Source organism: Protobothrops mucrosquamatus, unplaced genomic scaffold (genome assembly GCF_001527695.2).
Source record: "Protobothrops mucrosquamatus isolate PMUCROS unplaced genomic scaffold, P.Mucros_1.0 scaffold260, whole genome shotgun sequence".
In the NCBI taxonomy this organism is placed as follows: Eukaryota; Metazoa; Chordata; class Lepidosauria; order Squamata; family Viperidae; genus Protobothrops; species Protobothrops mucrosquamatus.
Window position 1 is genome coordinate 507,358 of NW_015386607.1, and position 72,089 is coordinate 579,446.

Here is a 72,089-nt window from a genome sequence, read left to right on the forward strand (position 1 = left end):
AATATCCACGGTGTTTCTATGGAGGGAAGCTGTGTATCTGAAGGTCAGCTATAAACAATGTTAACAAAAGCACTGAAATCTCCCTCAGACCTTCCTAGCCTCTATTTTTCTGTAGCTTCTAAAGGCCTGTTGTTGAAGATACGATAACATTTTGGCAATTTCGCATCCAGTTACTTTTCCCAATAGCTTTGACCAGAATTGAGGCTGGATTGAGGATGGAAATTTCTTAGATAAATTCTAACAAAAGGGATACAGGAAGTGCCAAGTTCAGAAACAGGATGCTGAACCTCTGAAGCGGAAAGACAAAAGAAGATAATGGATGGGTTTCAGCACAGGGCCATTGCACAACATAAGGTAAACATTCCCAATTATTGGAAGGTGCTAACCACAGCTGTTCAAAGGAAAATGGCAGCATACTGCAGTTTCCAATGATCCAGAGCAGAATTGATAAAATCACCTTTGAACATGGCATTAATCCTTGAAAAGCCATGGCTTAGGCTGCTCCATGCTTTTCAGCTGCAGTTTTAATTCCATTTTTTCTCATCTATGAGTATATTTTGGGGCTCAAAAAATTATATTCAATATTTAATGGATATTCAGCTTTAGTGGACCTTCCTTCCTCCATTAGTCCATTAAGCTGACAGCCTTGAAAGATCAGTCTTGTCGATCTCAACATGGTCCAAAAGGTGATATTGAAATACATCTTCATTTGCATGCAACATGAGAGCGGCTTCCACTCTCTAAAATTTGTAGTTATATGGTTGGTTTTTACTGCATTCAAGTTCATCCAGGTATACCCAGTGATTGTGTTCTCTCTAGTCCTATACTGAAAGAAAGCACTTTGTTTAAAACTCTAGAAAAACACCGGCAAATGGTGGTAAGAGATTTAGCCATCCATGAAACTTAGAAAATATTTAATTACTTGCCTATAAAGAGGGGGAGATGCATTTATCTGTATGATTTACAATTTCCTTTTTTAAAAGAAAATTCCTTTTCTCAAATAAAAGTTTTAACAGGATATTTTTGCAAGTAAAAATGAGTTTGTCAGTTTATTCCTAAATTTTATTTCTCCTTGTTCCGCAAAAAAACCGCCACATCTTTTTTCACCTTTTCCTGTTTTGGCATACATTCAATTTATTGACTCTAGAGATTTCAAAAGAACAATGTTTTTGCTTTATAAATCTGAAGAGGACTCTAAGACAGGAGTCCCCAATCTTTGTGGTCTGGCAGGGGTGTGAGGGGAACCAGGCCGTGCAAGTAGCTGGCCGGTGCACATGTACACGCAAGCGGCGGGCCGGCAAGCACACACATGCATTGCATGCATGTGCAACTTGACTAGTGGAGCTATGCATGCATACATGTGTGCCGGCCTGCCACTTGTGTGAGTTGAGCTATATGCATGGGTGCACGCCAGCTCGTCACACATGCAGCCCAGTTGCAAACAGGCCATGGTCCAGTAGTGGGCCACAGCCTGGGGGTTGGGAACCCCTGCTCTAAGAAGCATGCTTACATTAAGTCCATCTGCAGAATATCTTCTTTAGGAAATATTTCTTTAAGAAGACTGGAAGATCAGACCTTCCATAACTTTCATGGAGCAATGCCGGAAATCCTGGTTCTTTGGACCCAAATACACTTCATATATATCCACAGTGAGTCAAGATGTCATGAAAATGATGAAACATGTGTCATAGCATTACAACCCAAAACATTATCTTGCATGCTTTCATTCCACATAGTGAGAGGCAGAATTTGTCTGCATCACACATTTTGTCTCACCCACCCTTCATATTCCCTGCAAATACCCATGCATCCTTTTGAGGACCAGCCTCCCCCACTTCACTTAGGAATATATAAGAAAAGCATTCCAACTTTTTCTTACTCTCAGTTTGCACATATTTTTTGGCCTTTCAATAACTGCCTATATATCCATAATACAACTAATTTGACTACTCACATTTGTATCTTGTTATTCTCTTCCTCGTATCTCTTTGGCCAGTGTCCACTCTCCTTCATTCTTCAGTGTTGATTCTTCTTTACTTTTTCTCCTTCTCTTTTCCTTTTATTATATTTAACCATTAGATTTGCAGATTATACCAAATGTCAGTTCCTGAAACATTCTTCCTGTTTTTATAATAAATCACATAAATTGAGTACTAAACCTTTGGCTTATTGTGCTTTGACTCTTCCCCACCTGAGTGTCTCAATTATATCCATGAACACAGAGTGACTTTGTTTAAAGAACCTAACACATGACTGTTTGGAATACATGTATACATTGAGACATATGTAGTCAAAGATAAATGATGCTTATCTTTGACTTGTAAACAATATGCAAGTGTTGCTGCATTTCACCCATGAAGACTGAATGGTTATCAGATCTTATAGCTTGTATTAGAAGATTATTATAAACTACCATCCACTAGACTTGACTTTCATCTAAAATGCAAGGAGCATAATACAAGAACCTAATTTGGAGTGATTGTAATTCTGCAACCGTGCAGCTACCTATTCAGCTCAAGAACATAGAATAAAATGTGGAGATGTTAATAATAAGCTATAGCGTGCTATATAACAATAAGCTATATAGTTATCTTTAAGTCTCTAAGATAAAACTCTGTGAAACCTGCCATATGAGAATAATAGCATCTGAAAATAATGCAGTGTCACATTTATCATATCTGCTCATCCCCCCATATAATTTCCACACTATACTGCTTGGTTTCATCTCTCACTCTGACATAGGGACAATCACACTAGACTTTTCTTCTAAAACAGACAGCATTTGTAAGGCGTTAACAAAAAAGATACCTTTTTCCACATAAAAAGCTTGGAATATGAACATTAAAAGAATTGTGTCATTTTTCTTCTATTTGATGCTGCTTTTCCAATTGTTGCAATAACAGATTTCTAAATTCCTCCAATGTTTCCTATAATCTAAAGAAATTTAAAATATTCAAAATAAAGCAGAAAAACTGGATGCAGACAAAGGAACTGTCAATCTAATACTTCCTACTGTCTATCTCCTCATGTGACTTATATGATATTCAATCCAAGAATAGCTAATATAAAATGATTTCTTAGCCTACTGCGCCACCATGAGGCTAGAATAGAAAATGCATTACAACCATCACAGTTCATTGTTTTCATTGATGCAGTCTTGGTCTATAGTATATTCAGAATAGGGCAAAAAATATGCAGAAACATGTATTATAAACATATCTAAAATCCAGATTATATTTTGGGGGGAATAGGGATATAGTGATCAATTTGGAACATTGTTTATTTAATTTTTACTATTCAATTTTAATGCTTTGTTAAAATATCTATAATCACAAAATGCCTGAGCATTACATGAACCCATTGGGGAAATGTGACTGTAATTTCTGTTTCCAACTAAGACCATCATCGCAATCATGTAGACAATCCAGAGCACAGATTAAAAATTATTAGATTCTGGGGAAGATTCTATTCTTCATAAAATTTACATTTGTATTATTTAATTCAAAGAATTTTCTATCGCTGCAAGAGGTTTAGGGTTTTTAATTTGAAACTGTGCTAAATAATCCCACATCTATGTATGTAAAAGGTTAGTCTCTAGATTAGTGACCCTAGTTTGTAAGGATTGAAGTTGGTGAGGCAGCAGCCATTAATTCTCATGCCAGAGATGACGGGAAGAGGGGAGAGAAAAGCTTGTAACAAGGAAGTCCTGGCAGAGAACCCAAGGCCAGGAAAAGAGATGTCAATATCATTCGACTCTAAAAGACAAGAGGAAAAGCCCCATGATTTAAAACTTTGGGCTGACATACATGCACAGCAGGTGTCAGGCCTGTTGTTATACACAGGATTTCTTCAAGTGAATAATTTATTAATTCTTCTCAATAAAAGTAATTATCTAACTTTACAGTGTCAGTTTCTTTTTAAATGTACCCAAATAGATTGATTCAAAAGAGCCACAAAAGCATTGGACCCTACATAGGTAGGTTTTATATCTTCCTATAAAGATTATTTTGAGGGGAAAAAACAAGATATAAAAGTGAAATGTGTATATACACACACACACAGACACAGACACACACACACACACACACGAGTGCCTTCTATTGTCTCTATCCTATATTCTATTCTTCTGCTATTCAATTACTATTACAATATTTCCTTTATACTATATAGTATGACTATTATTACACAATTTCCACTTCATTATTACAGTACTACACTTCATAGTATTACTAGCAATGTTTTCGTCTTACAAATTCGCTTCTGCCTTTTGTCTTGATTCCTCTCTCTGGGATTTCTTGTTTTTCTTCCTAGTTAGTGGCCAGCATGTAAAGTACTTGGCCATTTCCATTTGTGTTTTGTTTTACTGGGCCTCCATCTTTCTTTTTCCTCTGGGCCATCCACTTCAAAGGAAGGAAAAATGCATTCTTTTAGTGTTGCTGGTTTTGCCTATTTCTATTTGCTGGTGGCTGCAGAGATTCCAAAACACATATCTGTTCCATTCTCCTCTCATACCTGTTTCAAACTTGCAGTTTTGTAATCTGCCATACTGACTGAAGAAAATTGAATGGGAGGGGGAGAAGGCAGCACAGGTTCCTCAATTTTTCTAAGCAGCCTGCTCTTCCATACCTGGGTCTGCCTTAATGCAGAGCTGACAGAGTTTGTAGCTAAGTCTGATGTCTATCCTTAACAATAAGTTTGGCATATCACTACTCTGACAAGATAGTCCATGATCTGATCCAAAGATTAAGCAATGATCACAGTTCTTCTTGACATATTAAGAGTATATAGTTTAAACACAATAATGAAGGTTTTATTGTGGGGGTTAGTAAATGTGAAGAAAAATTCAAGAGAGTATTATATGTAACTGACTCCACTATGAAGACTTGACATGCTTTCCTGGAGTAACAAAAGTTTGGAATAAAACTGGACTTTGCAGTTAAAGTATATTGGCCAAAATTTGCAGTACTTTCTTTACCATTAATAGGCAATGCTGAATCTGACACAGATTACTATGAAAGCTGGTAACCTAGTCTGTCTATTCTATATCTTACTAATAAGCTTTATGTGATTAAGCAAAACCATGATCTGTGGCAGAAATCAGTTATCTGTAGTAATAGCTATGCCACATGGATATTGTAACTTAGAATATAGCAGGAGTAAACTGTAAAAAGCATGAATTAATATATTAACAAAGGAAAAACAAGAAAAACACTAGGATGCAATAGACCTGAGGAGTTGAGGACTGAACTAATGGATTGAAATAATAAATATATGATAGGCAGTAAAATTATAAGTTTAATCATGAATAAAAAAGTTAAGATATGGCAAAAATATTAATTGGAAATCCCCAGTAGTGTCTATGAAAGAATAGATCCATAATTTGGCGATAGGTTCATATATTCCAGTAAATACTGATAGAAGAACCAGTGATGAGAAAACTGACCAACATTCTGAATGAATGCAGTCCATGGTTTAAAATTATTCTGATAGTAGATATGAATGGGGAAAAGTTGAAAAAGTACTGAAAAAAATGTTTGAGCCATTAGGACAGGGGTGTCAAACTCGCAATGTCACCTGACGTGTCACAATGTATCGCAACTTTTTTTCCATTGCCGGCAATGGGGTGGACGCAGTTTCAGCATGATGCATCCGGCCCATGGGCAGCAGTTTGATACCCCTGAATTAGGAGACTCCAAAATTAATGACAATAATGGCTGGTGAGCATTTGTTTAGAAATGATCTAAACTAAAATTGGTTAGCAAAAGATCTGCTTAGTTCAAATACATAATTTAAAGGTAAATCCATTCATACATGTACATGAAAAGGGGATAAATCAGTGCATGCCTGTTTTAACTGTTTATTATGAAACCTTGAGAAAATTGGTGAAAGCTCAAGCGTGATGAGAAATTATGAATGTGATACAAGCCAAATTTCGGTAGTATAAAGAGAGGCTCTTTAGAAAACAAAAGACATGGAAAGAAATAAGTTAGACTGGAATTAGAACTACAGGATGAGAGACTACAAGTCCTTTCTGAAAAAAAGTATTGGATATTAATATTAATATCCAACAGAATGAATGGAAAATAGATTTAAGATAGATGTCAGGAAGATGTGAAACAGCTCGGAACAAACTAAAAACAATTATGTTGCAGACTACAGCAGGTGTCAAGGAAAAGGTCTTTAGGAAGGGCAGGTCAACTATGGATCCATCTGCTCACACTACTTACACAATTCCTAGCAAAGAGATATGCGCTCACATACCACAGCTCTTTATGAATCACCTTTATTGATTTTTTTTAGAGAAGATTCTGGTAGAAGTTGTTTCATTCCTTCATAGATTGGAGATTGCTTTTCTTAATAAAAATATTACATGTGAACACAGTTACACAGGTTAGATGTAGCAGCCTCTCTTCTGCTGATTTCTCGGTTCAAAAAACAGAGCTGCATTCTGCTTTTCTTAGCAGTAAACCCAGCTGTGCTTGTCTAGGCTGATAATGCAGCCATTATTTTCTTAAATTCAGGGTGACCTTAGAAAAAGTCTAAGTAGGCCTTTATAAGTTGGCCTTAATAAGGAGGAAACAATCACAAAAATATTCTAAAACTGGTTTTCTCCTTTTTTTTTGGTTATATATAATTTTATTAAGAATTTTAGTTATAATACTAAAACCTAACACAACTAAACTTAAAGGAAAGAGTAAAATGTGCAAGAAAAAAGAAAGGAATATAATAAAGAGAAAAGAAATATATAAAAATGACTTTGTTTTCATCACAACTATAAACAAATTTAGTGACTCTTAGTAACCTTCTGAAGTTACAAACTTTTATCTCTTCATTCCATATCCCATTCCTTTATCTGTAATCAAATCCATAAAACATATTTTTAGTCCTGCTATTCAACAGAAAGTCCACAAAGGGGTGCCAGATGTAATAACATATATTGCAACCTTGATCAAATAAAACAACTTTATATCTCTTCCTTTTACTTCTAATATTCTTAATCTTTGGTTCATTCAAATATTGTCAGAGGATTTGATTTGTCTTCATTTTTTTTGTCCCATTGCATAGGGTTTTTCAATGCTTTAACAAGCTTCTTGGTAAATGCAACAGAAAAAATTATCTTAGTTACTTTCTTGGTTTGTCATTTTATTTCCCTTTTACATTTTAAAACCTCAGTCAATTTCTTTTGTAGATCCATTGGAACATCTTTGCCAAGTCATTCTTTTGCACATCAGTTGTGAATTCACTTTTGATACTATATCCATCTTGTCAGATAAAATTTGTTCTATAGCTGTTATTTCTTCAATAGCATATTTTGGGCATAGAAACAGGTATCGTTACTGACACTGTTGATATTGTGGTTACTATTTTGTGATTCCATTCTTCAAACTCTTCGGTATTTTTATTTAATAACCTTTTGCAACCTCTACTTAAAATCTTTAGTCCCCTCTATTGTCCAATTTTTGAAATCATGAAATTCCTAATATTTATTATGTCTTGTAAAGAACAAAACATAATCTATTTTCCATGAGAAGCTGTTTGTTCTTTATAGTTAATTCCAAATTTTATTGTAAAAGTGTCAATATACCAATTTTATCTAGACCCTTTGTACATTAATAACGTTCTAAGATGAAAATCCTGTTTAGCTTTTTTGCTGTTTATTACAGATTTTTTAAATTCTTAAGTTTATAATTAAAAAGGTCCTTCATTCAGGATTAAAGACAGACTTACCTGGTATTTTCAAACTTGTCCTTCTAAAGTTCTCTAATAGCTTAGAAATAGCTAATGAGCAATTTTTAAAAGTGATTAGAAAGTGAAGTTCATCAATTTAGTGTCTTTTAATAGTCTCCACGGTAGTTGCAAGCAAGGTGGCTAACTCTGTTGTCTCCTATTAGTCAGACCCAGACAAAATTGCTGTTCTATGGTCTCCTCATGAGAAGCAATCGTCTGAAGCACAAGTGGGTGATTTGCTCTTTCCTTATCCAGAGAAGTTCCTTGGTCTTTGTTGCAGTCATCAGCTCTGCTTTCACAGAGTCATCTTCAATTCACTATAAGAAGGAAGCCCCAGAAGTCCCAAAACTATTGTTTTCTCAAAAGGACTTAGATGCCACAAACATCAATGACAGATGACAATAATGGCAATAATAATATAGACTAGTTTTTATTCTTCACATATTGAAAACTAATCTGGTGCAAGCAAATTAAATCTATGACAGACAATAGCAACAACATTGCTAAGGTCATGATAGGCTTCTTTCATGCTAAAGGAAGAAAGACTATATCATGAAACTCTAAAGCCAAATCCATCTCCCAGATGTTAAAACAGTTCTCAGGTACATGTGCATATAATGAAAACCCTTAGATATTATTCAGTCAAGATTTCTAAGAGTACCTTGTTGTATTTCAGAGCATCTTGCTGCATTTCAAATGCAAACTATGTTTAGAAACCTAGCTGATCCTGATGGAATCTAGGTTCCACATGTGCCAGTTCTATTTCTGGTCAAGATTTGTTATTCTAGCAGTTCCCTGCCACCAGGATCCTTTTGGGGTTTTTTTTTTCCTGGAAAACCAAAATTCAGAATGATCTATTTCAATTTAGCTTCTCATGTCAAGAGGCTGTCAAGAGCTGGAGCTGCAGTCAAGCAGTGGGGGTTTTTATATTTCATGACTTTTACATCTGTACATTCTTATCTTATCATCTGTATCTTATTTGGTGGAATACTATATCCAGTATCAGCTAAGAAATGCCTAATAGTTTATGTTATAAAATATGTAACAATGTTTTACCAAATTTTGAAAGCAACAATAAATTGGCATTAGTTCTGAGTGCAAGAAAACATATAAACTCTGCACAGACAAAAAAGATGTTACATTTTGTAAGCGAAAAACCTGAATCAAACTGAATGCTCTATTCTCTAGCGTGTAATAGTGGCTAAGAATCTCTAGTCATTGTGTCAGTAATTAAGTATTTCTCCTCTTCACAGTATTAGTATTAGTCTTCTAGGTGAATTACTGCTATTATTAATATATACTATAACTACATCAATGTTACATTGAAATGGAAGAACGTATCAGCAATCTTCTACAAGGATATCATCTCTGCGTATATAGTGCTCCTAATATGTAAATTTTCAGGAAGGTCAGACAGTTACTATGAGAACCATTTTCCAGAAAACTTGAAACCCTTCACTACTTGAGCAATAGCTAAATTCTGTGTTGCCGTGATGAAAATCTTGCCAATATAACTGGCCACAGAAATAGCTACTTCAAGTTTAGTTCATGTTAGCTATCTTGTTTTAGGTATCATATATTTTTACTTCATAGATTCTATTATTCTAGATGTATACTTGCACATGTAATAAACCTATCCTTATAGTAGCGTATGTTACATTTTTATTTCTTATTTTATCTTTCTTGTGCTAGCATTTTATCTTATCTACTTGATTTTATTTTTGTGTTTTATTTTTTTTTAAATCCTGCAGGTCATCAACCAAATAAACAGTATTACATATAAACAGAGTTTCTTTCCTTTGTACTTTAGGTATTAAGCACAGTAGGATTGTGTATAATACTCCACAATGTATACAAGCTTTAAATAAGAACAATCTATTTCAAAAGATACCTTTGTGTCCCTAGTTCTCAGATCAGCTCAACAAGGCAATTTCTCACAGCAACATTTCTTTGTCTTCGTAAAATATGACATAATGTAAGCATCCCTATTTTAAAGACAACACTTCACCACAGGGCGGCAGTCTTTGAATATCTTCAAATAAAACTTCTTCTCAAGGAATAAAAAATGAGCTCAACAAAATATTTTATAGGTTTTTAAAAAAATCAGAACTAAAAGAAAAAGACAAAATTGCTTTTAAATCTATGCTGCAAAACCATTTTGATTTTCACCAACGAGAAAGGGAGCATTTTCCTTATTCTTAATAAACCTAACTCAAATCAGACTTGCAATTTTTCTGGACTACAGCTAGAAAAGAAACTAAAAGACAAGAACACATCTGCTCCAGTAGCCAACACCCAAATAAGCAGGGATTAACCCCATACAAACAATTAAGCAGAAACAGTATCCTAATCAAGGAATTATCAAGGAGAAAAATCACACTGCCACCAAAACTGGCAGGGTAAAATAATGAGAGCAAATATTACTCCCTTCTAGCACTGATGATGTCACCTAGTTGGGTAATGATACATCTGCAAGCAAACAATCCAGCTCAGAGGGCACCAAAGATTCCACAGTATGCAATTTGCTTCATTGCATTATTCTTACAAGTCCATAATTATGGAGGCATGTTCTAGTAGGGAGAGGGGATGCTCAAAATATAACAGGTATGACTGTGGGATTTTAATTCTGCCCTTTTTTTTTTTTTTTGTATGTATGTATCATGCTCAGAACACCTGCAAAATAGAAAGGGCTCCATTCCCACAGATGCAACTACCATCCTGACTTTTTTGACATGTTCCCTTCATGGCTGCCTACATGTAGAAACAAGAATCTTCCAAAGTATTGAAAAATAAATGCATTTTGTATAGGGAAGGACAAATAAATAATTATTATTTTCTATCTTATAGATTTTAAGAAATATGCTAAATTACAATACTTTCTCCATTCATATGAAAAAAATCAATTTTTTCTATTCTTTTGGCTTCTCTTTTTTGCAGTTTTTGTAGCTTGATAACACCCATCTTTGACTATAATTTCTATTATAATTCTGCAAAAAAAGCATTTAACAATTCCAGATTGCTTTTTCACAGCTGTCTCACATTGACATTTATTTTATCACTACTATTCAAAAAATTGTTACCCATTCACTTACTTTGGAGAGATTCTTCTTAACCTTATTTCATTTTGATCATCTTGGGTAAATTATTATCCATAAAAATGGCTGCAATCACTACTTGATGTACTTGACTGTCCAATAAGGGCATTAATATATGCTTTCTTTCTGCTTTCTTTGACCATTTGTCTATCCATAAAAAAAAGTATTTGTTTTCTTTTTTTCACCATCCGTTCTCTCTTTTCTTTTTCCATTCCAATTCCTTCTATAATTAAAGAATGGCCTACCCCAGTGATGACGAACCTTTTAGAGACTGAGTGCCCAAACTGCAACTCAAAACCTACTTATGTATTGTCGGGTGCCAGGTGGGCATGGCCCATTGGGTGGGTGTGGCCCATTGGGTGGGTGTGGCCCATTGGGTGGGCGTATCTGCAGTGATAACGGCAGACTGGGTGGGACTAAAAAGTTCAATCAATCAATTCCAACTTTGCGAGATATTTTTTTCCCCAGTAGAAGTTGAAATTGATTGAACATTTTTTTTTTTTTTTTGCACACGGTGGCGGAGGCCTAAAGCGAAAAGGTTTTATAAAACCCAGCTGAAGGCCTAGGACTCGGGCGACAGCACGCGTGCCCACAGAGAGGGCTCTACGTGCCACCTGTGGCACGCGTGCCAGAGGTTCGCCACCACAGGCCTATCCTATTCAATTATTCCATGTATACTTATATTTCTGTAATAAATAGTGTAGTCATTTAATTTCTAGCTGCCTATTGCATTTTCCATACATGGGTATCCAGTTCTACCATTCAAAAAAATAAAATGACAAATTGGTTGTTCATGGGAGGGCTACCAAGATGGCAAGACTAGATGATCTAAATTAGTTTTTCCCAACCTTAGTCATTTTAAGATGTGTTGACTCCCAGAATACTCCAGCCAGCATTAGGAGTTCTGGAAGTTGAAATCCACACATCTTAAAATGATTAAGATTCAGAAACACCGATCTATACAGTCCTCCCCTATTCTATAGTTCTAAACCTGTGCACAAAGAAAATGTCCCCAGAATCCTGTGTTGCAAAGTTTCATGGGTATCTCTTGGATCTTGCAGCATAACCATTTGTCATTAATGAACTTTACAGACCCACTTTGTATTAAAAATAATATAAAACCATGTTCCTCTACCTATACCATTCTTAAAGATGTTATCAAATTCACAACATTCTTTGGTGAAACCATCCTGTTAAATCTGCACAACGCTAGTGACCTTTTGTGCCTGTTGCTGTATTTTAAATGTCAATCCACAATTTTAATGAGGTTTGCCACAATGAACCAATAATGTAAAACATATATTTTGGTACACATCATTTGTATTGGTACTCCCTGGAGCAACAATGCTCTAGACAATGCATGAACTGTCTGGTCATTCATTATATTGTCACTGGAGAAACAATAAACACATTGTGCAGAAAATACAGAGAGAAAAATAGAGCTCTGAAAGCTGTTTTATGCTTTTATGCACAGTGCTTAAACAGTTTCTGCATGGTTCTGCTAGACACATATGAATCAGTGAGAAAATTAGAAGCTTGATTTGAAAGCAAAAAAGTTCCAAATATTGTAAGTCTGACTTTGAAATGAAATTATGTCCAAATGATGAACATGTGATCACTAAAATGTATACAGGTAGTCGACTTACAACAATTCGTTTAGTGACTGTTCCAAGTTACAACAGCACTGAAAAAAGTGACATGATCATTTTTTACACCTATGACCGTTGTAGCCTCCCCATGGTCGTGTGATTTATATTTGGGTGTTTGACAACTGACTCACATTTATGACGGTTGCCGTGTCCCAGAGTCATGTGATCCCCTTTTGTGACCTTCTGACAAGCAAAGTCAATGGGGAAGCCAGATTCACTCAACATGCTGCTTTTAATAAGTGCAGAGAAAGGTCGTAAAATGGAACAAAACAAAACAAATTTCTCACTTAGCAACATAAATTTTGGGCTCAATTGTAGTCGTAAGTGGAGGGCTCACTGTAATTTTTTATTGAAATTTGAAACAAAAGAAGAAGTGAAAGAATGTATGATAAAGTAGGCTAAAATTTTTAGTTATAATATACAGTAGGAAAATACATGGTTGAAAAGACTGAACTTTATACTATGTTATACTCTTAAAGAGGACTTTTATAAAATAATGTACCACTGAGATAGAACACCAGATAAATTACCTAGAACAGATATGCTGGCTGGGTAATTCTGGGAGTTGAAGTCCACACCACTTCAAATTGCTAAGGTTGAGAAACACTGATCTAGAATGTCTAAAGATACTTCAAATCTACGTTGTAATCATGAGTTTTCCACCTATGATTTTTTTTCACAGATGAAGGTTTATGATATTCCATGAACTATTGTTTCATCAATTATCACTGAAAAAATTCCTTGCCTTCATTCTCATAGTATGACAATTGTTGGTTTTGAAGCTTCCATCTTTGCCATCAGCATGTAAGGAAACCATCTTACACAAACTTCTCAATACAAATTTGATAAATACATACATATCAGACAATATCAATAATCTGCCTAGCATGTTCCTGTAAGATGCCAAGTTTGAGTGATCCACCAATAGACCATAATCAGTTCATCAGTCTTTTTCATGTAAAGATTGTCAGATGTTCTCCACTTTGTTCTTGATTACACAAATTAGCTCTTACCAGAAACATTTTCTAAAAATGGATGAACCATTTCCAAAGAGATCAGAACAGCCCATTCTGTGAGGAAAGCATAATGTTTTGGAAACAGACTGTTTGCATATATCATAGAAGGTTAACCAACTAACATATAGTTAATATTTCAGAAAGTACATCAGAACAAATTCAGCCTATTCATTTAATCCAATCTATCACACCTTCAAGCTCAGAAATAAATTGGATTGGTTCATTCCAGGTTCAACTAAAGCTGTAGTTTCTGTTGCTGTGCTCCATGCAGCTTAGTTTCAAACATTGTTTTGAAACAAAAACAAAATGACTGCCATAGTAAACAAATAAGGTCAAAGGTGCCAACCTTTGACCTTATTTGTTTACTATGGCAGTCATTTTGTTTTTGTATTTTAGACGGATCCTGTAACAAGAGGAAGCTGAAAATATGAAATAAAATATGGAGAAAACTCTCTTTCAAAACAATGTTTGAAATTAGATCATTAAAAACAATCATATACTAGATGAATAACTTCAAAAAGTGTGTTTAAGTGTGTTTGTGTGGCTTGATGTTCCTGAGCTGATTCCACCTTTTAACTACAGCACCAATGAAAGGCTGGCTAAAAGCTCTTCTTCCATTTCACTTCTCCACCTACCATTCGAAACACAGTTGCTCCTTGTTTTTATCTTTACTCAATGGAACTAGTGTGCTATATGTATCACCAGTGGAAAAGTTGCATTCATATAACTTTGGTTTTCATAGGAGTTTTGTTATTCACCAGATTTGACATATTTCGTTTATAGATGTTATGAAGTCCTCAAGAAACATTTGAAAACACACAACTATTATTTCTGCCACTTTTTTCTTCCCTCTTTCTTACTCACACACATATAAACATTCATTTTTATTGAATGGCCCTTCCAGGTCTGCTTCAGCAGTAAATAGAGGAAATTCATAAAACCTTTTTGTCAGGAACTCATTTTGTATATTGATCCAATAATAAAGTGGTAACGTGTAGTTCTAAAAATAGCCACTAAAATAGCAGGTTTCACTCTTTGGGCCTTTTAAGAACTCTAACGTGGTTGCAAATGGTTATTCCCAGTAGCAATTCTATGGTATCATGTGATTCAGTAAAGTCTATTTCAACTAGCAATGACTCTGCAACACAATAGGTAAACTTTCTCTATTTTCTTTGCCAGGGATATAAAAGAGACGCAGCTGGTGACATAATTATGTCGTTGGAATGAACAAGATCAAAATGTTCAGACTTCCTTTCCTGAGAGCAGATATTAAAAGAATTAAGGCACCAATGTTCTCCTTTTTGTCTTCAGGCCTTCCAAACCTCTGAAGACATAACTGGTTGAAAATAAAATCTCATGTGAAATTCTATTTTATGAGCTTGTATTTCCAGAATACCTTTTCTTTCATTGTTTGGATGCTTTAAGCCCCATCATGAGAATTACTAGAACACAAAATGCGGAATATGCATAGCATATACAGTTGCTATTTTTGCAAGCAATTAAAAATAGTTGTATAAAGTCATGTTGGAAGGAACACTGACATTTATAATCAAAATCATACTATAGGTGTGGTAGTAAAGAGAAGAAGAAAAGGCAGAAAACACAAAATATAGTGTATGACGATAGGAGACACGGACTATTCTCTTCAGATGATATAATAGGATAAAATCTATTAGAAAAAGATTGAACTTATTTTAGTTCAGGAATGGCATGTTGATCCATATTGAAAGCTGTATGATGTAGCAACATGGAAAATACACACTTATGCTGACTACCGTATATCAGGTAGTTATAATACTAACCTGTGTCTTATTCTAGGGGTGTAATTATTTTATGCAGAGAGACAACTACTTGAACATGTTAAAGAAACACATTAGTCCTGCATCAAAAATAACATTACTCTGGGCTATTCTTCTTCAACTTAGTGCTACCCATGTTAGCGGCGCGATGGGAGTTTGGAAATTCTATTGTAAGCTCTAGGCAACCAGAAAAAGCAAAATCTAACCTCAGGTATTTAGACTGATTTACAGTCTAGCAGCCTAGCAATTGAAATTAATTCTGAGATACAGTTTACACTATTTCTGATCCTGGAGACAGAATAGAGCCATCAACACTAGTAAATACTGGGAAATGTTACTCCACTAACAATGTCCACATGTTGGACAGAATAGGATAGTTGGCTGAGGATTTTGAGAATTCACCACTACATAAAGTTTTCCATTTATATGTATAGAATATTAGAATTAGAAGGGTCATTAGTTCACAGAATAAAACAAATGCAAATAAAGCAATCTACCTTGAAAATACCACTAAATTGCTCAATTTTTAAGGGAAAGTATAATGTAAGGTAATATTTATACAAACGTGAACGATTAATTGTAGTCCACTATATTTACATTTTCTGTATGTCTGACCAAACTGCATGTCTTCACATCAAATGTTTTGGAGATGGCAAAAAAACCCAGAATATTTATAAGCTTAAGAATTCCAAGAGAAGAGAAAAGAAATAAGATTTATTCCTTCAACTATTCAATGCTACATGAATTATTATTTACAGCAAGTTTATATTACAAAAATCCTCCTTTAATTTTCTTAAGTTATTCTTCTCATATCTTAAAGATTCCATATTTCTTGACTATTATTTTTCTTCAACTGCTTTTGTATACATCCTATCTACTTTCACTCTCCCCAGTATATTAACAAAGTACCTATTTTAATTACCCTCTTTCACTTGGCATGGGAACATTTTCTTAACCTTTAACTAAATAGGTTTGGGGTCTGTTTGCTCTCTCTCTCTCTCTCTCTCTCTCTCTCTCTCTCTCTCTCTCTCTCTCTCTCTCTCTCTCTCTCTCTCTTTCTAGGGTTTTAAAATTAGATAATGAGAGAGACTGGTTGCTGTCTCTTCTGTTGTTCATAGTCTTTCTCTTCAACCATTCAGTTGCTGAAGAGCTTCAAGCCTTTTTCTAGAAGAATGCTCCTTTCAAGTTGCAACCTTTATGTCTTCCATCATTCAGTCATACCATATTGCCTATTTCTTTGATTAACAGAAATTTCTCATTATCTAAGAATCCTCAACTTTGCTTCTTCTCCAAATAGCAGCTACATATTCCAAATAGCACCATGTCTCTATTTAAACCTTCTCAGTTCCACTTCTCAATTTCTAGAAAGATGTCCACATGAAGTAACTGAAGCAAGTGTGATAAAAAATCAAAAGTGGATATGAGCAAATACTAATTACAGTTCATATATGAGTCTACATGGTGGCAATACGACCAAATACTCATAAGGGAGACAGTCACTGTAACCCAAAGGATGGGTTAATGCACTGGAACTAAGGAAGATAAAAGTTCAAAATCAGCTAAAGAGGCCTTTTTGTGGATCTGATAGTTTCTGAACTTCAGTCTGGTCTCCAACCTTCCTTTTCTAAGAAAGACTGTTGGGGTGACAGATAAAAAGAATAATAGCATGGTGTATGCGGAAATCAGGCAGAGACATCACTGGGCACAGTGATGAATTATATTTGCATGGGCCTAGATAGGGGGATTGGTACTATTAGACTTCTTAGTATACACTATGATCAATTTTGGTATCTTATGGAACACTTGCATGAGCTGAGAATTGGGGGCACCAGGTTGTCATGGGTCTGCCTTTAGGACTCATGGGCTTGGTTAAATTCCTGCATGGCCCACAAATAACCAGGCCCTGTGCTATGCAGGGATTTAAAGGAAATAACCAGCTCCTTTCATCAATCAAAATTTTGTGTCCTACCTGGATCAGTATTCCATGACAGTGGTAATTTCTTTAGAGAGATAATTTATATAGCTGTCCATCCTACATACAACCCCTGGGTAGCTAACTACAATCTACAAAACAATATAATAAAAACTCTACTTACAAAAAAAATTAATACAATAATGAAGATTTACAACATAAACCACACCTGTATCAGGCTCATCTAACATCCTTACCTCCGGGAAGAGCCAGATCTTTCCAGAAGGCAGGAAGACCAAGACTCTTCAAATCTCAAGGGAAAATTCCCATTAAGCAGGTATCATGACATATAAGACACATCTCTGAGGTTCCACCAAGTGGCATTGTTTAATGGAGGAAGCTGAAGCAGGTAGATCCTCACAGCAACCCTAGAAGAGAGGCAATCCTGCAGGTAACCAGGACCATGATGCAGGTAACCAGTCCAGGACCATCTCCAGATGCTGGAGATAACCAGCATCTTTCATCACTCAAAACTTTATGCTGTCCCTTAAGCAAAACTTGCTCTACCCCCTTGCTCTACCATTATCATCCAATAAAAGTAAGGACACAACAGGGACACAGTATAAAACACAGCCTAAGAATTCAATTCTTAGTAAAGGGATTTAAACCACATAATATCTAATATTATCTATCACAGCTGTGTGTACTTGATGAATACCAGTGAAGATGAAGTTGCTAATACACTGCCTTCTGATAGTCATGTGTAAAACCATATACTGGTAGTCTTTGACTTACAACCACAACTGGGACCAAACTTTTGGTCACTAAGCAATGCAGTCAAAAAGCAAGACATCATGTGACCATATTAATTAGTGACCATAATATTGTTACCAATTGTGGTGGAAAATAGCTCCCCGTCTCAGTCATGGAACTTACAATATTAGGACATGACATATTATAACAGTTTGACTCTTAATTTGAGAGCTCAAATAAGGAAAGTGTAACTCCATCATTTGACGAAGATGATACTGAATTAGTAGACAACTTCTGACTTTTATGATTAGCCATCAACTGTAAAAGATTAAGCAATTTAGAAACACTGCAGACTAGAGCACTTGGCAGACCAGCCATGAAGATCTTAAAAAAGATTCAGATGCTGTGAGGTATCTATACTTAGAAAGATCAAAATTGTACAAGTAGTGGTATGCTGTGCGATATTCTATGGAAGTGAAAGTTGGACTTTAAAGAAGTAGAATAAAAAGAACTTTATTGAATTTTAAGCATTTTTGAATATTGGAGTTGGAAAAAAAGTCCTGAAACTACCCTGAGCAGCCAAGAAAACAAACAAATGTATCATTGAATAAATCAACCCAGAATTTTCACTCAAGACACAAATGACCAGGTTTAAATTATTCCAACACATTATCAAATATCTAGGACTCTGGAGAAGGTTCTAATGCTGGGAAAGATGGAAGGAAAGAGAAGAAAAAGATTACCAGCAGCAAGTTCGACAACAGTAGTGGATACACCATTGGAATACCTGAAGGACCAGGTTACAGAGAGATCATCATGGAGAAAATCTGTCTGTTGGTTGATAAGAGTTGACACCAGTGAGCAATATTGCTTAGATCAATAAGCAATAACCCTCATAGACAATTCATTCTACTATTCCCTTTGACAGCAGAATGCTTCCACCTCAAGAGGAAGATGACCTCTTCTATAGGTGGTGCTCTTGCTAAACAGAACCCTTCCTACCTCACTTAAGATCATCTGGAATGTGAAAGCAGGTACAGCAAATATGCAGATGTGTCACCACTGATTGTCTAATCCTTTCTGGATGATTAGCTGAAAGAATATGCAGAAGAAATGGCTCAAACCAGGTGAGCAAGTGGAGAAGAAATGCCAAAACAAAAACAGAATATTAATTTTTCTTGTATATTTGAGTGTGCATTTTATATATGTATATGTGTGTGTATACACACAAACTATTTCCTGCCATAAAGAAGCTGAAAGGAAAGGGGAGTTGCACAGACTCCAGGAGACTTTTCAGTGGGAAAGGGTTGTGCCCTGCCTTGTTTTCCCCCCAGACCGCGTTGCAACGCAAAAGAAAAACCAGGTTTTCGTTTGATGGCTCTCCAGCCTGTTCCGTCCAAAGGAAGGCTGAAGTGCTGGAGCTCCCTCTCCACATATAAACGCCAAGCCTTCTGCACAGCATAGACGGCGCTTGAGACAAAATAGGGGAGGGGGAAAAGAGGCGTTCTAGTCTTGTGAGCGGGAGAATCCATTCAGCCTCCTAAATCGGGGTCGGAGCCAAGGGAGGTCGGGAATTTCTCTTGGCCTTTCAAGAGCCCCCGTATTTCCAAGAAGGACGGTTGGTACATGCGAACCTTCAAGAGAAACGCCGAACTTCTCGTCACTTTGAAATCCCGGAACACGCATCCTCGACCCATCCAGCTTTCCACGGGGAAGGAAAACCTGTTCGCCACCCCTCCCCTCCGCGTGTGGAAGCTGAATGCGGTAAGCTAGGGGAGGAGCAGCAGATGACTTCATGCAGCAGGACTGCCGTGAATTTGGAATCAGCAGCTGCAAGTTGTATGCTGGGGAATGACTGACAGCAGGAGTCCCCCCGGGCGTTTGCCTGGCGAACCTTCCTTCCCCAGCGTTCTTTTAAAAACCTCAGCCGCAGCGGGTGGCTCGGCCAGAAGCTGCTGAAAACAACCGCCCAGCGGCGGCGGCGGCGGCGGCGAGTTAGCCGCAGCGAGGGGCCAAGCAGATGCGTTAAATAATCGGTCGTCGGAAAGGTGAGTGGACGCGCACGTTGCTCTCCTCCTGAGATGCAACCAAACGGCGTGGGATGGGGGGGGGACAGGGAACGGAGCCCGCGGGGGACGGGACCGCGGACGTAGCACGTGCTTGGCCAGAGGCGTGTGAGTGTGGCTCCTTAGCGTGGTCGCCGAGCTCGAAAGACGCGTCGTGGGGCTGCTGGGAAGCGGCTCGCGGGAGCTAATGGAGGAGCGTTTCTCTGTTGGAATCCAAGCCGGGATCCCCGCCAGGCTCCTTCCGCCTCCGCTCTGGTAGGGGACGGCGGCTGGTTCCCCCCGCAACAGCGGCGAGGAGCCCCAGGCAGAGCCCGGCCTTTTCGCGCGTAGAGGCGCCTCCCCGCGCCCGAGGGGTCAGCGCTTGTTTTCTCGGCTGCCTAAAAATAGTCGCGAGTCGGAGGGACGGCGGGAGGAGGAAAGCCGGGAGGAAGGTCAGTGTGGCGAATTCTGGATTGCGCTTCCTCAGAACCAGGCATCTTGAGATGGCCCGTGGGATCACGGCAGGCAGAAAGAAATGAGCTCCATCGGAATGGCTACGAGGCTTAAAATGTGTGACTTATATTAGCTCTACGTTGATAGAAAAATAGGCTATATAGTATATACAGTGGGAAGGATTGAGTTCAAGTTTCGGGGGGGGGGAGTCGTTCTTCCTCCTCGATCTCACTGTTGTCTGCCCCACTGCTTTCTTCAATTTTCCTGCTACCACCCTGAGAGTTGCCCTTAAAGGTTACCTTACCTCCATTTTTCTCCTGCACAAGCAGCCATTTTAATTCATACACATAAATTTGCAGTACTGGTTGATAATAAAAGTATCTGTGAGTGGTTGATGGCATGCGTTCAAGAAGCTGTTCTCAAAAATGTGGTCGCCAGACCCATGGTTAACAATATAATTTTAAATGCATTTGTTGAATGGGAGCGAGCAAATGGAATATATGGTCTCCTTTATTAGATATGCAGTGCTTCACCTACTCGATTCAAAATAGGACCAACATTTTGTGAAGGAAGTTATCTATCTGTACATTTTGTAGAGCGAGCCGTACTTCTTGGTGCTGAATAGGAACTACCGGTAGCAAATCTGGGCTGCATAAAGTCAGATTACCGCTAGAGAACAGCAGAGAGTTGCCTTCTGTGTCTCTTTGTTGCCTTCTAGCGTTCATCGGTTTTTTGGTTTTTTTCCCAACAGACTTGAACTGAAAAAAATTCCTGAAAGCACTGCCAAATATAAGATTGCCACATTTGTATTATTTAGTCCTGAGTTGAATAATTTTGTCTACGCTGGGTTGGTAACCATCCATTTAATTATATTTAACGAAGTCATAATTCAATTCATAGAGATTCTCACCAGCTGCTTTTCTATAAAGGTTTCTGGACTCCTGATTCTAGCTGTGCTCAATTACAGAAAATGTGCCAAGAAGCAGCCCCCATATTTACTGTTAGATGCTTTCAATATTGGAAGCATTTGGATTAGTCCCTCTCCCCCACCCACCCACCCACCCCTTGGTGGTTGTCTAGATGATTTCCCTTCAATTAATGAAACTGTTTCCAGACTGAAAATGCACTTTGTGCCACAATGTGAAATGTGTTATGCCAATAGTCTGTTGAACATCAAGGAAGCTTCCTCTGTTTGTTGAAAGCAATTAACCAGAAATAAATAATCAGAATTTGTTCTGGTTAGCAAAACTAGAAAAAGGAAAATGCTTCTGGAAGGCATTCCTAATACTGACTAATTACCACATTTTACTATTCTTTTAATAAATATTGATGAAACCCTCTTTCATAATTTTTAGCCCTCTTTGATCCAAGGAGAGTAAGTCACATTACTTAGTTATTTTGGTAAAATGATTCATATCCATAAATATATGCTTCAGGTGTCTTAACCTTCTTTATATGGGGCCAAAGACCTGTAATTCCTCTTCATATAGACTATTACAAAGCTTGGTCTGATACCAAAAAAAGTGTTTGTTGTTTACTTTCTTTAATATAGGTCTGTGTTTTCTAAATAATTAAAAAAAAATCAACATAGGCGCTTATAATGGAAGCTTATATTGATGAGTATAACTCTTGGCTATTGCGCTTAATTGTCCTTCATTCTTCAGTATACACCATGATTCAGCTAATCTAATTTATTATTAGCTGAGATAGTTGAATAATGAAACTTTTGTTGGAACTAGAGTGTTCCGTAGGATTTTATAGTTAAAAAGGAGGTGAGGAAAAAATAGAGAGTGAATTCAGAGGATGAGAGTTGTGAATGCATAAGCTCAAATAAAAGGAGGCATATTAAATTGCAAATTTCAATTCTAAAATGAAAAGAGAAGCTGTAAAGCAGAGGTTCTCAACCCTTAAGCCGGACCTTGAGTCAGTCAGAACTGGGCCATGGAAGGAGTGGATGAGTAGTGGGCATGCACATGTGCTCCGTTTGCACTAGCAGTGGGGTGGGCAGGGCCACCATTCATGCAGAACCATCCCCTCTCCCCCCTCTGCAAAGCCAAAAAGCCAGAAAGGTTGGAAAACTCTGCTGTGAAGAAACAAACCCAGGGTTGTCAGTATTTATATGGAACCCTTGTGTGCAGAAAATTCCTATGGTCTTATCGGTGAGGTGAGCTAAGGTTATTTAAAAAATATGATACCATGATTGAGGGATGAACTGTAGATGCACACAAATGAAATATGCTTTGGGTTAGAGTACCATTCTGAGCTAAACTTGTAGTTCAGTACCAGAGTATTTAGGATATATTCTGCATAAAGTATGACTATTACAGTGCACCTCCTGCATTCATAACTGGAGTAGCTCAGGGATGTGCCACCCTTTCGTGTTGTGGGAACACTAGGATTGTTGCCATAAAATTATAAAAAGTTACACAGAACAGAGTTCTGGAATGCCAATTTATTTCCTTGATCAGTTTCTCCTGAAGGAGAAACTTTCCTTCTATTTCTGCTTATCTTTGTCCTATTTCTGGGATAGGTAGACATATCATCAAATTAAGTGCTAGGCACTGCAGCCTCCTATTTTAGGCATAGAATTTGAGGAATTCGTGGGGATAATAATTCTGGAGACAGATGCTTTGTTTTATACCCTGCCACTTTCTTTTTTAAAAGAAATGAAAAATCATGTGGGGTAGGAAGCCTGGCCAGCACTTAAGAATTATTTATTGGCAACCAGAGTAGCAGCCAGAGATAGGAATCCAATAATAGCTTGTCTATTTGGAATTTCACCAAGAAGGTAAAGGTAGCATTCGGCAAGGTGAGGAACATAGATATGACCTAACTCTTGATATTAGAGTCACTGCCTGGTCTCAGAGACATAAAAATATGTTAACTGCTAAGAAAAACCCTTGAGAATGTAACTCTTTATATCTAGACTTCCTCTGCATGATAAAGATACTGAGGTAATTGAATCCATGGAAGATTCCATGTGAGCATTGGTTTTCATGAAATTTCCTCCCCATTATGTTCATGCTATGCCCACTGCCAGGAGTTTGATCCTGACCGGCTCAAGGAGGATTCAGCCTTCCATTCTTTCGCGGTCACTGAAATGAGTACCCAGATTGTTGAGGACAATATGCGGACTCTGTAAACTGCTTAGAGTACAGGTGTCAGACTCGATCGCGTGATGTGTCGTGATGTTTTTTGCCTTTGTGGATGGGCATGGACTGCACATGGTGTATCCGGCCCGCGAGTTTGACACCTCTGGTTTATATAGTGCTTTAAAGCACTATGAAGCGGTATATAAGAGTAAGTGCTATTGCTATATAGTATCAGTGTACCATAGGAAAGATCAGGCAATATGCCAATATGAAAGACTTTTACTTTCCATCAGTCTCATGACATCTTCATCTGTTTTGCTGTGTTCCTAGTTTCTAAGGAAAGTCTAACAAGTGTCTGAGTTTTACCCTTTTCTTATAAGTGGCCTACCACAGCTAATATGTAGAGCAAGTGTAGTGTAGGGTTGTTGGACTTAGACAAAGAAGATTCAATTTCAAGTCCCTACTCCCCTGAGTCATTTATATGGCCAGTCACACATTCTCAATTGAAGCTACAGGACAACGACTCTTTTAATTGTTAGATTATTTTATTTATGAAATGAAACAGGCACCAAACTTTATTGTTGATTATTTTATTCAAACTCTCATTATATATTACGAGGACTCATATTATCTTTGATAATATCCAATAAATATTCAATAAAATTCAGAATATACAAAAAAGGACAGTTTTTATATCAAACTGTATTCTGCATTATAGAAATACAGCTATGGGGAAGCCAAAATCAAATCAGGGATGACAGAAAATATACCACGAAGTTGAAATACAAAGCTATTTTGAATATTATTATTATTATTATTTTAATTTGTATACCGCCCTTCTCCCATAGGACTCAGGGCGGTTCACAGCATATTAAAAACAAATAATATACACAAAATACAAAAAATACAAAATACAAAAATACAAAAATACAAAAAAATAAACCCCGATAAAAGCCGAATTAAAACCAAATATTACCAGCTGTGTTTCCGATTAAAATANTATCATTGAATAAATCAACCCAGAATTTTCACTCAAGACACAAATGACCAGGTTTAAATTATTCCAACACATTATCAAATATCTAGGACTCTGGAGAAGGTTCTAATGCTGGGAAAGATGGAAGGAAAGAGAAGAAAAAGATTACCAGCAGCAAGTTCGACAACAGTAGTGGATACACCATTGGAATACCTGAAGGACCGGGTTACAGAAAATCTGTCTGTTGGTTGATAAGAGTTGACACCAGTGAGCAATATTGCTTAGATCAATAAGCAATAACCCTCATAGACAATTCATTCTACTATTCCCTTTGACAGCAGAATGCTTCCACCTCAAGAGGAAGATGACCTCTTCTATAGGTGGTGCTCTTGCTAAACAGAATCCTTCCTACCTCACTTAAGATCATCTGGAATGTGAAAGCAGGTACAGCAAATATGCAGATGTGTCACCACTGATTGTCTAATCCTTTCTGGATGATTAGCTGAAAGAATATGCAGAAGAAATGGCTCAAACCAGGTGAGCAAGTGGAGAAGAAATGCCAAAACAAAAACAGAATATTAATCTTTCTTGTGTTATTTGAGTGTGTATTTTATATATGTATATGTGTGTGTATACACACAAACTATTTCCTGCCATAAGAAGCTGAAAGGAAAGGGGAGTTGCACAGACTCCAGGAGACTTTTCAGTGGGAAAGGGTTGTGCCCTGCCTTGTTTTCCCCCCAGACCGCGTTGCAACGCAAAAGAAAAACCAGGTTTTCGTTTGATGGCTCTCCAGTCTGTTCCGTCCAAAGGAAGGCTGAAGTGCTGGAGCTCCCTCTCCACATATAAACGCCAAGCCTTCTGCACAGCATAGACGGCGCTTGAGACAAAATAGGGGAGGGGGAAAAGAGGCGTTCTAGTCTTGTGAGCGGGAGAATCCATTCAGCCTCCTAAATCGGGGTCGGAGCCAAGGGAGGTCGGGAATTTCTCTTGGCCTTTCAAGAGCCCCCGTATTTCCAAGAAGGACGGTTGGTACATGCGAACCTTCAAGAGAAACGCCGAACTTCTCGTCACCTTGAAATCCCGGAACACGCATCCTCGACCCATCCAGCTTTCCACGGGGAAGGAAAACCTGTTCGCCACCCCTCCTCTCCGCGTGTGGAAGCTGAATGCGGTAAGCTAGGGGAGGAGCAGCAGATGACTTCATGCAGCAGGACTGCCGTGAATTTGGAATCAGCAGCTGCAAGCTGTGTGCTGGGGAATGACTGACAGCAGGAGTCCCCCCGGGCGTCTGCCTGGCGAACCTTCCTTCCCCAGCGTTCTTTTAAAAACCTCAGCCGCAGCGGGTGGCTCGGCCAGAAGCTGCTGAAAACAACCGCCCAGCGGCGGCGGCGGCTTAGCCGCAGCGAGGGGCCAAGCAGATGCGTTAAATAATCGGTCGTCGGAAAGGTGAGTGGACGCGCACGTTGCTCTCCTCCTGAGATGCAACCAAACGGCGTGGGATGGGGGGGGACAGGGAACGGAGCCCGCGGGGGACGGGACGGCGGACGTAGCACGTGCTTGGCCAGAGGCGTGTGAGTGTGGCTCCTTAGCGTGGTCGCCGACCTCGAAAGACGCGTCGTGGGGCTGCTGGGAAGCGGCTCGCGGGAGCTAATGGAGGAGCGTTTCTCTGTTGGAATCCAAGCCGGGATCCCCGCCAGGCTCCTTCCGCCTCCGCTCTGGTAGGGGACGGCGGCTGGTTCCCCCCGCAACAGCGGCGAGGAGCCCCAGGCAGAGCCCGGCCTTTTCGCGCGTAGAGGCGCCTCCCCGCGCCCGAGAGGTCAGCGCTTGTTTTCTCGGCTGCCTAAAAATAGTCGCGAGTCGGAGGGACGGCGGGAGGAGGAAAGCCGGGAGGAAGGTCAGTGTGGCGAATTCTGGATTGCGCTTCCTCAGAACCAGGCATCTTGAGATGGCCCGTGGGATCACGGCAGGCAGAAAGAAATGAGCTCCATCGGAATGGCTACGAGGCTTAAAATGTGTGACTTATATTAGCTCTACGTTGATAGAAAAATAGGCTATATAGTATATACAGTGGGAAGGATTGAGTTCAAGTTTCGGGGGGGGGGAGTCGTTCTTCCTCCTCGATCTCACTGTTGTTTGCCCCACTGCTTTCTTCAATTTTCCTGCTACCACCCTGAGAGTTGCCCTTAAAGGTTACCTTACCTCCATTTTTCTCCTGCACAAGCAGCCATTTTAATCCATACACATAAATTTGCAGTACTGGTTGATAATAAAAGTATCTGTGAGTGGTTGATGGCATGCGTTCAAGAAGCTGTTCTCAAAAATGTGGTCGCCAGACCCATGGTTAACAATATAATTTTAAATGCATTTGTTGAATGGGAGCGAGCAAATGGAATATATGGTCTCCTTTATTAGATATGCAATGCTTCACCTACTCGATTCAAAATAGGACCAACATTTTGTGAAGGAAGTTATCTATCTGTACATTTTGTAGAGCGAGCCGTACTCCTTGGTGCTGAATAGGAACTACCGGTAGCAAATCTGGGCTGCATAAAGTCAGATTACCGCTAGAGAACAGCAGAGAGTTGCCTTCTGTGTCTCTTTGTTGCCTTCTAGCGTTCATCGGTTTTTTGGTTTTTTTCCCAACAGACTTGAACTGAAAAAAATTCCTGAAAGCACTGCCAAATATAAGATTGCCACATTTGTATTATTTAGTCCTGAGTTGAATAATTTTGTCTATGCTGGGTTGGTAACCATCCATTTAATTATATTTAACGAAGTCATAATTCAATTCATAGAGATTCTCACCAGCTGCTTTTCTATAAAGGTTTCTGGACTCCTGATTCTAGCTGTGCTCAATTACAGAAAATGTGCCAAGAAGCAGCCCCCATATTTACTGTTAGATGCTTTCAATATTGGAAGCATTTGGATTAGTCCCTCTCCCCCCCACCCACCCACCCACCCCTTGGTGGTTGTCTAGATGATTTCCCTTCAATTAATGAAACTGTTTCCAGACTGAAAATGCACTTTGTGCCACAATGTGAAATGTGTTATGCCAATAGTCTGTTGAACATCAAGGAAGCTTCCTCTGTTTGTTGAAAGCAATTAACCAGAAATAAATAATCAGAATTTGTTCTGGTTAGCAAAACTAGAAAAAGGAAAATGCTTCTGGAAGGCATTCCTAATACTGACTAATTACCACATTTTACTATTCTTTTAATAAATATTGATGAAAACCTCTTTCATAATTTTTAGCCCTCTTTGATCCAAGGAGAGTAAGTCACATTACTTAGTTATTTTGGTAAAATGATTCATGTCCATAAATATATGCTTCAGGTGTCTTAACCTTTTTTATATGGGGCCAAAGACCTGTAATTCCTCTACATATAGACTATTACAAAGCTTGGTCTGATACCAAAAAAAGTGTTTGTTGTTTACTTTCCTTAATATAGGTCTGTGTTTTCTAAATAATAAAAAAAAAATCAACATAGGTGCTTATAATGGAAGCTTATATTGACGAGTATAACTCTTGGCTATTGCGCTTAATTGTCCTTCATTCTTCAGTATACACCATGATTCAGCTAATTTAATTTATTATTAGCTGAGATAGTTGAATAATGAAACTTTTGTTGGAACTAGAGTATTCCATAGGATTTTATAGTTAAAAAGGAGGTGAGGAAAAAAATAGAGAGTGAATTGAGAGGATGAGAGTCCTGAATGCATAAGCTCAAATAAAAGGAGGCATATTAAATTGCAAATTTCAATTCTAAAATGAAAAGAGAAGCTGTAAAGCAGAGGTTCTCAACCCTTAAGCCGGACCTTGAGTCAGTCAGAACTGGGCCATGGAAGGAGTGGATGAGTAGTGGGCATGCACATGTGCTCCGTTTGCACTAGCAGTGGGGTGGGCAGGCCCACCATTCATGCAGAACCATCCCCTCTCCCCCCTCTGCAAAGCCAGAAAGGTTGGAAAACTCTGCTGTGAAGAAACAAACCCAGGGTTGTCAGTATTTATATGGAACCCTTGTGTGCAGAAAATTCCTATGGTCTTATCGGTGAGGTGAACTAAGGTTATTTAAAAAATATGATACCATGATTGAGGGATGAACTGTAGATGCACACAAATGAAATATGCTTTGGGTTAGAGTACCATTCTGAGCTAAACTTGTAGTTCAGTACCAGAGTATTTAGGATATATTCTGCATAAAGTATCATGACTATTATAGTGCACCTCCTGCATTCATAACTGGAGTAGCTCAGGGATGTGCCACCCTTTTGTGTTGTGGGAACACTAGGATTGTTGCCATAAAATTATAAAAAGTTACACAGAACAGAGTTCTGGAATGCCAATTTATTTCCTTGATCAGCTTCTCCTGAAGGAGAAGCTTCCCTTCTATTTCTGCTTATCTTTGTCCTATTTCTGGGATAGGTAGACATATCATCAAATTAAGTGTTAGGCACTGCAGCCTCCTATTTTAGGCATAGAATTTGAGGAATTCGTGGGGATAATAATTCTGGAGACAGATGCTTTGTTTTATACCCTGACACTTTCTTTTTTATAAAGAAATGAAAAATCATGTGGGGTAGGAAGCCTGGCTAGCACTTAAGAATTATTTACTGGCAACCAGAGTAGCAGCCAGAGATAGGAATCCAATAATAGCTTGTCTATTTGGAATTTCACCAAGAAGGTAAAGGTATCATTCGGCAAGGTGAGGAACATAGATATGACCTAACTCTTGATATTAGATTCACTGCCTGGTCTCAGAGACATAAAAATATGTTAACTGCTAAGAAAAACCCTTGAGAATGTAACTCTTTATATCTAGACTTCCTCTGCATGATAAAGATACTGAGGTAATTGAATCCATGGAAGATTCCATGTGAGCATTGGTTTTCATGAAATTTTCCCCCCCCCATTATGTTCATGCTATGCCCACTGCCAGGAGTTTGATCCTGACCGGCTCAAGGAGGATTCAGCCTTCCATCCTTTCACGGTCACTGAAATTGTTGAGGACAATATGCGGACTCTGTAAACTGCTTAGAGTACAGGTGTCAAACTCGATCGCGTGATGTGTCGTGATGTTTTTTGCCTTTGTGGATGGGCATGGACTGCACATGGTGCATCCGGCCCGCAAGTTTGACACCCCTGGTTTATAGAGTGCTTTAAAGCACTATAAAGCAGTATATAAGAGTAAGTGCTATTGCTATATAGTATCAATGTACCATAGGAAAGATCAGGCAATATGCCAATATGAAAGACTTTTACTTTCCATTAGTCTCATGACATCTTCATCTGTTTTACTGTGTTCCTAGTTTCTAAGGAAAGTCTAACAACTGTCTGAGTTTTACCCTTTTCTTATAAGTGGCCTACCACAGCTAATACGTAGAGCAAGTGTAGTGTAGGGTTGTTGGACTTAGACAAAGAAGATTCAATTTCAAGTCCCTACTCCCCTGAGTCATTTATATGGCCAGTCACACATTCTCAATTGAAGCTACAGGACAACGACTCTTTTAATTGTTAGATTATTTTATTTATGAAATGAAACAGGCACCAAACTTTATTGTTGATTATTTTATTCAAACTCTCATTATATATTACGAGGACTCATATTATCTTTGATAATATCCAATAAATATTCAATAAAATTCAGAATATACAAAAAAGGACAGTTTTTATATCAAACTGTATTCTGCATTATAGAAATACAGCTATGGGGAAGCCAAAATCAAATCAGGGATGACAGAAAATATACCACGAAGTTGAAATACAAAGCTATTTTGAATATCATAGCATACCAAGTAAACTTATGTATTTTTAGGGTTCTTGTAATTAAATTAAGTAACTTGATTTTCTCACCTATTCTGGTCATTTGTTGATATTGATTAATATACAGAGCCAGAGATTAAGGTGAAAATTGTGCATTATTTCTTCTATAAGTTCAGTCTAGATAAATTTCAGGTGACAGCCCATCTCATGATGCTTGTGGACAGGTGGATAAGCTACAAATTCAGAGTGCAGCTTATGAGTGCCAAATCCAATAATAGCATTCAAAAAGAGAGGTTGTGTAGGAAGTGTGAAAAGCTGTTATTCATCTTCATTTTTAAAAGGAGGTAATGTAGTTGTGGAATAGTGGTTTCATGTTTTCTTGCTACCTTTAATCAGCTTAGCATCCTATGTCATGCTTGAGAGTTAATTTACTTGTCAACTACATGTAGATATTGTACATTGTGCTTAAGAAACAACTGCAGGCAAGCACAGAAAAGGTTATTTTGCTAGTTTTCCTTCTGAGTTACCTTGTAGTTGTGCTCTATGAATATGGATTTATTGGCATGCTTATTTTATTGTGTTACTTATACTTTAATGAAACTTGGGATTTGGGCTAACGTAACTGTGAAGTTAATTGCCATTGATTAGAAGCGTGTGGATCAATGGTTTAAATATGCTGGATTTGCCAACCGGAGAAAGTTGGCTTTCTGTACTCCAGTGGTTCAAGTCCTAGTGCCACATGACAGAATAAGCTCCAATCACAAGCCGCAGCTCCTGCCAACATAACAGTTCAAAAATGTGCAAAATACAAGTAGATAAATAGGTACCACTCTGATGGGAAAAAACTAATGGCATTTCAGGCAGAAGCAAGGAACTAAATGGCGCCAGACCTGTCTGACTGCAAGGCAAAATTGGAGGAGAAAAGCCCCAGATGACACCAACTCTCCTGCAGAATGCTGTTAGCAACTCCCCCTGTGGTACACCGTGGATAGTATACAAGCATGAACTGAACAAGCTAGCAATCTTAGGCAGCCAAATATCTACTCTGTAATAGCATTGTAGACTCATGGATTTCAATGCACCACTGCTATACTCTAAATAAATGCCAATTGATTCCCAAGTTCAAGTCCCAGATATTGTTTTTAACTCTTTAAAATACTAATGGCTTACAGCCTGGTTATATAAAATACTACCTGTCTTATGAAACTTCCAAATAAATATAGTCTTAGATCTGAAACTTTACAGAAAGTTGTGAGTAAAATAGATTCAGAATAAGTGCTTTATAATGTGGTTGTTATATAGTAGGATGACAATTAGTTGGGCGGTATGGCCAAGATTCATATAAATATTAACATGCCACCATCTTTTGCTGAATTTACAGTTTGTCTGCAGATTATTGTGGTTTGTGGGAGGACAAAAATGTGCAGTTCAAAATAATGAAGCTTCTCATAAACTATCAAGGCATCAAGCTGGGGGAAATAATATTTGCTGACAAAAATCCTGGAGCTGTAAATTGGTTTTGCTCAGCCTGCATTCAGGACTGCTACTTGGGATTAGAGTTTTGCAGGCTCTATGACTATGTTTTTAGAAGAAAACAGTTTAGGACTAAACAACGAAGTTTGATCCAGAAGCAAACTAGTGAAAAAAATATATTGACAAGAATTTAACGCCTTTTCTTTGCAAGCTGCATTGGTTGTCATTTTGCTTCTAGGTTCAATTCAAGGCCTATAAACCCCTACACGCGGGGGCCACTTGTCTCTCACAGTGTCAGCCCAACTGTTTCAACCTGACAAGGTCAGCTGTTCTCTGGGTTCCATCAGTTAAACAATGCCACCTATCGGAACCCCAGAAACACATTTTCTCTGTAGTACAGGTAATCCCCAAGTTATGAGCATTCACTTAACGCTCATTCGAAGATACACGATCAGTACCCCTAGTGTTTATGAGCAAGTCCTAAAATTATGAACATTGCTGCACCACGGCAGTCGTTTACCCTTACAAGCGACTGCAGAGCTCTGCAACATTCACCCTATTCCCCCCCCCCACTCCTCACAACTGCTTCCCCTCCTTCTTGCCACGCTGGACTCACTTACCTTGAAAAATCCTCTCTGCTGCGGTTTCTTTCCCTTTGAGGGAGAAGAGAGTCGGCTTGGAAATGCTTTTCGCACCGAGAATGGAAGTTTCTGGAGTCCGTGATCTCGCGTGAGTGTTTGAAGTTGCCCCAAATCTCATACCTTAGAAACTTTCATTCTCTATGCAAAAGGTGTCTGTCTCCTGCTCCTGCACCCAACTCCTTTCTGCCTGAGGGCAGGCCTGAAGCCTTCAACTGAGGAAGAAGGCCAGGCCCCTTGCACCTGCGTCCATCCCGTCAGAGCTCGCCACACTAGGGGAGAAAGTGAGCCCGTTGCCCTGGAGCCCTCCTCCAAGCCTCCTGGAACGGAGGGCAGGGGAGGCTTCTGCATGCCTTTGGAGGTTGGATCCAGGCCTCAGTGGGGTCCTCTAAGCCGTTTGCGCCCAGAATGGAGGTTGGGAAGCTTCTGCATGCCTCTGGAGGTTGGATCCAGGCCTTGGAGGGGTCCTCCAAGCTGCTGCCACCCAGAACAAAGCTTCTAGAGGTTGGATCCAGGCCTGGAGGGGTCCTCCAATCCGTTTGCGCCTGGAACGGAGATCAGGGGAGGCTTCTGCATGCCTTCAGAGGTTGGATCCAGGCCTTGGAGGGGTCCTCCAAGCCCTATGCACCTGTAATGGATGTCAGGGGAGATACCCTGAGATACCTCATGTGCACTTAACAAGCCCTGTGCATTTTAACAAGCAGGGAGTGTTCTCGTTCAAGGTACGAGATTCACTCACACGAGTTTTCGAGTTACACTTATAACTCAAGGACTACCTGTAGTTCCTGACTCTGGAATGAGGACAAATTTAAATGAGTTCCAGCCTACTGGTATTTCAAAGGTCTTTAAAGGCCTGGCTCTTTGCCAAAGTCTTTGTAGAAACCAATTGATGACCCTCTCTTACATTCTGTTTCTCCTCTGAGTTTATTCTCTTTGACATTTTGCCTTGTACTGTTTTTGAATTTTTTTGTATTCTCTGCTTTTCAAATGTTTCAACAACTGTCAACTGCCTAGAATTCCTGGGAATCGGGCAACTTATAAATTCAATCAATAGTATTGTTATTCAGTCAGGAAAACATGATTCTCAAAAGTTGTTCTTTAAGTTCAGTAAATTTGAAAGGATATAACACCACTTCCTAGATGTTTTAGGAATTCATATCATTGGGGTCAAAAATACTTATCTCTTGTTATGTGTTTGTAATAAATATGACACATGATTTCTGATAGAATCTTACTTTAATGAAGATAAATGCTCATTATTAAATCATGGCTATTAAATATGACCCATAGGCTCTGAAACATTTCTTTTGAAAGTACTCCAGAATAGTAGAAATCATAACCAATTAGTTGATTTCTTTTCACCTAACTTTTCCTGTGCTATAGAACATATCACATATATAGAACATATAAAACATAGAATAAGTTTTAATTAGATGTATATATTTATTGCCTTCTGCCCTTAACTGTAGCTGTTCCTAAACAATTTCTTGATGTCTAAGGAGAGCATAGTTGGATGTATTTCTACATATTGTTCACACATTGTGCATATTTCATTTGATTTTCTGCTGATCAGAATACATTATTGGAATATTTTTCTCTTTTTCTTTGTGAAAAATGTTGTATGTAGGTGCTGATGTTGACGCAGCATTTGGGAAGTCAATGGAATTGTTGTATTCACTAGAGAATAGAAACTAATGATTCATAAAGATTTTTTCCTTCTTAGCATTTTTCCACAAGTGCAGGGTCTGGTTTTTTTTCATAAATTGATTAAACCATTGTTGTGACAGGAATTGACCAACTGACTTGTTGACTGAGCCTGGCATGGACTGAGAAAGTGACTGACCCAAAGTCACTCAGTTGACTTTCATGCCTAAGGCGAGACTAAAAGTTACACCCTCCTGATTTCTAGCCTCGGGCCTTAACTATTAGACCAGACTGGGTCTGAATAATACAAAGTAGAATCTTCTCCCCCCAAAAAAATCCTACGGTATAATGAGAATGACAATGAACTCCTTAGCAAGTCTGTCCAGAAATAATTGCTGTGAAATCAAAAGAGCAGATATAATTCTATAACTAGACACTTGGCAAAAATGAGGGTACATAATCATAGCACAGTAATTATTCTTACTAGTATAATCACAAACTCTCAAATTTGTTAATTCATACAATTATCATGCACCATTTGTGACCATAATCTTAAACTAAAATGAGATGATCAATTTCTGTCCTGATTCATCAGATATTTCATTATCTGCTCAAAGTGACAGTTGGATAATACATACTACTAAAACTCTCATTGTCATGACTTTTATCTTGGGAAAAGGCTGTATCATAGGCCAACAATTTTTGAACTAAGGTACCTCAGATTGGTTGATTTATAGAATGTGCCCAAAATCTGGGATTCGTGACTCCTGATCATGGTCAAAACCTTTTGGGAAAGTTGTGGCTGCTTCATTGTTACTGGCTGTGGCTGGGCTGCTGCTGCAATCACATGATCTTCATTTTCAAAATTCCGGGACAGTTTCCCAGCCAGTCTCACAATTGTTCCCTCCCCCAACCAGCAGCAGCCACTCACTTGCCTGTTGGAAAGGGAAGGGGAACAGAGTAGAGGAAAACAAAGGAAGGAAAACCCATAGACCCTTCCTGGCCCATGCTACTCTCCTACAAACTTCCCTATGCTACTCCCATGGCTTCAGTGACCACCATCCACATGCCTGCCATCAATGACCTGTGGAACACCTATTTGTACGTACCAATCCACTTTTCTGGCCCACACCGCCCTTTGTGCATCTTTCCTCATGAATGTAGCTCCTTTTGTGCACTCCCATGCACCTTTTCCAACCCACAACCCAACTAATTGCAGCCCCTCTTGGGCAGCCCCACACACCCTTATGGCCTGCACTGCCTCCCCTGTGTGCCATCATTGAATGGCATGGCACCTCTTACATAGCCCTGTGATGCCATGCATTCTTGACCCCCCCATGCGCCCCCACACCCTACATATGTGATACCTCTTACACCACATCACCTCCACACACTCTTGTTGACCCTCATACATGCATCCCCATCCCACAGCAACTCTTGTGCATCCCCAAATACTTTTCCTGAATATACTACCTACCACACACCCTTCCCAATCCACAGACCTCTCTGGCATACATTCACACTCCTTCCCAGCCCATATGGCACTTCACACACACTCTCTCCATACCATTCCTGACTCACCCATCCCCCCCACACATACACACTTGCTCCTTTTCTCACTCTGACAATTCGCTGTGGCCAACTCACCATGGCTAACTTGCTGCAGCCAAATTGTCATGGGACAACTCGCCATGGCCAACTCGCTGCGGGACAAGAGTTTCACTGATATCAAAGAAATGGTGGAATAGAATCATTAAAGAAAGGATATAAAAGGAGGGACAAAATGAAATCTGAATGAGAAAAATTAAAGTAATTTTTATTTATTTTAAATAATTAAATTGAATTGATAAATTGTCCTGGGATGAGTTGTCCCGCAGCAAGTTGGCCATAGGGAATTGGCTGTGGTGAGTTGGCCACAGATAGTTGGCCATGATGAGGTGGCCACAGGAGTTGGCTCTGGCAAGTTGTCCCATTCCACCCAGCAGCCATTTACCTGCTTGTTGGCCTTGGCCTTGGAACTTCCAGCTAGCTTCCCCACTGATTTCTGTCTTCAAGCTTCCCACAAGCAAAGTAAATGGGGAAACTGGTGAAAATTCAAGGAAAGAAGGAGGAAGACAGGAAGTGAAGGATGATCAAATGTGTCATGGGTTATCAGTAGTACACAAGAAGCAACCAAATGGGAAGGTGGAGGTAGCAGGTTTCTACTCAGTTCTTCAACTATCAGACTTCAGTACCTTGGAGAGCAGACATCTGTTCCATTATCACCTAGCACAATTGAGATGCTTTGGTGAAGAAGTCAAAATAATCTTGCTAGAAGCTTCATTCCCCTGAGATGCTATACTTGTTTGTAAGAGAAGTATCAGCTTCCTCAGAGTGGGGAGAATTCAAGACACGATAGGAAGTATTGTAAGTGCCCCCAGGATGTTTGAATTCACTATAGTTCATAATAGGCAGTTGTTCAAAAAGAAAAGGTATACATAGAGAGAGAAAGACAGATAGAGGCACACGGTCTCATTATCAACAGAGTAATTTGGTGAGTCTGTGAGAGTTTTCTTTGTAATAGCATTCAGTAGGTAGAACTTCTTTCTGAGAGAAAACACATTGATTCTTCTGAATTTTAGATGAGTTAAAATGTTGTATTTTTTACAGGGCCTTTGATAGAGTATAATACTATTTAGTTTACTTCTGTTGTGTGACTGTGATTGTATTGTATTTTAAATTGTGTATTCCTTTGAGGGCTCTGCAATAGAAACACTTATGCAAATTCAAATACATTATATAATTGTGCTATTCCAAACAAATAAGTGAATACACTTCCAAAATGAATCAGATTTAATTACAGTATTCATTTTTATACAGTATATTATAAACTACTTATGTTGCTATTGTTATATTCCATGTAGCAGTAACATAGAACTTTAATCCTTAGTCTTAACTAGTGTGCTTTTAGATATCTGATTCACTAACTTTTCATTTTGTGACATTGTTAAAGTCCCAATAAGTCTCTGAGGTAAAATTAATGTTATCAAAATGAACAAAGGAGGATCAAGATTTGTCGCAGCCTAAAAATTATAGACCAATATCCTTACTGAATACGGATTATAAGATTTTTGCAAAAATTTTGGCTAATAGATTGATGCACGTATTACAAAAGATTATACATATGGATCAATCTGGATTTATAAGTGGTAGATATATGAAGAACAATGTTAGACAAATAGTAAATTTGTTGGANATGACTTGGTTTTTACATTATCTCAACCGATTGACTCAACAAGAAATTTGATACAGTTACTGAATGAGTATGGAAGAGTCTCAGGATTTAGAGTAAATGTCAATAAGACTAAAATATTGTCTAAAAACATGGTTATGAAGGATAAAGAGACTTTAACTAATTTAACTGGTTTTGAAATTGCGAAGAAGGTGAAATATCTGGGTATTTATCTTGCTGCCTCTAACGTTAAACTGTATAAAAATAATTATGAAAAGTTGTGGACAAAAATTCAAAAGGATTTAGAAATGTGGAAAAAGTTACAGTTGTCATTATTGGGGAGAATTTCTGTGGTTAAAATGAATGTTCTTCCAAAATTTCTTTTTCTGTTCCAGATGATACCAATTCTAAAAAGAGACTCTAATTTAGAAGCTTGGCAAAGAGGGATTAACAGTTTCATATGGTTAGGAAAAAAGCTGAGGGTAAAATTTAAAATTTTGCAAGATGCATGTGAAAGAGGGGGACTTAAAGCTCCAAATTTAAAATTGTATTATGATGCGGTGGTTTTGACATGGATTACTGATTGGATTAATTTAACTAATAGAGATATACTGGTTCTTGAAGGTTGGGACTTATATTTTGGATGGCATGCATATTTATTTTTTGATAAGAAAGTTGATTCTATTTTTAAATCTCATATCTTAAGAGTGGCGATTTTGAGAATTTGGAAAAAGTATTATCACAAATTAAATTTTAAGATACCAATGTGGGCAATTCCAGAACATGCAATACAAGGAGTAACTACAGGAGTTAAACTAGAGGGAATCATTTATAGAGACTTATTGGTTCTAAAGGGTCAAGACTGGCAAATTAAATCATTGGATGAATTGAGACAAGAGAAAGTGCTTCAATCTTGGTTCTTATATTATCAATTGGCTGAAAGATGGTGTTTAGATCAAAAATTGGGTCTTATGTTGGAAGATGGGAATTTGATAAAGCAGATTAAAGATCAAAGCAGAGCTCATATTAGAAGAATTTATAGTGTATTATTAGAGTTGGATTCGGAAACAGAATTAGTTAAAGATTGTATGATTAAGTGGGCTCAAAATATTCAAGAACCAATTATGTTAGAGACTTGGGAGATAATTTGGGTTAGAAATGTTAAGTTTACCCAAGCTCAGAATTTAAGGGAAAATTTTTATAAAATGTTTTATAGATGGCNNNAGCAAGAACACTGATTGCTCAGAATTGGAAAAAAAAGACACTACCAACTATGGATGATTGGAGACAGAAAGTCTCACATTTTGCAGAAATGGCTAAAATATCCGCATACCTGAAGGATCATTCACAGGAGACATTTATCCTGGTATGGAGAAGATGGATAGACTATATTCAGAAAAAATATGAACTGAGAAACTATCATCTTGCTTTTGATTAATTATTAAATTTTTATAAGTTTATTATTGTATTTTAGAGTTATGGTAACTTTATATTTGTTTATTGTATGAATGGATAGCTTTGGGTAGATTAAAATTATTTTGTAATTATTCCTGGGTTTAGCTCTGGGAAGTCCGGGGGGGGGAGGGGGGAAAAGGATAAAAATATATAAGATTTGATGTGTTTATTAATTATTTTGGAAGTATATTTATGAGGATGATACTGGCTGTTACCCCAAACTGCTTCCGGCTGGTGCTTGAGAAAGAGGTTGGGAAGTAGGGAGTGGAAGGAGGAAGGTGGAGTGGTTGAGAGTTTAGTGGGAGGAAGGTGGTAGGTGAAAGAGGGGGAAGCAGAGAGGGGGCAGCCGGGATCATCTGTAAAGTATCTTTTCTTTTGTGTACTGATGTTCTGTATTTATATGCATCAAGTTTATGTTTATATTTTGTTATACTTGAAAATAATAAAAATTCTTTTAAAAAAAAAAAAGAACATTACATCAGGATTAATGTGTATCTTAAAAGGGATTCCAGTGTTAATTCCCATTAGATATTTTATACAGCTAGATAAGTTAATGAGAAATTTTTTATAGCAGGCTAAGATCCAAGAATATCTTTGGCTGAATTTTGACTACTATATGATTTAACTTACCAGATTCTCAAGTATATCAGTTTTTCAATCTTCCCCTCCCTCTCCCTCCTTCTCTCTCTATGTCTGTGTGTGTAGGCAGTTGGGAGGATGGGTGAAGGTATATAGTTATATAAGATACTACAATTTCTGTCCTCCAAATCTATTTGGAGAGCGTATGCTACTTTAAAATTATTTATGGATTTATAAATATTAAGGATAATGTGATATTGAACTATATTCCTAAAACATAGATTTTGCCACTTTGTGGCAATTTTTAGCTCTAGCAAGCCTGAGGTATGATACAGGATAATTTTAGCTAACTAGAAAGAAAATTATTCTCTAAGATATAAGTTTGTTTAAAAATTCTATTTTGGAAAAGTCTTTGTGTTCTTAAAATTAGGAAATGGCATACTATGCCTAGATTTAATGAAAAGCTTGCCAACTGAATTATCTTTACAGTTATTTATAGTTTATGGAAATTTTTGTTACATCATTTTTATTTTCACCTTTAGTTTATTTTAATAATGATAACATATTTAGATATTTTCAACACTGAATAAAAGATTATCTTTTTTACATTTACTTTTTCCTTTCGTCTTTTTAATTCCTCTAAGTGGGTGGTAAAATGCATACTCAGAATATAATTATTTTAGATTTTATTGCTGGAGCACTTTCTAGCATACTATATAAGTCCATTAGTAAGAAGAACAAAGGAAACAAATGTTTAGAAGTATTCTTCCTTCTGAAAGAATAGTGTGAAGTATCTTCAGGCATTTCTTTATCACAACCAGATGCTTAATTCAAACCTGTATCTCATTTATCCCTGTCCATTATATTTACTTTACTGCATTTTGTTTTTAGTGATTTTTAGAAACTAGGATAGCTGCTCCTTCACTTTTCCATGCTTGGGAAATGCAGAATCAGTAAAAAAAAAAAAAAAAAAAGGTAGAGAGGAAATTAATGGTGGTTAGGAAAAGATATGAGTCTGAGAAGTATTGGCACTTGTATATAGTTTATCCTTTTATAAAGTTTACTTCCTACACCTCCAAATTTGAATGCTGAAGTATACAGACATCTGCATTTCTGTTTCTCTTTATTTTAATTTTTATGTTACCCCATCCCCGAATTGAGGCTTAGAAAATATTAAATTGTTTAATTTGAATATGTTTCTGCTCAAATTAATTTATACACAAGGGCTCTTGACAAAATATTTTATAAAATAACTTATGTTTCCCAATAAGTTCCAAAAAGCATATGCATTCACCAACACTATCCTGAAGAAAGCAAGAAATACTAAATGTGATAACACATTATGTTACAGTACAAAACCAAATACTTAGACTGAAATCTTTGCATTTCTCATAAAGTGGCAAATTCTGTTACTTGGAAAAGTAAGCTAGTCCAATTAAGGATCCTATACTCTTCCAAATAACTGATTTATCAACCCATTCTAAGTTGATATCATAGTGTATTAAATAAAAGAATTCAGATCACGCAGTATTTTTGCAGAAATGTTTCTTTCACAAAGTTACACATTAAGTTATGGTACAAGCCTCATTTTTTAAAACAAATTTGCCTTGTGGGAAAAATAATTTCCTGGATTCATACATGCAAAACCTGCTTTATTAAAGATTGCTGATTAAAGCACAATTGGTTATGTTCATGCAAAACACATCATAAACATGGTTTACAATATAAAATAGCTGGGCTTGCATAACGGAACCAGATAACACCAGATCATGCCATTCTTGCATTATATTTCCTGGAAAGCACCTGGCTATTGTCAGGAAGATATAAAGGAGCTTTGTCTGCAGATATTACATGAGAGACTCAAAGTACATTCAACCAATCATTGCTTGTATTTTGGCAGCTAGAATGAAGAGATGAAATCATTCTGCTCGTTTGTCAGAAATTTAGTGTCATAGTGCTGTCATCAATTTTTTGTCTTGCATACTTTATATTTTCTGCCAATGTTGGCGGGCAACTGTTTAGAGCAAGACAGGTTGATAACACAACTGATGCAATACATAAAAGGCAGAAGAGGTGTATAACTTTTCATCATCTACGTTGAGCCTCTAGAAATAACAAGCTAAAAATGACTGACGAACTACAATCAATTTGTATTTGTTAATCATAGAGTTATGTAGAGGCTAATTCTGGACTGTAATTGAACAAGGAGTTAGATACCATAAACAAACATCATTTTAAGGTATACTGTTGAATACAATGACAAAACAACGGCATGAAATACTTGAAGCCTTTCTCTGCGTTCTTCATGTATCAAAGAGAGGGTGAAAGATGTATTTCAACAATGGTAAAGACTTTTAATAACATTTCTATTTTAGCAACTGGCTAAAGGTGTCTAATAAAGTATTCCTTGCATTTTCATTAAATAAAAATGAAATCTCTTAAGTTTGTACTTTTTCAGAAATGTTTTCAGAACTAGACTGTGTTGTTTCTCTGGGAAACACGTGTATGTGTATGTGGGTATATGCATAATTTATTTTATTTTTTTGTCAGGTTTATGCAGTGTATATTGGAGGTGGCTACCCTTTGAGAGCTGTATGCAATGAAATCTCATTTTAATGTATGCTGATTAATGTACATTTAAAGTGGCAATAACATTATTTATTCTATTTCTATGTTAGTTTCTAGTTGTTTACTAAAAGACATTTAAACAAATTCCATTTTTTTCAATGTGATCTAAGTGTAATTTCAGAATGGCTTTTATCTTATGCAGTGGGAAGAACTGTAATTATCCATGTAATAATGCTGGAAACAGTAAAAGGCCTGTTAAAATATATTACAGAGTTGCCTAGCAACAGAAGCAAAGGCATTGCTACAACTAGCAATAAATAAATAAAAACCTTAACTGTATAACTACTTGAATTAGGAAAAGGCTGAGAAAAGCATGTACAATTTAGCTACAAAGAAGCTTCTTATCTTAATGGGTTATTATATTAATTTATTCTTGAAGCAGATATACCCACTCACTTCTTTAATCCAGCCTTCCTTCAATCAGTATCTGTCAAATGTATTGGACTTTACGTTAAATGTCCTCTCTGAGGAAAGTGGATAATATTCCAATTGACTAGTTAATTGCATTTACCCCAGGGAGTTTTGCACCTTATACGCATACTCCTAGTCCAGGTGTTGGCAACCTTGGCTCTTTTATGACCTAGTCAATTCATCTACAGTATGTCTGCTGCTGGTTTCCTTTTTTCTGTTTTGTATTGTTCTTCAGTGTATGGGTTTTTAATCTTGCTTCTATTTTTTGTTTTGTCTTTGTCATTTTCCCAGAGAATCCAGTTAACAACAAAATTAAATCATTCCAGGTATTGATTTAACTATAACTATAAGGGTGAAGGTTCATTCTCCGAGTTTGTGGATTGGTTTCCGAATGTTTTGTTACCAGGCCAGGTAACATCTTCAGTGGAGTTTAGGGGATATGTCAGTTTTCTGTTTATAAGGGCTTCCCCTAAGCTCCACTGAAGATGTTACCTAACCTGGTAATGGAACATTCAGAAACCAACCCACAAGTTCGAAGAACAAACCTTCACCCTCATCCTACACCGAAGTTACAGATATTCGCCACTATTGCAAGTATAACTATAACTAAGTAATGATCATTATTTAGCAATTGGATTATGGTTGATTGGAAAAAGTTAGGATGGTCAGACTTTATTATTATTATTATTATTATTATTATTATTATTATTATTATTATTATTATTATTATTTTATAGGATTATTATTTTATAGATCATTCAAGATAGCCAACATATCTAATATCTAAAAGTTTAAATTGCTCTAGGGTGGAATCAAATAAGCAGTGACAATGTCATCTTTGGGGCTTTTATGAACTGATGACAAATGACTTTGCTCTCATACACATAAATGTTCCAGGAACTGATTAACCGAAGACATGATGACAAGTCAGTACCATTGATTGCACAAATATGATATTATAAGAACTCCAAGAAGTAGGTTAAATGTCAGACACTCTTGTAATATATTCATTGGGCCTTGAAGAATCAGAAGGCACTAAACAACAACAGGTAATGTGATCTGTAGAAAGCAAAGCAAGGACATTTGGTGCTTGAATTCTCAAATAAATTTCAGATAAAAGCTGGGCAAGAACCTCAGAGATCTATGGCTGTGTTGTTTTGAAGATATCTCAGAAAGATATCAACACTTTAGAAATAGGCTATTCTTTCTTTCTGATTCTGGTAGTTTTTTAAACCTCTTCAGAAACATAAAGACATCTTGGATTATGTCTAAGCAAAATCCAGGTTGCTAAACAGTATCTCAATAAAGTGTTAACATGTCTGGAGTTCTCTAAAGCAGGGGTCCCCAACCCCCGGTCCATGGACCAGTACCGGGCCGCAGCATGCCAGCAACCGGTCCCCACTAACAAGCAAAGCCCCATCCACGAGATGCAGGCAGCAAACAAAACCACGCATCCTCTAGTCCATGGAAAAACTTCTCTCCATGGAACCAGTCCCTGGTGCCCAAAGGTTGGGGACCTCTGCTCTAAAGGCTTTGTAGTGTTATTTGATACACTGAGTCTTAGCAAAGTCTGTTGTGATCAATTTCAAATGACTGGTAAAATTCAAATGACCTCAATAAACTGGAACTGAATCCAACCGAAGCAAACACACTGTTGGTGAGTACGGTGTTTGGTGTGGATCCAGTTTAAATGCACACCAAAAAATAACATTTCTAGAAATTTGGAAGCCTTTGTGATAGCATGGGGAAATTAGTATTTGTTTCTGGAAAGAAATGGAAAAGCTAGGAGAAATTATAGGTACACTTGCAAAGATTCCATATAAAATAATTAAAGTAATTCATATGGTTTATTGAATACATATAAATTATATTCATTTTAAATAATTTCAGGCAGCCTTTTCAGAAAATGTATTCTTCTAATTTTGCATATATTTTCAATAATTGGAAAACTAACATAAAACTGCAACAAACCAATTAGTTTTCTTATGCATCAAGGTTAAAGTGGTTGTTTGCATTAAATAATTGAATATGAATAATATTTCTCTGAAACTAGTTTGCTGGGTAAATTCTGAAAAAGGTGGGTCATGTTAGAAAGTTAAATTGCTGTTCCATATACTTCCTGAAATCTCTTTATCACTCTAATAGGTTAATTCCTGGAAAGAATTGAAATACGGTTTCTTTACTGGTTCTCTTAAGCTTTCCGTATATTAACTTTCCCTTTGAAGAAAAGCTTTAGTTCCTCATACCTGTTTTGAAAGAGGGGCCTGTATAAAAATGCCTACTGAATTGACTTCCACTTTTTTTTAATGAACCTGCTTCCTTTTACAAATATTGTAATATGTCAGTTTGGATCAGTAAAACAAGATTGAACAAATTTTTAGTGTATTGTAATAGAAAATTAATGTGCTGGTTCCTCCTTAGTAGATTCCTTCAAATGTTAGAAAAGCCGTAGTAATCCATCTCTGATGATCCCTGTTTTATTTCAAAAATATTTGAGCAAGAGGTGCAGTGACAATTTGCTAATTAGAATAGATCGTATTGTGGATACTATACTGAATCTATTTATGTATTCAAGTTTTTAATATTTTCATTGTATCTTTTTCCTTTTTTGGTTTAAATATAAGCATTAAATGAAAGTTAGAATTTTGTAATCTCTACCCTATAAACATAAAATATGGGCTTGGATAATGATATCAGTTTTTAAAAATTATTTCTCAATATCATTTTAATCCTCAAACCAGGATTGTAGCTATACTAGAAAAATAAACTGTGGGAATCCTAGATTTACAACTGATCGGCAATTCTACTGTATCCATTCCAAAAGTTTGCATTTATATGAATTTAGGCAATTGTGCAAAATTAAATATAAATATTGCATTGTTTATGTTATGACAAGATAAATGTTAGCTTAACTTATGACTAGGTAAATTATCAACTCCGTGAATGTCAGATAAACTCCAAATACAGGGGCAAACATAAGCACTTGCCTATATAACACTACTGCATTGGAAACCCTAATACGATTCCTGTTTCAGCTGCTATTTTGTGTAGCAAGGCTTAGCAATGTGGCACAAACAACATATGACATTGACATTCCCTCATCCAGGATCCCATTACATGCCCCAACTCCTGCCCACATAGCAGTTCAAAAGCATGCAAATTCGAGTAGATAAATAGGTACCGTTTCAGTGGGAAGATAACAGCGTTTCATGCACGTCAGCGGATAGTCATCCTGGCCACATGAGCACAGAAATGTCTTTGGACAATGCTGGCTCCTCAGCTAAGAAACAGAGATGAGCACCACCCCCTAGAGTTGGACACGATTGGACAGGGGAAACCTTTACCTTTATCTACTGCTGTATACTTGGAAAATATTTACTTATTGGCACCATGCTATGTCTCAGACATACAAGGCACACACTGATATACATAATATACATAGAGAAAATAATTAAAAAATACTGAAGCAGCTAGCGGGATATTAGAAACAGAGGAGGAGCCATTTTCATTATTTAGAATGTTCCCAATAATAGCTTTATCTTCTGTCTTTTCAAGAATTGTATTTTTATTGTTATCATATCTTGTTGCTAATAGAATTCTTCTTAATGGACATTTTCTAAATCTTGATATAAAGTTTACCTGTGTTTTGAACAAACTTATTTCTAGGTAAAGACAGCTCTGGTTGTTTCCTCTTCTCTATCTACTTAAATATTTTAAAATGCAATTACAGTGGTATCTCAACATTCATCCTTAACTGGTTCCAGGAGGCACGAGTACTAAAAAGGATTAGTACCAAGCAAACCATATGACTTACCACATAACCCTTTGTTTTGGCTGGAAAAGATTTCCTAGCTGTCCCTTTTCCTGTCTCAGCAACCTTCCCAGCTTGGCCTACTTCCTGTCTGCCCTCTGCGGTTGTCCCCCACTTCCTTTTGCAGCATGTTGAGTATCAAACAAATGCTGAGTATCTGGACAACATTTTCGCATCAAAATGTGTCAAGTACCAAATTTGATGAGTTTTGAAGCAGTTGAGTACCAAGGTACCACTATAATATCTGTCCTCAGTAGAATATTGTCTAAAGTTTACTACAAAACTTGTTCAGCAGTCAAAGATATAAAGTCCCCAGTAACTGACAACACCAAGAAGTAAATACCATACAGAGTTTAAAGAGGTATCTTTAATGCTAGTCAGAGTAGTAACATAATATTGAGTAAATTCCCAGACACACTTATAGCAAGCCAACTAAAGGAGGTTCTCTTACATTTGCTCCATGATTGGTGTAGGTTACATCTTCTTGTACCAATTGAACTCTTCCCCACTTTCTACAGATTGTCATAAAGAGAGGAAGTTCAGAAATTTTCACTTTATTTTTGTATTAGTTACAGCTTGCCACCTAGACAAAATGTGGCTAATCTTTTATTGGGATAAGGAAGTAGGACATTTTCATAATCCATAGGGTTAGGATTTCTGATTTCTCTATGCATGTATTTAAATTCATATACTCAAGGCTGTGCCCATTGTTTTAATATTAGATCAGTTTCATCATTTTTATTTGCTTAAATGATTTTATTTTTTAATTAACATAGACATTGGATGTGGAAAGCAATAATAATACGCAGCTATCGTGAAAAGAAAAAGGCTTTAAAGCATCTTTAATTGATTGATAAAGAATATTCATTGCCAGTTAGTGATTACAATTTTATGTAGGTCATGAAAACAAGATTTATTGTAAGCTTCCACCTTAACGGATTGCTGTGAACAAACAGTCTGATAGGGATAATTAGTATGTGACATTGGACTAAATTAATATAGAGTTCCACTGTTGTTTGCTTTAAAGGAGTTGTTTGCTAAGTTACCCAATGCTTTTGCACTTCATCTTAGAACTCAGCTTTGGACTTAAATTGAATTTAAAAAGTTTCCTTGGGTTCCCAGAGAAAAACTGCGATATAAATTTAAAAATAGTAGTATGAGTAGCACACTATTATATATCTTTATATTTAAAGAATCAGAGATTTTGATCCGGGAAATATAGTCTTTCACAGTTTTACTGTTTCTACTGTGTTAAGCTTTTTGTGTTTATAATAATAATAATACAGTTGGAAGGGACCTTGGAGGTCATCTAATCCAACCCCCTGTTCAGGCAGGAAACCCTATACCATTTCAGACAAATGGCTGCCCAGTCTCTTTTTAAAAACTTCCAGTGTTGGAGCATTCACAACTTCCACAGGTGGTTCCACTGATTAATTGTTCTGTCAGGAAATTTCTCCTTAGTTCTAGGTTGCTTGTCTCCTTGATTAGTTTCCATCTGTTGCTTCTTGTCCTGCCTTCAGGCGCTTTGGAGAATAGCTTGACTCCCTCTTCTTTGTGGCAGCCCCTGAAATATTGGAACACTGGTATCATGTCCCCCCTCATTCTTCTCTTCATTAAACTAGACATACCCAATTCCAACAACCATTCATACGTTTTAGCCTCCAGTCTCTAATCAGCTTTGTTGCTCTTCTCTGTATTCTTTCTGCTGCTGGCTCATATCTAAGTGATTGTCCACTAGGACTCCGAGATCCCTCTCATAGTTGCTACTATTAAGCAAGGTACCACCTAAACTATACCTGTACATTTGGTTTTTCTTGCCTAAATGTAGAACCTTACTTTTTTCACCATTGAATTTCATTTTGTTAGAGAGCGCCCAGTGTTCAAATCTGTCCAGATACTCCTGTATCTTAAGCCTATTTTCAGGAGTGTTAGCTATTCCTGCCAGCTTGGTGCCATCTGCAAATTTGATGAGTTCCCCATCTATCCCCTCATCCAAATTGTGATGAAGATGTTGAAGAGCACTGGGCCCAGTACAGAGCCCTGGGACACCCCACTACACACTTCCCTCCATGTAGATGCAATTCCACTGAGGACCACACACTGAGTATGGCCGGTCAGCCAGCTACAAATCCATCTGGTGGTGATGCTGTCTAACCCACATTTTTCTATCTTATCAAGTAGTAGGTTGTGATCTACTTTATCAAATGCCTTACTGAAGTCCAAGTAAATTATATCCACAGCATTCCTCTGGTCCACTAATTTTGTCACTTGGTCAAAGAATGCAATAAGATTTGTCTGGCATGATCCGTTTTTGACAAACCCATGTTGGCTTTTAGTAATGACTTTGTTTGCCTCTAGGTGTTCGCTGATTCATTGTTTGATTATCTTTTCCAGAATCTTTTTATTTATCAGGCTGATAGGTCTGTAGGTCTGTAGTTTTCTGGATCTATTTTTTCCCTTTTTTGAAGATGGGAACTACATCAGCTCTTTTCCAGTTCTCTGGTAGTTCCCCAGTGCTCCAGGATCTTTGAAAAATATAGTTCAGTGGTTCTGAGATCACATCTGCCAGTTCCTTGAGAACCTTGGGGTGTAATCCATCTGGTCCTAGTGATTTGAACTCATCTAGGCTGGACAGGTGCTCACTTACCATTTTCTTGCCTATCTTAACTTGTATTTCTAATCTATTTTTTATGGTACTGTTTTTGATAGGTTGGACTGTTTTTTCCTTTGTGTAAAAACAGATGCAAAAAATGAGTTAAATAGTTCTATTTTCTCCCTGTTGCTTGTCACCTTCTTGCCACTTTCCCCTACTAATGAACCAATCATTTCCTTAACTTTTTCTGTTATTTTTGACTTTGGTGGCAAGCCTTAGTTCATTTTGAGCCTTAGCTTTCCCCATTTCATCTTTGCAGGCTCGGACTATTTGCTGATATTCTGCTTTAGTTATGTGCCCCTCTTTCCACTTTTTATACTTGTCTTTTTTATCTTTCAACTTATCGGAGAGGTCTTTATGCAGCTGTGCTGGTTTCTTTTGAGAGCTGTTATTTTTCTTCTTTGTTGGTATTGTGCTAGACTGGGCTTTTATTATCTCACTTTTCAAAATTTCCCAAACTTCTTGAGTTGTTTTCCCCTTGAGGATTCTCATCCATGGAATCCTCCCCAAGCTCTATCTAAGTTTATTGAAATTAGCTCTTTTAAAGTCCAAGACTCTAGTTTGGCTGTGTTCTATTGCTTGTGCTTCCATAATGTTGAATTCCAATATTGCATGATCACTTCCCCCCAAGGTTTCTGTGGCTTCAGCACCTTCTATCATTTCATCTCTGTTAGTGAGGATTAGATCCAATATGGCTAATCCCCTAGTTCCCTTCTCTACTTTTTGGGAGACAAAGTTGTCTGCTAGGTTTGTCAGGAATCTGTTTAATCTTCCACTTGGTGCAGAGTTTGTCTCCCAGTTGATGTCAGGTAATTAAAGTCCCCCATTACTATTGTGATATGCTTCTTACATACCTTAGCTGACTAGCAAAAAGTTCATCTATTTCCTCTGTTTGGTTGGGTGGCCTATAGTATACACCTATGACAATGTCATTTTTCCCCCTTTTATATTGACCTAAATGCATTCAAGACAATTTTCATCATTGTTGTGCTCTATTTCTGTAGTGATGTAGTTATTTCTTATATAGAGAGCAACTCCACCTAATCTTTTATTTGGTCTGTTTCTTTTAAATAATTTAAATCCCTCTAGTTGTGTGTTCCATTTGTGCGTTTCATCCCACCATGTTTCCGTAATGGCAACAATATCATATCTACCCTCATTTACCTGAATTTCTAGTTCACCCGGTTTACTGTTCATATCCTGTGCATTGGTGTATAGACATTTGAGTCCTTTATGACTGACCCTGTGTTTACTTTCTACATAACCTGTGTGATGCCTGAGTTCCTTACCACCTGTTTGGTTAGTGCACTTTGTGTGGCACTCACTATTAAAAACTTGATTTTGCTTGACAGCAAGGTTGATATTCTTGTCCACGCACACATCTATGTTATATGCACTGCTAATCCTATAATTTTTTGATTGCCGGGGACAGGGATGTTCTATATCAATTAACTCACTGTCCCCTCACTGTTTGATGTGCATCTTGATTTTTAGCTTGGAAAACCAAGCTTTTTAGTGGTAGTTTTAATTTAAAAGAAGACAAATTGAGAAAAAATTATTTCTTTATGTGTCTCTTTTATGGTATGTTCAAAATCTCTTAAATAATCCTTGAAAAATCTTCCTTTCCCTTCCTTCCCACCCTTTCTTCTGGCATTCTTGCTACTTTCTTTCCTTGCCTGTCCTGTATTGGAATGGGTTATCAAAAACATATCTAGAACATGATTCCAGATCACCTGAGAAATTAACACTATGGTAAAAGTCAAATTTGAACATAATGGGAAAGATGTTCTGCTGAAATTCTTGGGTTTAATAAAGAATTAACATGATTTACCATTTTAATAATTAAAATTAATCTTAAAACTCTAGAAGGAACTTTGGACAACTTAAGGTGCACTTAACTGGTTCCTCTCCGCAGCTGCAGGCCAGAACGTAAAAAAATGAAGGCTTTGCCTTGTCTTATTTCTAGGCCCTCCATCAGCCACAGAGTATGTTATTTTCTAGTTCTCCTGTTGCTTTACTTATTTGTTTGGCTGTGGAGACTGGTAGCTCCCTGGGGTCCAATTCAAATAGCTATCTGTGGCACACCTGCAGTTCCTTGTTCAAAGACTGGACTGAAAACATGGCCTTTCGCCAGTTGCAGGAGGTTGGATGTAGCCTGTGATACCCCTCCCTCTGCTCACTGCACTTTTGGGGATTTTGTCCCCCCCCAAAAAAAACCCCACACCCCTCTCTGCCCTTTTCTCCTTTTGTCTAGTTCTATCATTCTGGCTATTTTCTGTCTGTTTATAACCCACCATATCTCTTCTCTTTACCTCTTATGATGGCTTTTCTACTTTTATATCACCTTACAACCCCCCCCCCCCATCAACAGCAGACCATCTGCTGTCAACTTCCCATCAAATCTCCCTGGCTTCCCTCACTGTCTTTCTTACACAATCATACTCAACACATATTGAAGCTGCAATTTCTCTAATGCTTCACAAAGGGGGAAAAATATCTGCAGCATTTAGTTTCAGTAGAAGGCCATAACAGTATGATGCTTTCTCCAGTACGGGAGATGGAGAATGAGAAAAGGCGTTCAGGTAAGACAACGCCCCGTCTCATATACAGTTCTACTGATGAGAAAGAAAATGCCCTTTCCCCCTGCACTTTTGCAATTGATAAAAGGAGCAACTTTAAGAAAAAATAAATAAAAACTATTTTAAATTTATAGAGGCCATGAAACAATCTTATTATGACATTGCCCTCTAGCTGCAGCGTTTTAAGAAAAATCTATTCTAAAACACAATAAAAATAATACAATAAAATATAAAAAATAAAAGTGATCCTACCCAAAACCAGTGTGGGTTTTGAATTGCTGCACAAAACTCAATTCTTGGCAATTGCTCAATTCTTTTTAATTTATTCCTCAATTGGTATCTTTCCTCATTCTTAGAGCTTTCCTGTGAGCAGCAGGAAAATAGCCAAACCGAACCAATGTTCAAATGTGTATATACTGATTTATTCTGGGTCAAGATTTGATGTAGTAGAGAAGTGAAATCAAATAAAGTAGCTACACACATCTTTCTTTCCTCTCCCAATATTTTAAATGCAATCATTTGGCTTCCAACTATTGCATGTGTATTTTCTTTTTTCTTCTGAAGAGCTTAGCTCAGTGGTGGTGAACCTATGGCACACGTGCCAGAGGTGACAGTCAGAGCCCTCTCTGTGGGCATGTGCGTCATGCCCCAGAGATGGCAACTAACTCACCGAGGTCCCACGTGGCTGGATGCAACCCGGCATGGCTGGTTTCCCCCCGTCCCGTCCCTCCTGGCCTCGTATGCTCTCCTTTTCCCAGGCACGACCCACTGCATCGCCTCCTCAGCTGTCGGCCGGCCATCCAGCTCAGAGGCGGCTTCTCTGAACTGCTGGCAGTGGGCTGCAGAGCCCCAGAGTGCACCGGTCGAGGGGCTGGCAGGCTGTGGCTGTTAATGGACACCATTGGCCCCCATGCGCTCGCTGGCCTCTGTGTGCAGGGGCCAATGGTGTCAGGCAGCAGCCGCCCTGCCTCGCCTCAGCCCACAGGACAAGCCTTCTGCCTACCACCTGCCAGAGACCCTCTGGATCTGCCTACCACCTGCCAGAGACCCTCTGGATCTCCCCCAACCCTGCCCACCCCCACAGGCGTCCCTCCCCATGAGCAATATTGAAGTGACCATGCCCACCTTGGCCACACCCACCCAATCTGCCATGACCACAGCCACGCCCATCCACTGGGCCATGCCCACCTGGCACCCGGCGATAAATAAGTGGGGTTTTGGGTTGCAGTTTGGGCACTCGGTCTCTAAAAGGTTCGCCATCACTGGCTTAGCTCTTTATGATAGGAATAAGGATTAAGTTGTAGGGGGAGTGATCAAAATTACTTAGGATGCTATATGATGTGGTGAGTACTTGAACTTAGGTCTTGCAACACTTATGCAACATCCTTATGGTTACAGGTGCACCTTTTTGGTAACAATTTTTTTACCTGTAAGTACTGTACGTTATGTGGCTTATAACAACATCATTGAATGGGCAGATAGTAATGATGTTTTAAAGAGGCAAGGTGGATTCCTTTAGCTATCCCTACTTCACCTCTTCCCCCCTCCCAAAATCCCTCCTTCAAACATTTTGGCCCACCCTCTCCCAAGATATTCTCAGGATGCAAAAATGGAGTGTTGGGAGGCTACAGATCGCCTGACAATTTTCAGCATCTTTCAGTCATGACCAAAATATGTTGAAGACCACAGTTTCTCACTCTGGGAAAAGCCCCCAAGTTTTAGGGAAGGTAAATTAAAAAGTGTGTTGCAAGATGTATCTCCTTTTAAATATTTTCCAGCTGAGAAAAGAGCAGCATTCTATTCATGTCCTATAAGGATTTTTAAAGCGTCAAAATGAAACCCTGCATAGGATAGAAATGAAGATTGCTAAAAGTGAATAAAAAATTAGATTAATGAGAAAAGAGTAAGATTTAAGGAATAGTTTGCAAAAGTGTTCTATCCCCATTCTGTTCTTTTTTATTTTGTTGTGGTACAATTTATTTTGGCAGACAAATGGTTCTTGTGAAGTTGGGCTATCATTCTCTTCATACCAACTGCTCTAGGCCTGGAAACCGCATTGTGCTGGAAAAAGAGAGCCCATGCCATTCTTGCTGGTGCTTTTTGTCCCAGAATGGCATGTGTCCCCTGAGGTTGATCTGGATTTCAGTGGAATTTAAATGCAGTAAACAAATAAAACTAGCCTCAAACTATCTGGTAAGGATAAAACAATGTGATCTGGTAAAGGTAAAATTATAGTTTCTAAGCTTAGATCCTTCTAATAATGATGAATTTTGGCTCACATTGGAATCACAGTTTGCAGTTTGTGAACATTTCATCCTTGTCCTAGAAAAAGGTCTGTCAGATATGAATTACGGACGCATGAGAGAACCTCTTGTTAGTTTGAAGATTTCTTGAGGTAATTCTCTTGTGGAAAGCTTTAATGAATTCATGAGCCCCAGTTTAGGTTCTTTACTAGATTAAAGTAGTGTGTTTGAGCAGATGGCTGTGTCACATGCCGTTTATATATAAGTTGCTTGGAGATATTCAATATGGCTATATTTAGCTTGCATAAAATGTTGTACCTAATCCCTGTCCTCCTGTTTATCAAATAACTGTTCTAGTGACTGCATGAAGGCTCTTATCGTTTTTTAGATTTGGCTGTGCTTGAGCAAAGGAAAAGAAGCGGGGGGAACCACACAAGTAAAGAGGTTAAGCTAAAAATATCCAAGTACTTGTAAAGAGAGCAGGTCTGCCTCAAGAGTATTCTTCCATTTGAAAGCAGTTGGTTATAGAAGCTGATTAAAAGGCACCGAACAGAATAACATTTCCAGTATCTGCATTCAACCCAAAATCCACCTCTTCACTTCAGGAAAGGATAGCTGTAACCTGCTAGAAAAGTGCTTATTAGATGCTGCTACCACCACTGACATAACCTCCTGTATGAGCAATTGCAGAAATGTTGGTGGAAGTGAGGGGACCATACTTTAACAAAAATATCTTAGCTTGACTCTGCTGTTCAGTTTTAACCCAATTCATAGTTCTAGGTACCAATTCTTAAGTGCCCTGCAGATGGATACCTTAAACTTTTCCTTCCTTTTTTGATTATAACATATATTTTATACATGAATATATATTTAAGGAAACAAAATAAATTGTTTCATAAAAAAGAAGACGGAAATAGACATATTGATTAAATAATAAAATATCAATAAATAATTATAATTTTTATAATTTTTATGAAGATGTGTTGAAGGAAAAAGAATAGGACCTTCAATGACCTTCATTTAAAAGCTTACATTACTTTGGTCTTTTTATCCAACATTGCTATATTATTTTTCTTGTTCTTTCAGTGTGATGTCTGGGAAGAGATATGTAAACATGTCTTTATTTGTAAATAGAGTTCTTTAACTGATGAAATCGAAAAGACCCAAACCCCAGAAAACTCTTATTTGCATTATGTGGGTTTATTTTTCATTCCTGCCTGGTTTTGTGTCATCCTCTATATATTTTATTTTTCATTTTTGTATGTTATTCTATATTGTATTGTGGTTTTTTTCATTTGTTATTTTCCTTTTTGAACCACCCACAGTTGTTAGGCGGCATGTATATTTAAAGAAATAAATGATTCTTTCAAGACTTGCACCAGTTTGTGGCCTTCCACACAACACAATTCAAGGAACACTGCTCTGATATGCTACATAGACAACTACATGCTGTCACTGTAGTATGCACAGGGGATTTAGTTTCCATGTCTGTTCACCTCTGGTGAGCTCTCTGAAGAGAGGCTGGCAAGTCTTCTCAGCTATAGCATCATTGATATGGAACTTTCCCAACAAAGATCTGCCAAAATCCTCCATGTCCTAAAACCTTATTTATTTATTTAATAAAATTTCTGCCCCACTCTAAGCTGGTGCAGTAGCTCAGCAGTTAAGACACTGGGCTTGTCAGCTGAAAAGCGGGCAGCCCACGTTCAAGACCCAGCACCATGCAACAGGGTGAGCTCCCCGTCTTTGCCCCAGTTCCTGCCAATCTAGCAGTTCAAAAGCATGCAAATGTGAGTAGATGAATAGTTACCAGTTCAATGCGAAGGAAATAGCACTTCATGATGTCACGATGGCCACATTACCACAAAAATGTGTTTGGACAGCACTGGCTCAATGGCCTTGAAACAGAGAAGATTACCTCTCCCTATAGTGGACAATGACTACTGGACTAAAATCAGCAGGGATTCCTTTATCTTTCTTACCATTTCAACTATGTGACTCTGGGTAGTTTACTGTAAAAAATAAAGTAATAACATAAATAGTAAAGACTTTTTTTTAAAAGCAATTGGGCAATGAAATTGTAAGCTACATAGCTTCCTCTTATTTTGGTGTGCTTTGGTACTATTTGTTTATATTGTTTCATTTGACCCTTATTTTATGATAGTCTCAGCCCTTATTTTTGAGACAGGTATATAGAATAGTCACTAGGAGCATTGAGTATAATTGTATATGGTACAATAAGAATTATTGTTTCTGTTCTGTTCCTGCTTAGGGATTTTATGTCCAGTATCCTGTTGGATAACTCCTCCAAACCCTTCATCTCATATGAAATTTCACTGTAAATCAAGTATATTGCCAAAAAAGCCAACAGAAGCTGCTAAAAAAGCCAACACAATGCTAGGCTGCATTAACAGAGGTTTAGAATCAAGATCATGTGAAATGTTAATACCACTTTATAACGCCTTGGTAAGGCCACACTTGGAATACTGTATCCAGTTTTGGTCACCATGGTGTAAAAAAGATGTTGAGACTCTATAAAGAGTACAGAGAAGAGCAACAAAGATGACTAGGGAACTTGAGGCTAAAACATATAAAGAACGGTTGCTGGAATTGGGTATGTCTAGTTCAGGGGTCTGGCTGAGGAATTCTGGGAGTTGAAGTCCACATGTCATAAAAGGGCCAAGTTTGAAGACCCCTCGTCTAGTTTAATGAAGAGAAGGACTAGGGTTGACATAAAAATTGTATAGGGTTTCTTGCCTAAGGAGGGGATTAGACTAGAAGACCTCCAAGGTCCCTTCCAACTCTATTACTAGTACTACTACTACTACTATTAAAACATTTGCAAATGTTTACCCTTTGTAGTAAAGAGACTGTGTTTCTCTATGTTTTGTTTAAGATATTGCTATGAGGATACTTGTTAGCAATGACTGATGTGGAATCTACATATGCAGATTTCATTGCTTCAGGAAGAACTGGAAGAAGAAATGCTCTTCATGATATACTTGTGTCTTCAACAAGTGGGAATTCTAGTGAACTATCCCTGAAATTATCTGAACTTGACATAAATAAAACTGGTAAGGATCCAAAGAAAATTATGCAAGAGGCATCATTCTAGAAAACTGTTTTAGGTTTTGGTATCTATGCACTATTAAATTTATACTTACACAAATATGCGCAAACACACACCGTATATACTGATCAAGTATAATTTGAATACGCACATAGACAGACATATAAACACTTCATAGCTTAGAAATGATAGCACCTTTGGTGTACCTATGATCCGTTAGGATCAGTAGCCCCTTTGTTTCTATAGTTGTAGAGGGACAGGAAGGATGAACTACTTAGAAGGGTTTGTTAAGCCTATTATATTAGTGGTGAGTTTTAGCTGATATGATGAGTCGTAAGCTATTCAGGCCAATATTAGAATAAATATGATTACTACTGAATTTTTTTAAAAAATCACTTCCAGGAGACGAATTGATGCAATTTTTCTCAGCTGTTATAAGAATAGCTTAGCCCATATTTCCAGAACAGGGAAGTAAGTATCTCATACAGAGTAGCTAGGGTTCATGACCATGGTGGATATCATAGGCCAATTTACTTATAACCTACATAGGGTCAAAAGGCAATGATCATAAGCCAAGGTTAATTCAGGAGACAATTTGATTTAATAGTTGTGATAGTTAAATTCTCCCTACATAGAGTTCTACTAACTCCTTGTGGATACATCTTATAAAATGCTTCTGAACTATATGTGTGTGTGTGTGTGTGTGTGTGTACACACACACACGTTTAGCTATTTTAAGAAAGGCAAGAATAGTGGTACAGATGATAGTCTATCCCTTCGTATGTCTCAAAGTCAGCCATTAAACTAACTAATATGCTGAGGTACATGCCATAATTATGAAGTGTGGGAGAATGTAAAAAACAATACATACATGCTATACCACACGTTTTATGTCTGTCATTAAATTTGCTCCTCTGAAATACTAAAATCAGTTTCCTTAGATAGAACATTGGGAATGGCTTGTTCTCTGGCTATAGAATGCTATCCAATCATTTCTAACATAATGAAGCCCCATTTAATGTCTTCTGCAGCATTTTTGCATTACTTAAGTGGCAGCCTGCTTCTATAGTTTGAATCTTATTCTCCTCATTTTATATAATTTAGGTTCATTATATAAAATTTAGGTAACCAGTTAGTGTTGTTCAAAAGCAGCCCAGACCTCTATATCTTCCAGATATGAACACAGTGGAATATGCAAATTTTAGTTGCATTGTTCATACTATTGTTACTAAAAATTATCTTTGTTTCTTGCAGAAGGGGAAGAAGATGCACAGAGAAACCCCACCGAACAAACTGGGGAAGCCCAGGGGGAAGCAGCAAAAGAAGAAAGCTGACGTTTTAGGTTGACTGACAGTTAAAACTGTACAAATATTTTCCAACTGCAAAAGCCTGTTGAAAAAAAGGTTGCATCTTGTGAGCAAGCCACTTGAACAAAAAATAAATTTAAAATGGACGAATCTTGTTACCAGAACCTGCACAATGCAGTACAAAAAGAGGGAATGCAGGTGGTAACAGTAGACAGAACATTTTCTACCTTTGTTAGTAATGGTTGAGACCTGGTTACTGATCAGGAGACTTTGTTGACAGATGGATCTCATAAACAAATGTCCACATTGAAATACAAAATAAAAATGATGTAGATCTTGTAGCAAATAGCATTCAAGTGAACAGAAGCTTGAATTGGATTGTATCACAATGGCTTCAGTGATCTTCTGAAATTGTCTGGCTAGAGTATTCACCTATTAAAAAAATCACTTGTAAAGGAAGCACTGTTTGTTTTTAAAGAACTCTGCTTCTCTGTTTTCAGCCACATTACTTACAATGTTTTATATTGTACAATTTAGATGCTCCACACTGCCCTTTGAAATGCTTATGAAAGCAACTGTGACAATGAATTTTTCTACAACTTGTTTTGAAAGGGCTAGGGTTTTGTTTTTGTTTTCTGCACCATGTGTTGTGTGCACATGATCATCAAATCAATTGCTAAACTGATGAAATTGCTCATTTAGTTAGGAATCAGCATTCTTTCATTTACAAGAGAAACCTTTAACATAAGTAATGTATAGTCAGGTGTGTCTTGTGTTTTCTCAGTACAGTTCTTTGCTTGTGGGTAGTTGGAAATCCAAGAATATTTAATTCTTTAAGGAGTATTTTTGTTGTTCAGGCAACTATGTAATTGCTAAAGTATAAGAGTAAGCACAGTATATATTAAAAGATATGAGCTCATAGCAGGTGAGAAATAAGAGAAATGAGCTCATAGCTGGTGAGAGGTAAAATCTCCAACACTTTAGTAAAGACCTACTTCCTAAAATGAAGAAGAATTTATTATAGCTTTTAGAATTGGAGTCTTCTCACTTTTCAATCAATATTAAAGTAAAAAGTTATTTTGTTGTGGCAATCAAATGGATATCAATCACAATTTGTCCCAAGTCCTAATGTTTGTTTCTTTATTTAAAAAGTGGACATATTTCAACTTTGTTTCAAATACCATGCACTTTTCAGATACTTATAATTTTATTAAAATATTAGTATAACTTTGCTTTTTAGTAAATCTAAACATTGGTTAACAAAACATACATTACTGTTGTGACCAAGGTTGTTGTTTTCACAATATTACTATTTTACAGTTGTCACATGGACATTGTTGGTGTGAGGTCTGTAAATACTTTAATTGGCATTGAATTTGGTAATTAATGTTAATAAATAACAAGCAGCAGAATATTTATGGCTCATTAGCATAGTATTCTTCTCCATCCCTTTGCTTGTATAGACGCTCATTAGTTATATGCATATTTTGACTGAAGAACCTTCTGCTTTCAATCAAAAGTTATCTTGAGGTTTCTATTCTGATGACCTTCATCATTTAATGTTTAGCTCTTGACAGTGTGCCTGTCTTCTACAGCAAGCACTGTATGTCTAACCCATCTAACACTCTTCAGGAATTCAAGAATATGTATAGCCAAATCTGATTCATCAGTTTTGTCTCTTCTAGACTCATTGGAGATATGTCATGCAGGAATGGGTCACTTTTGGGAAATGGTGCATGCCTGTCACTTGTATACTTAAGCAGTGTGCTCACTAAGCCACCCCTAGCATATCTATGACACCTGTTAAAGCAGTCGTCTCAATAGGATGTTCTTTGTAGTTCGGTTCCCAGAATTCTCAACTAGCTTGGCAACAGGTATCCTCCACTTCCTCTAGGGAACAAGTTAAGCATGATAGTCTTTCTAATTACACAGCATGTTTATCTCCTCGACAGACCTTACAGTCTCAATTCTATCTTGAATAGCACTTTTTCCCTAACAAGATACACCATGGTATCCGAGAGAATAATAAAGTAAAAAAATGGAACGAGAGCTGTCAAATAACATATGGAAAAAAGGAAAGAATCAAGCATTTTAAAAGTTATAAAAAGTTATTTATAAAAACAGTAAAGATGGAATAAAAATCTAATAGGTAAATAAATAAAATGCAGTATTTAAAAAACAAATTCTCACTACTGCCTAAATTTAAAATGCAGAAACTCTAGTTTTGTTAATTGTAATTAACTTTGTTTTATTTCCTCCTTATTGCTTAGAAAATAGAATTTTCTTTCAGGTTTTCCTTGAATGGTTGTGGGTTTTGATCTGCCTCCCACCAGAAGTCATCAGCATCCTTTTCTCTCATAAAAGTGTATGAACTGCACCTCTACATCCATCTGTCCCAGCAGTCTGTATTATTAAGTGGCCAACTATGTGCATTTTCAAGACTAGGAAGAAATAGCCCCTTCCTGTCATCTTCCGGTAAATAATATTCTTCATGAACTTTTCCAGGTATCTTTAAAATCATGCAAGTTGCTAGCAATATATAAAATTTAACTATGAGCTATGTGAAAAGATTTTTTCTCCTGCTGGTCTCCTGTATCTAGTTTAGTACATGATCTCAAGTACTAGCATTATGAAGAAAAAGGAAGAAAAACTTCAATATTCATTCCATGTATGGTTTTATATACATCTATAATGTAGGAAATCTTGGTAGTGATCAGAGAGTCCTAGTGATGCAGTGGTTAGAATGCAGTACTGCAGGCTAACTTTGCCCACAGTCTGGAGTTCAATCCTGAACAGGCTCGAGGTTGATTCAGCCTTCCATCCTTCCAAGGTCAGTAAAATGAGTACTCAGATTGTTGGGGGCAATATGCTGACACTGTAAGGTGCTCAGAGTGCTGTAAAACATGAAGCATTATATAAGTCTAAGTGCTATTGCTATTGCTGTGCAGACAGCTAGATGCAGGTCCTGTAATTAAAGCTGACACTTTTGAGGAAAGGTGCTTCTCATATATAGTTTACTTTGCTACCTGATAGCCTCTCTCTCTTCTTGATTTTATCTCAGAACTAGTGTTAAGGTTTCCAGGCAGATGATTTTGAGGAATTTCAATCTCCATGCACTGGAGCAAAATTTCTCAAAGTATAAGTTTAAATCTGAAGATAGTTGTAACTGGGGGTATCATGTATGCAAAGCAGAATTCTGAGAGAACTCAGATCTGCTTTGCCTAGACAAGCTGTCTAGCAAGAACAGAACCAAGTTCTTGTATGACTCATCTTTGCATGCATAAAGCTGAAGTCCAGAAGACACCAGCAGTTACATTGCCCTACTTGTTTGGCATACAGGAGTTGCAAGGATGGATCTCTCTTACGTGGCAGCCGTCGACCAGTCAACAGCAAACACATCAAATTAATAGTGAATGGATGTTTTGCTGTCCAGAGCAAAAAGTATCTCTGCTTGCAGAGTCAAAGCCCTGTAAGAATTCTTGTTTTGCACATGCAAATTTATACTATGTTCTGAGAAGGCAACAACAGGACAAGTCCTGAAAGAATTCTAACTCTGCATACATAAATGGGATATTAATTGATAGTGAAGAACCCATTTAATGTTAAACAGATGGCACATTCACTGCTACCAAGGAAGAGCTTGTTAGATTTATTTATGAAGGGAAGGGGTTCATAAATTTATTTACCATTTTAGAGGGACATGAAATTACAAGGTTTGCCAATGTGTTAAGTATGCTATATAAATCTTGCCATCCACAGAGAGATTTTAGTGAATGAATTTGCAATTGTAAGAAAAAAGATGAAATTCGGGGATGCTGTCCTTTTTGGAATACCCACAGTGCCAACAATTTGTTGAGCAGAAATGCTAGTCAGTACCACAATTTGGACATGATCTTAAGACATTGTTAGCAAAGCTACAGAAATGTACAGAAATCCATCTTGGTCTAAATATCTCATGAATACAAGGCAATTTCATATAAACCATATAGTGATTACAGAAAGGATACGTCTGATACCACTACATCCTAACAATTACAAATTGATCGCAAATTCCAAACCTGGCAATGTGTATGTTTCTATCAATATTTCCTTTGCTACCAAGGGACATCAGTGACACCAAAACAGGATGGGAGTTTTGGACAAACATGTAAAAACATATCGCGTTTCAAGTTGCCTTAAATCAGGGGTCCTCAAACTTGGCCACTTTAAGAAACATACACATTGCCAGGTTTGTAATGAAATTGTAAATAATTGTGCAATAGATCAGAGGTCCCCAACCACTGGACTGCAGCCTGTTCAGAACTGGCCACAGAAGCAACTCCACTTGCGCGTACAGTGGACAAGCAAGCACGCATATGCAGGTCCATTAGTGTGAGCAGCAGGCAGCTGGGCTTGCCATTTGCACAAATGAAGCTGCACGTGCTCACCTGCTCATGGGGAATTATCCCCTCTTCTCCCCACCCGCCAGTCCACAAAGCCAGAAATGTTGGAGACTGCTGCAGTAGATTACAGCATTTTGTGCAATACTTTGTGCATTTAGTGAAACAACCTACAAAACAAACAGGTAGTCCTCGCTTAATGCCAGTAATTGTGACAGGTAACCCCCACTAATCAGCATAGTGGTAATGTCACATAACCGCACCAACTTACGACACTTGTGGCAGTTCCAGTTGCTGTTGTTAAATGAACCCCATGTAGTCATTAGGTACCACATCGTGTGATCACCATTTGCAACCTCCTGCAGGCAGTCCATTACTTTGCTTGTTGGAAGCTACCAGTAAAGTTGCAAATGGCAATCATGATTGGGGGATATTCTTACCATCATAACTCTGAGCTGGCTGGCAAGCAACCAAATTGTGATCGCATGATCCCAGTGATGCTACAACAGCAATATCATAATTCCAACTTTCTGTACTTCTGAAAAAATGTGCAGAATTATTTTTCAGAGCCAGCAGGGGGAGGTCTAACACTATGTTTTCACCATTATAAATTATTTTTAAAAACAAATTATTCTAGAAAGACACCTTATTGACATTTTTTTTGTTTTTATGATTTAATGAGAAGAATTTGCTTATTTGTTCATAATCTTGCAGATCTGCAAATCTGATGACGCACTGAACTTTTGACTGTCATTGTGGCTATGTTCATAGCACATAACATATTTGTTCATGATTAAACAAAAATAGTTTGCTTAAACATTTTCTGGCGTGGCATAACACATTGAACCAGTGATGGTGAACTTTTTGGGCTCAGCATGTCAAAAATTCAGAAAATGCCTCACTTGGCTCTGCTCATATGTCACCTCCTGCCTCCATCACCCCTGAACAAAAGAAAAACAATCTTTGCATATTCATTTATTTTTAAAAATATAGTCCACTCATGTATATGATCCCCAGGATCTGATTTGCACCCCTTATCTTCAGGTGGTGTTCTCTTACTGTTGGTCGGCCCCTGCAGCCTACCCAAGGCAGCTCCACATCACACAAGGCCTTCATTCATGAAGCAACTTGTTCTTTGGCCTCTGCATCCTCCAAAAATCACATGAAAGCACGCCGTTTGCTTGTGATCTTTGGAGGCTCTGCAGACCACATGAGAGCACAGCCCTCCCACACAACTTCTAGAGGATCCAAAAAGTGCGTGAGAGCACACTCCATTCTCTTGCAGTCTCCGCATTCTTAAAAAATTGTGTGAGAATGGGGAATTCTTTAGAGAATAGTTATGGTTGGGTGTTGATGAATGTTGGTGTCTCACCTAGGTCTAGATTTTCTTCTATATTCTGTAATTCACCTTTTGAATTATAAAGAGCATCACGCCTCATTACTTCAGTTCATTGCCATGATCTTACAAGTTGGCACATGGGATGAGATGTAATGACTTATACGTATACACAGAGTAGAACATCAGTAAAGAAAGGCAGGGAGGTGAAGGGAGGAAAATCATAATTATTGATAATAATTAGGAATATGGGTTCTAAAGCCTCTTACCCCCAACTTTTTTTTAACCAAAATATTTGTACTTTTGGTATCTCCTTAATTCAAACACTGCCGAATGAAGCCATTAAAATGTACAGCTTTCATGAGGCTTTAAGCACCTTTTCAACATGATCCCAAAAACTGCACTTCTATACTAATAAATTGTTGACATCAATAATATAACTTTATTTGCAGATGATGATCAAAATCAAATGGCATGTACAAATGACACAGGGCTTGGATTGTGACACTACAGATGCCATCATGCATATTTTGATCTTCTCATTCAGAAGGTAGTTTCAGGATATACTACACTTTCAACTGTCTCCTTAACAGATACTCCTTTACCTAATATTCATTCTGACCATTGTTGACAATAATTCATCTGTTCTTTTATTACAGTAAGTATTGTGTACCCATGCTGAGCTGTAAACATTAAAATATCCTTCATATGTATTCTTTTGAAAGGTGAACTTAAAATGTGCAAGAAGCAGTAAAAAAATTTAAATGACACATTTGTATATATTCATTTTATTTTATTTCACATTTTATTGTATTAGAATTCCATACTTAAAATGATATTTGCATTGTGTATTTTTTTAATTTTCAAAATGTTTCTTTTCCCTGCAAAAGATAATCCTGTTTTTGAATGTCATTTACATACAGTGTATTAAAATTTCTTGCAAATGTCTTTTGGTGATATTTACAAGATTACTATACCGGGCAAAGTGACAGAGGATGCTTCCTTTGAAACAAAATCTCAAAGCAGAGATTTTTCATTATGTATTTCCTGGGATTTAACCAAAAGATGGGAAAAGAGATGACTATACAACAACAGACCAAACCCTCACAAATACTGTCCCTCACTATCAGCTTTAAGAATAAGTACAAGAACTGAATTGTGAGAAAAACTCATCAGTTCTGATACTCCTTTAAAATGAAGGAGAAAAAACAAACAATAATAATGCAACAAAATGCTGATGCAGTTACTGTTTTTGGTTTCCATTTTTAGATGCTGCCAAGTAAGTTTCCAATGATTTTTAAATCTCAACTATCAACTAGTAACTCTTTAATATCAAAAATGGTAATGCTGCCATTACATACAGCACTATTTTTTTTTTGCTAATCCCATAAATTACAAATGTCTGTATCACTGGTATAATGGTTTAACCTTGAATTTGCATTATGAAGAAATTCAACTTCAAGTAATAGAACCAATTCATCTACAGTATATCATTCTGTTATATCTATCCACTGTATTTCATTTTTCTCTCTTCAAGGAGAAAAGCAAAGCTCTCACATCCAAATCAACAGACCTGTTCTCTTTAAGCTCTTTTAAAAAAAAAAAATGTTGGCAGTTCAAAATATATACAACCATTAAAATGCTATTTACTGACAGAGGGTAGAGGTTTGAAAACCCAAGAGATAAACAAAGAATAGGAAAGGAATGATTTCAGAAGACTGGTAGACAGGCTAGTGGATAAGTGATGTAGAGAATAAGGAAAAAGAGGCTAAGCATACCCATTTCACACTGTTTCCCTGTGAGATCACCCACCAGGTTTGTTACAGCTTACATTTGGGTCAAAAATTAAATTTAGACAACTTGCTCTTTATTTTTATTCAAGAAAATATGGTCACTCAATAAAGCGGTACAAAGTTCTGCCTGTCTCCAGTTGTTTCTGCCTGTCCCATCAACTCTTGCCAAGATGGACACATTTCAGTTCCCCTGCAGAAATGTGCCTATTACTACTGCCCTCCAAAATAGCATTCCACAGGCCCATTCATCTCCATCCCTCCTCTGCTTTAGAAAGGCATTGAACATTTCCCTTTTCAAGCAGGCCATAGACCCAAATGATTCTATGACCACTGCTGAGTGATGGTGTAAACTATATATTTTTGTAATGTTCTTTCCTTCAGTGAAAATGTTTATTTTTGCTTCTTGGTTGTTTTTACTGAGCCTCTAATACAGGTGTCCAACTTTGAAGTCTTGTGGACTTCAACTCCCAGAATTCCCCTGTCAGCCATGTTGTCTGGGGAATTCTGGGAGTTGAAGTTCCCAAGTCTTAAAAGATGCCAAGGTTGACTACCCCTGCTCTAATGTGACCAGCTTTAACTTCATCTGATCTGTAAGCCAATTCACGTCCCGTACATTATTACTAGATCCAAAAGACACTCCTGCAGTCACCAGGACTCCAACCACGCCATGGCGTCTAACTACGATGCGAATCCTCCCCTCCTTGCGGAAAAGCAAAAAAAAATAAAACGTCTGGTATTTCTGCTGGGCGCGATGCAAAAGAAAAAATACTCTAAAAAAAGTTCCCTGGGAGATACGGCCAATTAAAGGTACTGGGAGTAGAACAATGTCCAGGCAAAGAAATTGGACACCGAAAAGCCCGCCCTTTTCTACGCCAGGGCGGCGACCGCGGAGAAGAAAGAAGCCCTGGCTGTTGCAACGGAGCCGGAGCCGCAGCCTAGGCCGGCCCATCCGCACTGCGTGCCGCGCCGCGCCGCCTTCCACCCCTCCTTGTGCTGGGAAAACCAATAGACGCCGGGGATGTTAGCGGCTGGGAGGTGGCCGAGTTGCTACAGCAGCGGCCGGGAGCCGGAGTCTGGCAGGGAGCGCCATGGAAGAGCAGGAGGGTAAGGGCGGGGACTGCGAGAAGAGATGCAGACTCTTCGCTGCTCCAGGCTGCCGCGAACAGAGGGAGACGCGAGGCCCCTGGGAGAGGGGGGGGCAGGGGCGACGGGGGGGGGGAAGATTAGAAGGCGGGAGGACTTTTGATGCCGAAATCCCCTCCCAGAAGGCGGGAGGAGCCTCTCTTCTCCCGGGAAGGGGCTGAAGAGGAAAGACGGGGGGGAAGGGGAGGGGGTCTCCCGAGGGATTTGCATTGCCGCCCCCCCCCCGCCAAGGCGGCCCGTCCGTTTGTTCCTGGGCGTGTCGGCTGGGTGTCTATTCCAGACGCTGCCCCGTCCTTCCTGCGGCGGATCGGTTAATGCCGGGGCGTTTGGGACCCCTGCGGTCCTTTTTGAAGAAGGGTTGGAGGGATGGCTGGTGAGTTCCCAAACGGGCCTTTCTCCCGACGAATGTCATTTATTCCGCATCTTTTCCTGAACTGTGCAAGTCAGTCACGCTGAAGCCCGAAGTCAGGTTTTGAACTACTAATTGGATGATTAACCCAGTTTGTTAGCTACTGCACTCGGGGCACAGGTAGTCACGGGGGGGGGGGGAGGGAGCCGCGTGAAAATGGTGAGTGGTTGGTCTGTGAATTCGCTTTTTTTTTTTTTCTTTGCCTATTTGTAATGTATTTTCAGAAGTGATGCTAGGGAAAGTTGGGCTAGAACGCATCATATGATGTATTAGCATGGAAATCCTGAGAAAACTGTTTTTAATGTGAGTGCATATTTGAGCCAGTTGAGGTTTTGTATTCAATTAGGGATGCAAAGAAAAAAAGGGGGGGAGGAGATTTTATTGTCATTTGTGGAAAAGGCCTAGGAAAGAGCCCTTTGTTAGTTTTAAAAACCTATCCTATAGTGGAATTGGGTTTAGCAAAGCTTTCTTGCCACATTTAGTCAACAGAATCCTCATTTAATCTTGCTGAGGATGATGACAGCATTATTTAAAGTGCCTTGGCATCTCTGTTGTTCTTTGTGTGGATTGGCTTGAACTGATTTTCTACCTCTTTTATTTCCTAAATCAAAATCAGCAATGCTTTTCTTATTAATAATGTTTTTTTTTATTTTATATGTAGTGCAGAAGAAAGTGTTCGTACTAAGAAAAAAAGCAGTCTGTATAAACTTCTTTTAAATCGATACACTGAATACACTGAAAAACTAGTTCTTTTGATACACAGGATTACTTTTTAGGTAAATTTGTGTTTAAAACTATGTAGAGATTTATGCATATATCTAGTTCTTTGAGCGATAAAATGAATCCCAAATGTGTATGTTCAGTCTAAATGTGCATGGATGTTAAAATATTTGTACTAAAAGCAGAAATGCATTTTTTATGAATCTGACATATTTTACGTTGTTTCAGTATCAGAGAGTCAAGTCAGATCTAATTACAGTATTTCTGGGCTTTGAACTGTTTTTTAAAGTATTGAGTTTGACAAGGAAAAGGAATGTTAAACTGATCCCATCAGGGCATCACACCAAGTATATCTAACAATGCTACAAGTCTATGAATTTAATTTAAATCAGAGTTTTCATTTTTAATAGCCTCCTCTTCAGTTCTTTTCAGAACTGTTGATATTAACTATATGCCAATTTATGTAAATTAGTTGATTAGCAGTGCACCTCTAAACCATATTATGATGCCATCCAGATGTTTTGTACTGTGCCCATTAACTGCCCAGCAGGGCTGATGACAGTAGAATGTATGAATTGTATTACAAAATAGTTATTGTAATATGTTCTGTTTCTTGCTGAAATTATTGCTGTGATTGTGGAGAATATATATAATAGTGATTACAGCAGAATCACTATACTGAGCTTGGGTTCAGTATAAGTTTTTGTGTCCACAAGACCATGGATGTCATGGAACATTGTAGTCTAGGACCTTTATCTGCTGCTGTGCCAGAGGAGAGAATAAGAAGGCAGATAAGGGAAAAAAGAAGATAGCATCAAACAGGATGGGTAAATAGAGTGGGCAGAAGCAAACCCAAGAGATCTGGGAAGCCCAGGCCCTGTCCTGTCCTAAAGAATAGCTACTGCATGACAGCCAAAACAACTGGCCAGAGACACAGCTTTGCATATGCAGGCCTGATGTCTTGTACACTCAGAAGAGGTGTCACCTTTGAGTGTACTTTCTCCTATTTTGTTTGGAAAATGGTTAAAATATGAGTTTGCCAACTATTAAAACCATGCATGAATCCCAGCATTAAAAGGAAGATAATTTCCTGCTTCCTTCCATTGTGACATCTATCATAACTTAACCTTTGGTGTCTTTGTGAAATAAAATTCAGTATTAATGAAGTTTTAGATTTCTAATATTTAAAAATGGAAGAGTTTGAATGTATTAGAACAATTTAAGGTGACCAAATTACCATAAGTACTATTAAAATAAACATAAGTCAAGAACATAGAATAGGTATTTTTGGTTTCACAATTGTTTTTATTTCTGGACAAGAACAGATTCTAGTGTAATGTTTTCAGAAAATCCTGTCTACAAAGACTACAAAGCCAAGCAAGCTGGAAATAAACCTCAAGATACCATACTTGAATCTAACTTTTTTGTATACAATAATGTTCAATGCACAATGCTCCTCCCCCCCATTGAAAAAACTTTAAATATTTTTTTCAGTCAATGATAACTATATTGTTTATTTATTTCTTTATGGCCACCCACAGAGTTTTGGTCTAGCTTCAGACTTCTCTGTCAAAGTTTATCCTGTGGATTATACAGGTATTTATACAAAAACAAAAGAAAATGTTCACTGTCCAAAGTCTCTGATTTGAAATAATGATCTAAAATGTTTGTATCTTAGTAAATTCTAAGGCCCAATCATTTGTTTATATTTGTTTAAAAGGATGCTGATAAAGTTTGAACAAAGTTATTTACTTAGGAACATTAAATCAGATGCACAGTTATAAAATTAGGGAAATCTAGCTTGGCAGCAACACTTTAGAACTTGAATATGTATAACCACTATAACATGGTTGCTGAAAAAGAAAAATACAGTTTTATTTACTGTCAATAAAAGTATAATTCTGGTAATAGTGCCACTCTATTGGCTTGAGTCAAACCACCCTTTAAATATTATGTCTAGATCAGGGCTACATTTTAGAAAGGATTCAAACAAATTGGAATTAACTCAGAGGAGGGCAATAAAGATGATCAGTGGACTAAAAATTAAGATTTTGAAGGAGAAATTAGAGAACAAACAACTGAGGAGAACAAAAAAGCCCTTTTCAACTATTTGAACAGTACAATACAGAGAAAGATCTGGTCCCCTCATCCTAGAGTGCAAGACCAAATGATTTATTAATTTCAGATTTGTTATAATTGCTCAACTCAAATGGACTCATAAGAATAATTGTCTTATATAACAGAAAGGTAGATACCACTTATATGTTAGAAAAATCTATTAAGCCAATTTAAACCTTTCAACATTACTTTTCATATTTCTTACTGATTGTATTTTTAAATATTTATTAAAATAACACTAGAAATTTTTTTAAACACAGTGCCTGCTAGAGAGCACGGTGGACCTATTTGCTGGATGTGTTCAGAAGACAGACCATCTGTGAGAAAGTTTTTAATTTGGATTGTTGACTTAGGCACGACTTGGGCTAAATGGCCTAAATGGCCCATTCCAATTTGATGGTTCACGATAGCTTTTATTTTGGTACTAGAATAAGCAATAATACCCAGTAAGTACTGCACTGACATTTCCTTTCTGTGAATGACATCCAGTTATTTCTCGGAAAAATGATATTACATCTAATAAAGGTTTTTATTAGTCAAAAGGGAAACAATTTCTTTTTTGTTGGCAGCTTCTCTGCTCCTCAATTTGCTCCAGAGGATTTTCCTATTCTGACCGAAACATCTACTAGATTCAAGTATCATTTAGTCATAGAGAAACTCAACAAACACATGGAGGTGCTTCCATGTTATTTTAAAACTACGCCATTTACTGAACCAAAATTGTAGTACAAGAAAATGTGTGCTTTACATATTACTGAGTTAAAATAGCCAGCAAAAATAACAAAAATGAAAGGTAAATCACTATAATTTCCCTAAACCATTATAATATGGGCTCATCTAATACGTTGGCCCAACGCCTGGAAGGACAGCCAGGATTTTATGGCTTTCTAAAAGGGTCAAGACAATCTGAACATGGGTAGGACAGAGGCTGCAGCAAAAAACTGTTTCATTGATGGAACCTGGAACATGCCTACTCTGTCAGATTCAAAATAAACAGAAATAAACAGACCCACAAATAACTTATCTCTGTGTTATGAAAAAACTTACAGGTGGTAACAAACAGCTTGAATTATACCCAGAAGCCTGCTAGGAGTCAGAACAGCTGACAAATTAGTGGTGTCACATGATTCTGAACCAGTTATAGCTACTACATAGTATTCAAGGACAATCCTTTGTATATAGTTAGGAGTCCAAACAAGGAGCAACCAAGGCATGATTGTGAACAAGGCTTTCCTGGTTTGCACAGGGAGGCAAAGAGAATCATGAATGAACATAATAGATAAAAGATGCTGTAAATTAAATTTCAAGTTCAGGAGAGTAGTAAGCAAGAAAAAAAATCATCTTAATGTTGCATGAGGTATAAGAGTAGATAAAAAGAGGCTCTGGCAGAATATTGGGACCAATATCAACCCTTCATAGTATACCAGGTCAGGAAAACAAACACTGCAAAGATTTCTGGAACTTTATAGTAATATATTTGATGTTCTGCCAGAATTTCTCTGTTTTCTACCAATCAGTATCAAGGCAGGATTATTTAAAGTTTCTTTCTTACACTTACTCTCCTAGGATTATATTTCTTTTACAGACCTTTTATCTGTTAACAGCCCTTGCATTTCTCCTCCAACTGTACTCTGCCTTTCTTTAACAATCCAGGAATCAATGTAGTTGGTGTACTGGATTTCTGCAAATGCTTTCTAACTACAGCCATTATCTACTGTTTGAGCAGGAGCCAAGAATCCAAGAAGACCCCCCAAATTATACAAACTGTGAGTTACTATTCAAACCCAAACTAAAGATGGAAGTTCTCCAGAACTAGAGGTTCCAAAACCCACAGCCATTGAAACTTGCCAAAGTTAGTATGAAGCCCATTTTTTTCCTATCAGACCCCCCACAGTTTCTAGACACCAGGAAAATAGTTTGACAGCTTCACTTGGTCAGTCTGGGTAGCGATATATAGCTGAGTATCCTCATTATACTGATGGTACTAAGCCCCATGCTGACAGCAGATTCATGTAGATGTTAACAGGAGCAAAGAAAGTGTAAAATCTTGAAGAACCCACTCTACCAACACCAGCTCTGTAGAATCACAATACCATCCTCCATGCGTCTGCCCTTCAAAGCTAATCTGGAAGAAAAGGTATTGAAAATGGGTGAAAGAGCCACAAGGACAAGGATGATGACACCACCCATACTGATCCCCAGAAATT

General features: G+C 37.7%; 2 protein-coding genes across 2 annotated transcripts in view; both read left to right on the top strand.

The window, feature by feature from the left end:
* The first annotated feature begins 25,848 nt into the window (after window positions 1-25,848).
* Window positions 25,849-60,019, top strand: PKIA (cAMP-dependent protein kinase inhibitor alpha). The gene is made up of 3 exons (XM_015814525.1): window positions 25,849-25,967; window positions 56,504-56,681; window positions 57,932-60,019. The coding sequence occupies exons 2-3, from the start codon at window positions 56,531-56,533 to the stop codon at window positions 58,009-58,011; spliced, it is 231 nt and encodes a 76-aa protein (XP_015670011.1). The 5' UTR covers window positions 25,849-25,967; window positions 56,504-56,530; the 3' UTR covers window positions 58,012-60,019.
* Window positions 60,020-66,580: 6,561 nt separating this feature from the next.
* Window positions 66,581-72,089, top strand: part of ZC2HC1A (zinc finger C2HC-type containing 1A) — a 31,215-nt gene continuing 25,706 nt past the window's right edge. Inside the window, exon 1 of the mRNA XM_015814526.2 lies at window positions 66,581-66,596. Coding sequence (XP_015670012.2) covers window positions 66,581-66,596 — 16 coding nt within the window. The remainder of the gene's footprint in view (window positions 66,597-72,089) is intronic.

Coding starts and splice junctions, on each gene's coding strand:
- PKIA (XM_015814525.1), top strand. CDS start 56,531: ATGACTGATGTGGAATCTACATATGCAGATTTCATTGCTTCAGGAAGA. Junction 56,682..57,931: donor ACTTGACATAAATAAAACTG/GTAAGGATCCAA, acceptor TGTTTCTTGCAG/AAGGGGAAGAAGATGCACAG.